General features: G+C 38.5%; 1 long non-coding RNA gene and 1 pseudogene across 1 annotated transcript; one reads left to right on the forward strand and one right to left on the reverse strand.

Annotated features, from left to right (window-relative positions):
- The first annotated feature begins 21,804 nt into the window (after window positions 1-21,804).
- On the forward strand, window positions 21,805-37,416 carry LOC113602878 (uncharacterized). Its single transcript, XR_003424408.2, has 4 exons — window positions 21,805-22,372; window positions 26,800-26,872; window positions 35,096-35,179; window positions 36,648-37,416. It is a non-coding gene; the product is annotated as an uncharacterized LOC113602878 (long non-coding RNA).
- Window positions 37,417-66,021: 28,605 nt separating this feature from the next.
- Window positions 66,022-66,354, reverse strand: LOC106973728 (BBSome-interacting protein 1-like; annotated as a pseudogene).
- Between the last annotated feature and the right edge of the window lie 5,735 nt (window positions 66,355-72,089).

The following is a 72,089-nucleotide window of genomic DNA, read 5'->3' on the forward strand; positions in this document are numbered from 1 at the left end:
ACTTAGGTCATGATCTCGTGGTCCATGGGTTTGAGCCCCGCATCACATTCTGTGCTGATAGCTCAGAGCCTGGAGCCTGCTTTGGCTCTCTCTGCCCCTCCCCCACTCGCGCTCTGTCTCTCTCTCTCTCTCTCTCTCTCTCTGTCTCAAAAATGAATAAATGTTAAAAAAAATTTAAATAAATAAATAAATAAATAGAAAGAAATGAAAGAAAAATAACTTTTCAAAGACACAAAAATGAATTTTAATTGATCAATGCTTATACTTATGTTAATTTACATTTTGGTGAAAATGCACCCAAATTTTGCACACTTTGAATACAATTACCTTTTTAATCCTAAAATCATTTTTGTCACTAGAACACAATTCTATGTAAATCTTGGTTAAAATAATATAATTTGTAATTTTGCTAAAATGAAAGTAACAATTTTATAGACTTTATAGAATTAATTTTATAGACATGTAAATAATTAATGATGAAATATATGACTTATTTTTATTATTAATCCAAAATTGGTACTCCATCACCAGAATAGCCAGACACATGCACTCATAATTAATTCCATCTTTTATATTTTTCCAACTTTCAGTTATATATGAAACATGGCTTTATGCACATTTTTCCATTTCATATTATAGAAATATATTTGTCAAAGTAAAGGGATAGGCCACATATTAGTTAACAGTTTGTGAGCTTGATTTATAATTTGTAAATACTTAGATATGCTGCGGAAGGGCTCCATTTGTACGCTCTTTTTTTAAAATGTTTACTTATTTTTGAGAGAGAGAGCACAAGCGGGGGAGGGGCAGAGACAGAGGGAGACACAGAATCTGAAGCAGGCTCCAGGCTCTGAGCTGTCAGCACAGAGCCCAACACAGGGCACGAACCCATGAACTGTGAGATCATGACCTGAGCCAAAGTCAGCTGCCTAACAGAACAAATCACCCAGATGCCCCATCCATTTATACTCTTGCCCTGGGCTCCACAAATATTATAAAAGGATCTGAGTACAGCATTGTACATAATAGAAAAGACTTTAACGGATCCTAGATGTCCATTAACATGGCACTTCCTGAATATATTATGTGTAAAATCTTTTAAAAGGATACGTGGCGGGGGTGGGGGGTGGATGTATATAATCCTTAGAATGATACACAAGAAACTGGTAGCAACGGTTGCCTCTGAAAAACGAAATCTTGAGAGTAAAGACTGCATGTAGTACACAGTGGCACCCATAGAAGAGCTGCCCTGCACATAATAGATGCTCAATAAATAAATATGTGTGGAATGAATGAATAAACCAATCGAAAGGGGGAAATTAGCTGATGAGCATTTCACTAATTATCCTTTTGTATATATTGCATTTTGAACTATATACATGTTCTCCTAATTTGGGGAGGGAGAAACCAATGAAGATAAATTTTAACATTCCAAGTAGCTCTGATATTATCATCTCAGAACCAAATAACATCCGATTTTTATGTCTGGCTCTTTATAGTGAGTCATAAATTCTATCATACGCATAGTGTGGCTCATTCAAGGTAAGTAGAGAAAATGTCATTATCTCTAATCTATATATTAAAAACTTGTGCTCGCTTCGGCAGCACATATACTATATATTAAAAACTCGCCCAAAGTCAGACAACTGATGCTAAAATCTGTTCATAACCTACACAGCTGTTGTATAAACGCTTTCATGGGCAATCCTTTACGTTGTCCTGGAAAGACAGCTTTGTTCTATGGAACAGACAGCCAACTCACTACTCTAAATGGTTGGCATCCATTAATATTATGAAATCCACTAAAGTTGAGTGTGGCCAGTTCCAAGTTCACAGTTTATGAAGAGAAAGAGGAAATGTATCTTGTCTTCTCTATTGTTCATTTTTATAGTGTCCTGTGTTTAGTAATAAACTTTGTTATATAAGTGTAGTAAAATATTATAGGATTTGCCTGAAAACTCTCTTCTTAGGCAACAAAACTTTCTGAAAAAAATTTTACTTTACTTTCATTTTTTCTCTCTTTAATCCACTTCCCTAGACATTTTTTCCCGGAGAAATCATGTTTATTACCCTCATTTTGACGTTTTTCAATATTACATTAGTTTCTGGTGTACCACATAGTGATTCGACACATCTATACATTTATACTATGCTCACCACAAGTGTAGACACCATCTGCCATACACATGATTACAATACCATTGACTATATTCCCTGCGCTGTACCTTTCATCCCTGTGACTTATTCATTCCCTATCTAGAAGCCTGTACCTCCCATTTCCTATGATTTTTTTATTTAAAACATTTCACTTTTTTAAGATTACATTATCACATTTTCCTTAATTCCATAATCTTTTCAACTTCCTCATCCTTTATGCACTGTGCTTTTGTATCTTTTTATTTTCAAGTCCTTTTCATGGTTTCTCCTTTTTGTTTTATTTCCACAAGAGCTCCTATTATTATCTTAGTCTTTATTTTTAGGTTTCTGTGCTGAAACCTGACCCAACAGTGAGGAAATAAAAAGAGGAAGGGCTGCAGCCATGCTGAGTGGAAGTGAGAGACAGGTGTGAAAGAGGAGAGAAAGAAAAAGACTGGGCAAAGTCCTGATTGTCTTTTTGGTCTCCAAGGTATAATATCTTTGAAGATGAAAAATACAACATCTACACCTATATGGGCACCTATATAAAATTGTGGCTCGCCGAACATTGAAATGCCAAGAAAATGGGTTCCTTTAATTAGAATCTTGGTTCAATGTCCAGTAGATTGAGTCAAATTTACTTGGAAGACATGAGTGGGAGTATCTCCCCGTAGGAGGCCAAACTTGACAAATTAACTCTGTCTTCATCTTGAAACTAACTCACCAGTAAGTGAAATTCAGAATTCTGCTAGAAGTTTGTTAATGTTGACTTAGATGAAGCAAGCCCACACTCCTTAAAGACCTCCAAAGCAAGGTATCTATTTGATAAATCAGTAAGCATGGCCACAGTATGATTCTCAGGCAGCAAGATCAACAAACAATCAATATTAAAAATTTTGACAAATAGCTGTTCCTATCTCTATTTAATAGGCATTTTTGTGTTTCAGATCGAGCTATTTACTCACCCTCTTTCCTTAGAGCTCATTCTGGTTTGATTTATCTTTCACTTATCTATCTGTCTCTAGTCTATCCATAATTCTATCCCAAATATCCCATAACCCCTAGAGCATCTACAGATCAAAAGTGAACAATTAAAATAAGAGATGAATTTCTACTGAATGGGAACATGTATATTTTATAAAGTTTTTATTGGCTTTGCAGCAAACTAAACTAAATCTGAAAATTTCCCATCTCCCAAAACACTAAGAGAAAAAGCGATGAGGTTGTGTATATATGTGTGGGTGTCTGTGCATGTGTGGGTGTGACTGTGTGTGTGTGGGGGGGGGGTGTTTGTGTGTGTTTTTGTGCCATGAAGAAGTAGAAAGGAGGAAAAATCAGTAAAACAGATCATTTTTTTATCTACCTGGCACTAAATGCCTAGTTACTTGCAAATATGTATAATTAAAATTTTTATTTAAAAAAATGAAAATCTGAATGTATTCCCTTGGCTTGAAACTCTTTGTTTTCATTTACTTCTTTTCCTTTACTTGCCTGCCAGCTTTTGCCTTCATTTTGCTTTTCCTATCTGGTATTTCCTAGATGTCTGTTCAGTTTAATTTATCCAAATGTCATACCCAATAAGTTGTTGAATTTCCACTCCATTCCTGCTGAATTATTGTATTACTTTTAAATAACTTGCATCTGCTCTTGATTCTCCCATCTGCTTCTCTTCCTTTTTGCTTTCTCATCAGGAGGCCTGGCTGGAGGTTAGGGATGGTGGCCAGGCACTCCTGATTTTCCAATTTTGAACCACTGACACAAACTTAGTCATCCTTTCTGAATGTCTCTGAAAAAGCTGGCCCCAGGCAAATTTGTAAAGTAGGTCAGATATACGAGTGCCACCACACACACTTTTAGTACTTTTTCATTCATGTGTGTCAGCCTCCTGCAGAGGCACCCCACACTCCAGACCTTCTGGTTTTGTCCTTTTAACTCCCATCCTTCAAAAAGTAGATGCCTAGTGTCCCTTTCCCCATTGCGTCATTTCTAGGAGAAATCCGGCAGGAAAATTCCACCAACATGTTACTTATAGACAATAAAAATGTAATATTTCATCCTCCACAGAATGAGTTTCAAGATTTATGTTTCTGTGTTCTGTTGTTAATACAGGTATGTGGGGCAGGACCAGAAAAGTAACCAGCTGTAACTGATTTGAGGCACTTAAAAGCAGAGTTGTTGCTCTCTTAAGGTCTAGAATTTGATGGCATTTAAAGAAAGAAAGAAAGAAAGAAAGAAAGAAAGAAAGAAAGAAAGAAAGAAAGAAAGAAAGAAAGAAAGAGAGAGAGAGAAAGAGAGAAAGAGAGAAAGAAAGAAAGAAAGAAGAGAAAAGAAAAGAAAAAAGAAAAGAAAAGAAAAGAAAAGAAAAGAAAAGAAAAGAAAAGAAAAGAAAAGAAAAGGAAAGAAAAGAAAAGAAAACTACCATTTCCCAAGTTTTTACTATGTGCCAGATACAAGCTAAATTTCATGCCCATTTTAACCAATGAAAAGCTAGGTGACTTGCCTAAGGTGAAAAAATCATACGGCTATAAGAAGTATAGATGGGATGGATGGCTACAAGAAATACAGATCCTCAGTATAACCTAGCAGCAGAGTGCAACGCTCTGTCCACTACACCATGCCACTGCTCGGGCTTAGAGCCATAGACTATTAACCTCTCCTCTGTTTGGGGGTTCCAACCATGCAACATATATTAAGTGAACACCTTTCATGTGTCAAGGCAAAGCTGGAAGTGAGAAGCAGCTTGGCGTGTATGGTGAAGTGGTATGGAGCAAGAGCACAAAGTCTGGATCGCAGATAGGACCCAAGAATAATCGGCTGGGACACTGTTTTGAAGATTTTTGTGTATGTGCTGTGGAACTCGGAACTGACATCAAAGATACCAGGGAGCCCTTAAGCGTTCTAAGGAAGAGAATAAGATGGGCAGAGTTGAGTTCTAGCTTCATAATTCTGCAACAGGAGACATTCAGGCTTTGTGAGGGACAAACCTGAAGAAGGCTAAGTAGCTGGGAAGCTACATTGCAGCTATCTAAGCAAGAGATGACAGTGGGCTCCAATATGGCATGGAGAGGGGAAAACAATATGAAAAAGGTAAAATTGTAGAACATGGTGACTGTTTGATATCAGGAATAGAGAATGTAATCAAACATGTCCATTTTTCCTTTATATTTGTTCCAAAGTCTCACATTCTTTTTCTAACTCAAAGGAAACTATTGTAATAAACTGGGGTGCCTCAGAGCAAATTCCCAAGTTGAGCTTATAAATTTTTGAGGCTGGAAAAATTTTGCCTAACTCGACCAGTTATGTATTTGCTAAGCATTGTTTATGACCACAAAATATTGCACCCACACAATTAAAGTATAGTTTAGCCTTAAGAAAGGGCTAGGATCCTCTTGTTTGGAAAACTGTCTTTTCCTACTTCAAGAGGTGTTCCTGACAGAGACAGTCTTTATAATTCTCGATTATGTTTACAGCAATTTGATTTTAAAAATCATTCTAAAGGCAGATATTTCCATAGTAAATATTCCCAACTGCTATCTTTGGAAGAGGTAATTTGATCAGTGTTACTGTGTTGAATTGCATTACAATTGGTTTCTTCAAATAATGTATATTACCTACATAAAGAAAAAAAGAAATCATAAACTAATGTCTAGTTGATCCGCTTGGCACGAAAGTAATGGCAGGATGGGGTTAACAAGTTGTTTGTGGAGAAATAACAGGGAGTGATGAGCTCTCAAGTTTTGATGTTTATTAAAGAGTTTATTGGAATCTCATAGAGCAGTAAAAAATGATCTAATAAAACAAATAAGATTAAGCAGTTCCAGTAAACAAAATTATAATAAAATTCCAGAAGCGTAGATGCAAACCATTTTTATTTTTTTTAATTCTTGCAAAAAAAATCATATTAATATTTCCAAATCTCATAAAGAGTTTTAGAATTAGGACCCCATTTGAGAATGGGCATAACTGCTCTAATCATGACCAAGTCATTTATGAATTCATTTAATGGACTATTTAGCCACGTTAGCAAACTTTCTAAATGAAAATAACTTTTCCTGGCCTGAGATAAGGGGAAAACTACTGAAAATCGATCAACAAATAAATGGTGTGTGCTGGCACAGTTTTGTTGGAAAATGAAAACCAAGTAAACAAGCTTGAGTTGAAGAGAAGAGGTGGGGGTTGAGTTAGGGAAAAAAAACAACTTTCTGAAGGAAGAAAGGCTTGCTGAACAAACTTATTAGACCTTAGGAGATGTTACCAGCAGCCTCCTTCCTTGCAAATCTTTAGAAAGGGAGCAAATGGCTGTAGAACAATTACAGGCAGATAGGGCCATGAATAGCCTCCAGGGATTCTCATATCTAGCATGGCCCAGAAGCAGTAAAATGATTATTTTGGCCAAAACAAGGCCCTGGGTAACAGAGCAACCAGACTGAAGGAGCTAACTGGACAGGAACAAAGTACATCTCAGTAGCAAAGGTGTGTAGCCATGTCCCCATAGAACAACACACATCTTCTATGCACAGATAAAATCAGACACCAACTACTCCCTCAACACTCTGGTGTTATGTGAACCCTCCCACCCCAGAACTTAGAAGGTGATAATATATTGACTAATATTGAGTTTCTAAAATGCTGGCAGAGTGGAGACTTTTAGTGGCATTATAACAAGCTGAGATACAGGAAAATAAAAGTTCTATTTCTTCCCCACCCCTGAACAGTTCCCCGGGGTTCATACCTGCTACGTGTGGGAATCTTTGTGCAAACGTATCTGCACCAAGGGTTTAAGGTCAAATTATTCTGAGATGTTCAGCCAGATGTGCAGCATGAGGTGCACTAGAAGCAACTATTGATTGTAAAACTATTGAGGGACTTGATGAGAGTGGATTTGAAAGACTGCTGCAGCATGCTTGAACTCTCCTGGGCAGGTGCCAACAGACTGGTAGAAGGAAAGGAGAGAAGGTGAATGCAGCCCGGTCAGAGATGGAGGGAATTTGTTGAGACCGAGAAAAGCACCTGGAGAGGCAGCAACACTGACAATGATTTTTAAAATCTCACCTGTATTCCTAAATTTCTGGATGGGGAAGAGTGTTATGAATTAGATGTTTGGTGTCCCCCCCCCACCAAATTAATATATTGAAAGCCTAACTCCCAATGGGACAGCATTAAAAGATGGAAACTTAGAGTGGTAATTAGCTTTAAATGAAATCCTGAGGATAAAGTCCCTGTAATGGGATCAGTGCCCTTATAACAGGAGAAAGAGACTAGCGTGTGCTCTTTCTCTCTCTGTCGTGTGAGATACAAGAAAGCAAGCCATCTATCAACCATGAGGAGGATCTTCACCAAGAGCCCAACCTTGCTGGAACCTTGATCTCAGACGTCTAGCCTCCAAAGCCGTGAGAAATAAATGTCTGTTGTCTATGATATTCTGTCATAGCAGCCCAAACTAAGACAAAGGGCAATTCCAGGGATGACATGTGAATCTTGCAGTTGGTGCAGATCGTTAGACTGAGGTTCCTAACTGCTATCCTGAGATTGAGCGTAGAATTTTTATCGCTGAGCTTCCTGGCACCCAAAAGAAATGAGAAATATGAGTGGGTGATTCACATGTTTTTTAAAAAAGCAGTATATGACAATTTTTGTAGATACCAAAAAAAATTAAAGAAACATATTATTTATGTCCTTATTTCATGGATATTGCACAACATAAGACACAGTACTCCCTATGACAGTTTTGCAGAAAACAAAGGTGGGATTTCCATGATTTTTTCTGGTTTCAACCCTTAATAAAACCTTAGATCTTAATATTGCCATTCATCTTCACTATGTTTATGTATGTATTTTTTCTGAGAGATTAAGTTTTATGCGAGGATAGGGTCTGTGACTTATTACAGAAACCAAGTTCCTAGCACAGTGGCACACGTGAGGGCTTCACAATGTGCATTTTAACCAAAAGCAAGTAATGCAGCAGAATTCCTTTTGATGGAGAGACGGTACCAACCTAAACTAATAAGCTCCAGACATGTAAACTTTAGGGATCTGTCTCAATCAGCTCAGGCTGCTGTAACAAAATACCAAAAAGACTGTGTGGCTTAAACAACAGATACTTCTTTCTCACAGCTCTGGAGGCTGAAAAGTCCAAGACGAAGGTGCCAGCACTCGATTCTTGGAGACGGCACTCTTTCTGCCTTGTAGAAAACCACCCTCTCACTGTAAATCCACATGATGGAGAGAGGACACCCCAGCAGCTCTTCCTCTTCTTATGCGGGCACTGATGCCATCACGGGGGTTGCATCCTCATGATCTCATCTAAACCTAATCATCTTCTAATACTATCAAACTGGGGCCAGGCCCTCAACATATGAATGTTGGGCCAGATACAAACATTCAATCCATAACAGGATCTAACTTGAACTATGGACAAAACCTAAAGCACCTAGAGTTTTCTAAGCACATAGCCTCTTAACACACACTAAACAGAAGCTTAGTATATCTACAATTTCTTTTCTAGATATGTAGGAATGTTTCCTTATTTTGCACTAGGGCTATGAGAGTCTCCCTACATTTCTAGATATTTTTTTTTTAATTATGGCTCTGGGTCATTTAGAAAATAAGATTTGCTGAGTCACGGCAAAAGCATCTAAGTATCTTAGAAATAAAGTTCAACTCAATGTTTGAATGTGTAAAGGAATCTATCTTAAAACTTCAGTCAGTTACACAGCATGGACACTGATGAGGCAGAATGGATGTCAGCTGTAAACAAGTGTTATAATCATCCGGTGTGTGGCAGGAAAATATCTGTGGGTTACAAAAGGGCTTAAAACCCAAAGTGCTCAACAGATGATGAATACATTAATTAATAGTTAATTAATTATAATTTTATTCATGCAGAGCTTTCTAAAATTGACAGCTGTAAGAACATTTTATGATAATCTAAGGTCTTTGCTCAGGTGAAAATTGATTTTTTTTTTACAATTGAAACCGCCTAGCCAATAAATTTATACGTGTAATTTGAACCTCAAAAAGGCATTCAGATTTCCCCAATACAATTAAATGTTGGGATTAATGAGGCGGTGACAATATTTCCTTTATACAAACAATTTTTCAATTATACAGGACAGTGGCATCTAATGACTGCCACCAACACAAAATCACTGGGCAGCCAGCTTCTATTTTATGCAGCAAGGTTAGCAATTACTCTGTAACACTTAATTTCCTGTTACTAATGCTTTCCCAGAAGCACTTAAGCATGATGGCCTTATGAATATAGTTATTAGTGGAACTGTGTTTGGTGTTTGGATTCTTTTGGAAATCTGATAAAGATAATATTCCTCCAAAGGTTACTGTCCAGATTACAAGTCATTTTATCAGCAGGCCTGAGTTCCAGCCAGCTGTCATTAAGAGTGTCTCGTTAGCCAGTGAAGGACTTTGTAGCTGGGTCAGGGCTGTTGAAGTCTGGGGCAAGGTTGCTAAGGTAACGAATCTGTCCAAAGACTTCCCTCAGCATCAACCTTTCATCTTGTTAAATTTATATAAGCAAAGCACTGTGAGGAGAATGCTAATAGACCAAATGACAGAAACAGTTACACAAAGATATTTGTAAGCTTGATAGGTATGTATTTAAGTTCCTTTAGAAAGATACAACAATATGTGTGGGTTTAGAGATGTTCATGGAAATGAGCTAAATTACCCTGGGTCCATATATTGTTTACATTAGCATGTGAAATATGAGGCTCTACAAAGCAGAATTTATTTCAACAATGCACATGGATGAAGAGTCTGCTTGGTACCTGAATTTATTTTTCAGTGTAATGCTGGAGTCTGAGAAGAATTAAATTCTATGGGAAGTGAAGCTTAACATGTCTTCCAGAAAGTCCAGACACAGCGAGGTAGAGGTACTTCAATTCTTGCATTAGGAAGTGATGGCTATGTGGAGGTAGAATGTTATATTAAAAATATACAGGATACCAAAGACTAACGGGGTCATATCAAAGGGATACAAGAGCCGATTTAAAGGGCTCCCTCTGGCCTAAGATGGGACAGTTTGAACATCAAAAAGAATAATAACAGCAATGGATCAAAATACCTCAAATATATAAAATTCTATGAGTTCCTAATGATACTGGGGGAAAAAAACATTTCATTGACCAAGATTAGGGATTGCTAAAGCCACCAACTCATTACTGAAAATTAACAAATAATAGGAAAGAATGAAATATATATCTTACCTTTCCTGCATGAATTGTATTTCTGTATAACCAAATAGCTGATGAGAATATTTTTAAAAAATAATTCCAGAAGAAATAATAGGATTAAACATCACCATTTTGCAACTCTTAATGAAATGATGGAGTTTGACAACATCTATGAATGAATGCCAAAACTATTAGGTGGAATGTTGGTGGGGAACTTAACAAAGGAAGGATTATGTTGACAACTTCTGAACTCACTAATCAATCACATCATTAAAGATGGGACAGTCAGACATGAGGTACCTCATAATGTCATGTAATGGGAAGTACACATATCGCCTATGAAATTGTCTTGCCTAAGAATATTGAACGAATCTAACCAACCCTCTAGCTCTAACTACAAGGATAGAGAAATAGCTTTAAACACACACGCACACATGCACACACACACACACACACACACATACACAATCCAAAAATTGGAACATTTTAAAGAAAAATGACCCAGTTTCTCCAACCAATCAATAACGTGAAAAGAAAGTGAGGAGTAAAGCTGCTTTAGAATAAAACAGCCTTAAGAGACACAACAGTCAAATACACTAGGTAGGTCTGTTTTAAATTGTGAGTTGAACAAATCAAGTATAAAACCACATCTTTGAGAAAAGTAGAAGAAATTTGATGTAACTGAAAATTAGATATAAAACTATTGCTATTTCTGTTAGGTATGACAATATTTGCTGGCTGTGTTTGGAAAGGTTCTGAGCAGGTAAAGATGCATACAAATGAAACAAAATGGTGTCCAAAATTTGCCTTGAAATGCCAGAGGGAAAAGTGGGTAAGTTGGATAAAACGGGTGGGCAAAATTTTTATAATTGCCAAAATTCTGAAAACAAAACACCTGTGGAAAACTGAGTGACTGAATTAGTGTTGGAACTGATTGGCTATTATTTGTTAAAACTTTATTATTGGGAGGATCAGTGGCACTGTTGCTTATGCAAAATATTCTTACTCCTGGCAAGCCTCTATGTTGAATGGAGTCAGCCAAACCACCAAATTTAAAAGTTTATGTTTATCCTAGCTTTTATTCTCAAAGACAACATGTCAGTTCCAAAGGGATAGTCTGAACTCTGAAACGTGTATGAACAAAGGAAGAATTTTATATATTGAAAACACTCTCCTCAAATAAAGTTAAATGATTTGGTAACTCAGGAGAGCATCTCATATAACTACCCGCAGTTATCTCTGAAAATCCTAAGCTACTTTGAGCTGATAGTTTGGGCTGCTACCAAGCAACTAGCGACAGCTTCCTCACCATGCCAGACATTCAGGTGTCTGTTAACAACAGGAAAATTCGAAGGATGAAAGACTAGAACTACATGGCCACTCTTCCTATTAAGATAAATTGAAATTACAAAATAAATATTCATAATATTTTTTTAAAAACTAAAGAGCTTTTAAAGAATCAAAGAGTTATTTATAATGGGACAGTGATAATATATAAAGAGTTCCTACAAATGAATAAAAAGATGAACAGTCCAAAAGAAATATAAGCCAAGGACACAAAATCAATTGGGTGAAATATAAATGGCCAATAAGTATTTCAAAAATCATTTTAAACATTTGAAAATCAACCTCAATAAAAATCAAGGAATGAAAATTAAGACAAGAAAATACCATTTTTGTCTATCAAATTGGCAAATGTTTTCAATGGTGAACAGTATTGACATTTCTTTAGAAAGCAATACTAAAAAATGGCTCAACACTTCTGAAGGTCAACTTGGCAATATGTATCAACATAACTGTCTTTGAATCAACAATTCTACTTCCTAGAATTAATCCGAAAGAAATAATGGACAAAGATTTTGGAAGCAGGAAGTCCATTCTATTGATGTTTATAGTGGTAAAATCTGAAAATAACCTAGATATCCAATAATAAGAAAATTGGCTAAATAAATTATGATACATACATGAAATAGAAAACTATGTTGTCATTACAGCTACCCAGACAGAAATGAAATAATTCAGAAAAATGATTTTCTGAGTCAGCATAAAAACAGTTACTAAAGTAGTATATATTACATGTGTATATGTAAATGAATGAAAAATATCTACCAATAAAATGCATTCAAAAATGGAAACTGATACCCTCTTTGATTAATGGGATTGAAATTATTTGTATTCCTTCTTTTTTATGAGTCAATATTCTCTAAAGTTTTTACAGTGAACATGTAAGGATAAGAGCTATTTTTTAAGAGTGAAAAGAAAGAACTTTCTAAACATTAACTTCTACTACTCCAACTGTGCTCAATTGTTCTTTCATTCAATCTGGGTTTATTGTACCCTATTTCCTCACTGATGGAACATAACAGGGAAACCACAGCCCTGCCATTTCTACCTGCTGGCCCCACCAAGAGCCCTAGGGAGGAGACTTACTGGTAGCTGGCCACTAAGTGTGGAAAGTCTTTATCACTCAAGTTGCTATACTTAGCATTTCATTTTATCTCACAACTATTCCAGCAGTACCAACACCTCTATTTTTACTCCCTTGCTAAAACTAAAACTCAAGCAACATGGCACCCCTGTGCCCTTCTCTTCTCTGTCAATAGTCCCCTATCAGAAATATCCTGCCACCAAAAGACCCATTCATCTAGCCTGACTTCCATTCCAATAAATGCTTAATCTACTGGGTTACAATTTTTCCATAACCTTAAGCTCCTATTTCCAGGACAAATCTATATTACTTCTTAGCTGTATCCATTTGGGCCTCTTAAAGGCATAATATCTTTTTCTCCCATTTGGTAAATTTCTTTTAAATATTGGAGTTTAATAAACAGCTTTTAAACATAGAAAATAATTCTTTTCTCATTGGAGGCTATCCTATTTCCAAACAAAGACATACTTTTAAAGCTCGATCCTTATAATAAAAAAGTTGCTATTAAGGTCATAGAAATCAGCTAAATTGGACACTGTACAAAGCATATTAAGGAAGTTTAATCACTGCCTTCTGGGATCTTATAAATTTGGGCAAATCATCCACATTTGTATCGTGTGAATGTACAATTCCATACACTCATTCAACAAGCGTTTGTTGGATGGCAACTAGTGGTCAGGAACACACTTCCCATCCAAGCCCTTGGGGTACAAAAATGAACAGGCATGGATACAGCTTGAGGAGTTTAGGGATTAGTCAGGGTCATAGAATGTAAGTAAGCAATATAATCCAGTTGATGAGTACAATAATGGAAATGTGTATCTAGTATCCTGTGTCCCCATGGGTTCACTTAATATTCACAAAAGGAGATTTTTTTCAAATGAGGTGTTACTCCAAATGTTAGGTAATAGACAATAAAATGTTTCCTGAATCTTGAAGTAGACTAGGTTAAACAGAGTTAAATATGCTTCTTTACTATATAACTTATCAAAGATTTAAATGTCTAATGTTCAATGTGTCTTTCCAAGAATAAATTTCCAATTAGAAAAAAATTGGTATACAGCATATCCCAAACTTATTTGACCATAGAACCCTTTCTTCACAGATCACCTTCATCAAGAACTTTAAAGTTTACAAAGGGCTCTTCCATAATATATGGTTTCATGTGTCCAAGACTGTAAGCTTCTTATAAGGAGAAATTGGAGACATATGTGAGATCAGGAATACAAGCATATCTCATTCATCTTTGTATCTCCAAAGTCCAGCATAGCATTCAGCATATAATTAATGGTTGATGAATTTGTGAGTCAGTTCACCCTTCAGATTGAGACAGCACAACCTGGGGATATGTTCTAACCATGTATTATCCTCATTTTACAGAAAAGAAAATATGACCCAGGGACATTAAATGACTCAACCAAGATCATAGAGAAAGACAGTGATACAACCAGGATTGGAAGCCTGATCTACTCCCAAGTCCAGTGCCCCTTTTCTTATAACTGCATGACTATACCATTTAGGTTTTCTATATAGTGTTAAATTCAGGCATTCTGTTCTACTTTTAAACCAGGTCAGGTAACATCCTGGGTTGTTGTTTGGAAAACATCCTCCATAAATACAACTTTTTATGTCTTATAGACATAAAAAGAATAAACAGCTACCTAACAATTAAGGAAACATAAAACACAGTCATGATATAGTAAAATTCACATGATATTAGGTATGTGTGATTAAATAAGAATGACCTTGAACTACACTTTGGGTATTTTGGGGAAAGAATGCCTATAATAATGGGAAGGTCAATTTTCAGTTCATATTCTAGACAGGAATAACCACAGCCTAGCAAAGATGCTGGGAGTTCCCTCCCACATAAACAACACCCAGAAAGAGAAGACACCCTCAAGAATTGGATGTAGACTCTCAAAGATACCATAGACACAAAGCACTGGCCAGTCATTCCACAGCTAAGAAGGCTGGTGGCATCCCAAAACTACATGTCAGGAAAGCATACAAAGACAAGACCAAAGTGGAGTAACAAATTCACTGAAGCAAGAAATCTCCTAAGCAGCACAGACTTTGTGGTATAATAGAAAATACTCCCTGGGGCACCTGGGTGGCTCAGCTGGTTAAGCATCTGACTCTTGACTTCAGCTCAGGTCATGATCTCACAGTTCATGAGTTCAAGCCCCACCTCAGGCTCTGCACTGACAGTGTGGAGCCTGCTTGAGATTCGCTCTCTCTCTCTGTCCCTCCCCTGCCCATTCTCTCTCTCTCTCTCTCTCTCTCTCTCTCTCTCTCTCTCTCTCAAAAGATAAATAAATAAACTTGCAAAATGTTAAAAAAAAAAATAGAAGACTCCATATCAAACCAGCACTAGGACTACTGGCTCAGCCACACAAATTCAGTGCTACTGCTGGAGGAGAACAAATGCGTCTGTCAGAAGGACCTCTGTTCTGGAGTCAGAGACCCTCTGAGTTAGAAACCTGCCTCTGCTCTGATACTTTGCCAAGTAAAGTTATCTCTACAAATCTTCATCTGTAAAATGAGAATAGTAATTTTAGCTTCCACACAGGAAGCTGTAGATGTAGATGTAACCCATCTACTATGGGTCACATGAGATAAAAGGATCAAACGCTTACCAGAGAACCTAGAACATAGTGAGGCCTTAACACAATTTTTATTCTAAACAGGAATTATCTTTACTAATTAAGAATTCTAGTATCATCACACATGTCACACATTAGGTTGTGCAATCGTTCCCGTTACCGAATGTAGATTAGTCATCCTCAAGTGAGCCCTTTTGTCTTCTCTTTAAAGTTCTCAGTTCAAGAACCTTTCCAGGAATCAATAGAGAAATTAAAGAAAGTGGACCCTATCTAAATGGCACGGTCATCACTCTGAGACCCAGAATAGGTAAAACCATAGAAGTAGCTTCATCATAGAATGCTGCTTCCACAAGGCTTAGTTCTATGTGGAAATTCCAAATTATAAATAGGTATTGGTCCAAATGACCAAGATTTCAGTCTGACCTGGGACAGCATAGTTATAATAATGCAAACAGCCTCTATCTGCTATTCCTTTCAGTCAAGATCATCTTTCTCGTTGAGCACAATTACACTAACCCATAAGAAAGTGGTTCTTTTCTAAGGCTAGGATCACAACACAGGTTTCTTGGGCCACAAGGTTTTGTCTTACCTTAACACATATTTCTTGGGGTGCCTGGGTAGCTCAGTTGGTTAAGTGTCTGACTCTTGATTTTGGCTCAGGCCACGATCTCACAGTTTGTGGGTTCAAGCCCTACCTTAGACTCTGCACTGACAGCTCAGAGCCTGCTTGGGATTCATTCTCTCTTTCCCTCTCTCTCTGCCTCTCTCTCTCTCTCTCTCAGAGATCTCAAATAAATAAAGAAATAAAATAAATAAACAAAATAAAAATTTAAGCCCACTATTTCTTTATTATAGTTACCTTATCTGAACAGAAACCCGTGACAAAATTTTTTAAAAAAGAAAAATAAAGGTAACAGGTTGATGAGCATTGCCTTGATCAGTCAGCATCTAATTCCTGCTGGGTCTCTTCAATCTAAGCCGTGTATTGACTAATAAGCACCCCTCCTGTCACATGCAATGGCTTGTGTGCATCACAGAGTTATTTGCAAGTTAATATATATTAAAATCACATATGCCCACACACATTACTTCTGTGTGTCAGGGGACCTCAAGAGATAATACATCCATCTTCATTTGTGACAGTGTATGCACCCATAGTTCATAAATGGTGATAAATGAATTGTCATACCGTCCCAGTGGCATAATACACTTATCCCCTATTCTCACCATATTAATACATGTTCATTTCAGCACCAACCAAATCTTTAAAATGAGTGATCCAACATCTGCCTCCTATTGGTACCACGTAAGAATGCTAATTTCACCTCCCAGTATAATTTGTTTTGTATGTAAATCAACAGCAGAGGAGAGGAACCAAAAAAGTAGTTAATAATAATTTCAACTCAGTAGGCCTCTCGATATGCTGAAACAAATTGAGAAGGAACATGCTTACTTGGATTATATTTCAGTAAATCCAGGAAGTGATTGCCCTCGGCATCTGACCCACCCTAGAACATTGACCAACATGGGGAGGAGGGAGGGTAAAGTAGGGAGAGGAGTTCAGGTTGATGAATATGCCTGTGAACTGTTTTTAAACCAGCCTAATTGATGTGTTTATCACTTTAGCATCTGCCTTGTATCAAGTGATTATTCATTAATAATTGCTATCCTTGCCTTGCTTTATACAACCACCTCTCCAATTTTTCAGAGGCTAATGGTAGTTTGTAACTTAACCCTGCCCACTGTGTTTTAAAGTCTATACAATACCTTTCAGCCACGTCACAGCCCGTAGCACCTGCACCCAGAGGTGGCTGGCAAATGGAGACAGAACCTATGGCCACTAAGCCTCAGGGCTGAAAGGGAACTTCAAGGTCATGGACTACATGCCACCCTCTGTCTCCTCTTCCACCTCTCCCTGCCTCCTCTTCCTACCCTCTCAGCCTCCCTCCCTCACTCTTTCCCTCTATGCCTCAAAGCTTTTCAGTTTGTTTGGCTGGTCAAATAATATTTAGGACTAAAGAAATAAAACAAACGGCTATGTGAGGCATTGCATTAAAAGTGAATCTTGTTAACTGGTACTCACTAAGAAAGATGACTCTGCACTAATTAGTTGTTTCCAAATTTTTCTCATCATGCACTCTATGGGTAAAAAAATTCAGGGGTGCCTGGCTGTCCCAGTTGGTAGAACATATGATTCTTGAGCTCGGGGTTCTGAGTTTGAGACCAAGTTGGGTGCAGAGATTCCTTAAAATTCAAATCTTAAAAAAAAAAAATTAAAGCACAGACCATATGTATAAATAACTTCTATACATAAAGGACCGTTGATACACTGTATGTTTAAACTGATACCAAAGGGACATAAAAATAGGAATTGATATGCTATTTTTTTCTTTTCACATGCACTCAGCTTGAAGACCTCAGACTCGAACCACTCCCTTTCCTGAGCATGTCCCAGATCCTGAATGGTTCACTTTGCTACTGCGAGTGTTGCTTTATGAACAGACCCTTGGATGCACTCCTTTCGGTCAGAATTCTGCAGACACAGCATAGATTTTGCTTAAGCCCTTGTTTGCCTGAGGTTTGCATTCCAAAGCAATGTTCTGTTTTCAGTAAGTTTGGGAGGAAACTTACTTGGAAAACAGGAGTCAAACCTTCCAAAACTATATACACACTAAAAATGAATGTTTTCTCAATCACCTCTCTATTTGAGACTAAGAGGTGGCCCTGGGACAAGGCCAGGGCCAACTTGAGGCTTTAGTCAAAAGCCAACAAAAAGCAGGTGAAGCTTCTCAAAGGGGTGGTCTCTGGGGCTGCTGTCTGCACAACTCTCAGAGAAAAAAAAATGCCGAAGGAAACACTGAACTGACAAAGTCAGTGATTTATAATCTCTCATTCCCATAAAATGACTCTCGTTATTCTTGGGGGTTTAGACACTGAAGCGAGCTGTAATGGGCCACTGGGCTAAAAATGAAGTGCAGATTTATTTCTATAATCAACACCAGCCAAACCCTTCCCTGGGAAATAACTAGCTTGGCTTTTAAAGTGCTAGGATACCTTTAGAATGCTTGAGATTTATCTTTGGGATTGAGTGCTTGTGTTGCTCTGGGAAATTCTAACTATCTGAGCTATAGATGCCCCCATCAGTGTGCTGGGGAGTATTGGAAAGACAGCAGAGAAGCGAGATCTGTTTCCCTTTCACGCTCAGTTCTGTGAAAATTCTTGTGTCTTGGAGATGGGGGTAAGTAAACAGCAATTACAAGCACATCAAATACTGAACCAAGAGACTCCCAGATACAGCTGCTATCCAGGAGACCAAATAAGTTTAGCCTCAATGTAAATTTAAATTTTGAAATTGAATTTGACTCATGGTAGCCGCAACACTCATGGATCTTGGCTGGAGGTGGGGTGCTTTCCTTGCTAGTCAACGAATCGTTGAATTTAGAAAATATTCAGATAAAATTATATAGCCATGAATCTCAAGAGTTAAGGTAAAGGATACATACAAAATAGTAAAACAAATAACTAAATAAATAAAAACCACAGGATTCTTAGCATAATTCTAGTTGCTAGTGTATTATATAATACTGCCCTTAATCTGGCACACAGGTGATCAAGCAGCCACCGCTGTTCTCATTAATGCTTCTTGGCAGATGTCTTAACTCATAACAAATTCATTTATTGCCTACATGCATGCAAATGTCCTTTTCCTGACTTCCTTCTCCTTCATCTTTAATGCATCTTCCCAACTCTTGACTTTGTACAATGCAAAGGGTACTTCAGGCAGTCTCTGGAACTGAAAACTATAAATCTCCGTTCGTGGTATTACCATTATGCTCAGAGCATAACCCAAAAACTGGAGAATTTGAGAACTGGAAAGATTCTGGGGGAACATTTACACACCCCTTTTATGAACAAAAATGTTGAAATCCAATGGAAATAAGTGAGTTACCCAAGGTCACCCAAGCAGTCAGGAGCAATGTTGAGAGTAAAATCCAGTTCTTCTAGTTCTGCCATGATGCCTCCTTAAAATACTTCAAAGGATTAAAGACCCTGAGGAATGACAGAAGAAGAAAGATACTTCTTTGCTTTGAACGGGTCAAAGGTCTGAGCAGGTCAGAAGCTATTTCCAGCACCTAGAGTTTCACCCCTTAACAAAATAGACTGCCAGTATTTGCTGGGAAATGGCCTTTCTCTCACTAGCCAATTCATTTTTTTAATGATTTATGATGATTCTCAAACAGAATGCTTTTCCTGCAAGAGGAATTAATATGCTGAACTTAAAATATTTGCACTAATTAAAACAAAGTGGGATTGTTCAGAGACATTAATCAGAGGTCCTAAGGGAATGGAAATATATTGGACAAATAATGGGAAAATCTAATCAAAATATTGGGGAAGGTGCACTTTGTTGCTTATGCGATTGCAAACTGGAGGAATGACATTCCCCCTTAAATCTAGAGTAGGGGTCAATGACGACTGGCAAATAATAACCATAATATCAAAACCCCTCACTGGCTCTGAAGGCCCTTCAGAGAAACTCCAAAGTCAGTTATTAATATGGTGGATAAGACTTTTCCCTATCTGATCCTACCTTTCTCATTTCTTCCCACCATTGTTCTCTTCTATCCATCCACTCTGGCCTTCTTTCAGTCCCTCAAACCTGCCATGCCTCTAGAACTACACACTGGCTGTTTCTCCTGCCCAGAACAACTCCTTTCTTTGTGCCTTTCTTTGGCCAATAGATTGAGGCAGAGGTAACGTGTGCCAGTTCTGCTCATAGGCCTTAAGAGGTCTTGTGTATTTCCACTTGCTTTCATCACTGTTGCCATATGCTGATCCCAGGGTGAGGATAAGAGATACACAGAGCAGAGCTACCCAGAGAATCTTCATCAACCAAGCCCAGACTAGATCATCTGTTCCCCAGGTGACCCATGGACATGTTAGCAAGTCCAGAAAAGACCTGAAGAGCTGCTCAGCCTAGGTCAGCCAATCTGCAGATACTGAGAAATGACAAATGATTACCGTTCTAAGCCACTGATTTTGGGGGCGGTTTGTTATACAGCATAAACATAGCAGTTATCAAGTCTTATTACAATCCTAGAATTAATTTTCTCCGTCTTGAGGATTGTATATTCCAATACAATTGAAATTATACTTATCTTCTTATATTATTTCAAGCTTTAATACAGGCTATTAGCTCACAGTAGATACCCATTAAATAAATGGTTGTTGAATGAATTCTTTATCACTGCAAAACATTTTCCACTGCCATTCTCCAGTCTCTCTCTAGCCCTGACAGCAAACTGCCCATCTACACTTTTCAAAGCCCTCCCACAGCAAGTACAGCACTTTAACCTGACAACCATTCTGCAAAGCAAATTATGCTTATTTGATCACATGCTAGACAGAATGATTGTGAACACAAGGCCCTATTTTGCTCATCTATTATTGTTTATCTCATTGTGGTTTTACAGTCAGTACTAAACAGATGGATGAACATTTACAAATAAAGCATATTCTTACATTTGGCATCTCATTCTCTGTTCCTCCAAATCTCTCCAACCTGTATAAATTAGATTCAGAGTCAGACTGAATACATGAAAACCTGTTAGGAATTAAGATCCTGTTCTTCTGTAAATGGTTATTGGAAACCTGAATACAGTAGTGAAAACTGCACTTAAATAGTCATCAAAGAGACCATCTCATGCACCTGTTTCCACATGGTGCTTTGGAAAAGAGGGAGATGCAGAGTATTTAACAGTCCTTTGTTAATCCCTTGTGCCTTTATATCACATCCCAACTCTTCACTTGCATTGAATGTTCATAATTGTAACAGTTTGAATTGTCAAGGGCTCAGCTACCATGAACTAAAAAAAACTGGAGATTTGATTCATTTAGCCCATTTTTTTTTACTTTTTCTATTATTGTGGTAACAATACGAATGTACTTAAATAACACTGAACTGTATACTCATTTAGCCCATCCTTGCTGTTGTATGATCCCAAAGTCCATAACCTCTACATCCTTTAAAATAAGAGAAACTGATTATGTTTGAGAGAAGAGACTATGGTCTCCACCACTGGAGAGCTGTACTTTCCTCTTATCAATAGTCTCTCCTTCATGATCTTCCTCCCATTGAGAGGGGAGAGACAGACAAGTACCCTCTGTGCTTGAACATTCCAATCAACCATGAAGACTAAAACCCTCTTGATATAACCACCAGCTCCTGATGTGACCTAAAGAGAAAAATCATCTGATTTTTCAACATCACTGAATGAGCCAGTTCTCTTATGAAAAGAGCAATGTATCCTTAGCATCTGTTGAAACATATCTTCAGTTTCTGGAAATTATTGTTGCAATGCCAGGAATCATATCCAAAAAATTTCTAAAAATACATAATATCTTCTTTGGAATATATATGTAAGACTAAAGGGGATAGGGAAACTCCATCTCCTAGGGAAATACCAGCCCCTCTAGAACTCTCTGAGCTGGTTCTTTTAGTAAATGGCCAATGAGATCACAAAGAAGTTAACTAGGAAACAGATTTTCCTACATGCTCAGTGCTCACCACCTAGGGGCGTAGTTCAGTGTTTGGTGTGCTCCCAAATCACCGGCAGAGCACGGAAGAGTGATTCTGATTCTGTTGTTCTCTGTCCAGCATCTGCATTTTAAACAAGCCCCTAGTCCATCAAGTTTTGTTGGTCTGTGCACAATGCCTAAGAAATGTCTCCATCCCTTTCCTGGAACCAGAGCAGAATCAATGCAAAAGGAATCTTTTCCTTCCCCGGGACCCCGTGAGTCCTGTGTGGAATCTGGAAATAGTAATGGCATCTATGTCAAAGTGTGGCTGTGAGGATTGGACTAGATAATGCATGTAAAGACTCAAAACTTTGCCTGGCCTCTCGAAGGCTCTTAACAAGTGTTATCTATTATTATTATGCAGACTTTTATACTTATTGATTCCTGAGGTACCAACAAGCCACTAACATCTTCCAACCCTACAATGCAAGAAGGTAAGAAAACTCTGACTTAAATTAAGATCTGTTTCTCCGTCCCTCATTTGCCTCATCAACTCCTGCTTTTTAAAGATTCTTTTCAAATAATGCCTCTTGTGAGGGGTCACCTCACCTTGCCCAGAGGTAGGCCCTCCCTTCTCTGAGGTTACCTGAGCACTCACACTTTCCTCCATCACAGCGTTTGTTATATGGCACTGGAACGCTTTGCTGACTTGTCTGTCTCCCCACTGGATTGTGATTGGCTCCAGAAAAGGGTCCATCATTCCTCTAAATAAATATTTCTGGGTATTGATCTGCAGCTCCCAACTGCACAGTACAGTGCCTGGAACACATAGATGTGCAGTACCTGTTCGAGGAAAAGTGAAGAAACAGACACAGATACTTAGACTAGAAATTGTAGATGTGATGATGGGTCTAACATATCAAAGGAAGGAAACAAGTTGAAAAGTCCACGTAGGGGAACCAAAGTCTCTATTCAGAACTTAAAGAAGGGAATAGACCCATGTAGGGTCTGGGCACATAGGTAGGGGAGCATAGTGGGTAAGGGTACTGGTTCTGGCGCCAGCCTATCTGAGCTTTGATCCAGGCTCCCTGCCTTACCAGCTGTGTGACTTTGGACAAGTTAGTCACAGATGAGCCTCATTTCCTCATTTGTAAGATAGAAATAATAAAAACACTGATACTCTCACAGGATTCATGTGAAGATTAAGCAAATTAAATCACAATAAGAACTATGTGCCTGGCACATAAAGTCCAGAAAGTGTTAAACTGTTATTGTTGTTACTAATGGTCAAAACTACAGGTTCTGGATCAGACAGACTCGGGTTTAAATCCATGTTGTAGGGGCACCTGGCTGGCTCAGTTGGTAGAGCATGTGACTCTTGATCTTGGGGTCATGAGTTTAAGATCTCTGTTAGGTATAGAGCTTACATTAAAAAATAATAATAATGGGGCGCCTGGGTGGCGCAGTCGGTTAAGCGTCCGACTTCAGCCAGGTCATGATCTCGCGGTCCGTGAGTTCGAGCCCCGCGTCAGGCTCTGGGCTGATGGCTCAGAGCCTGGAGCCTGTTTCCGATTCTGTGTCTCCCTCTCTCTCTGCCCCTCCCCCGTTCATGCTCTGTCTCTCTCTGTCCCAAAAATAAATAAACGTTGAAAAAAAAAATTAAAAAAATAATAATAATAAATTAATTAATCCATGTTCCAGCAACTACCAGTTGTGTGATCTTGAGCGATTTGGTTAAATTTTGTCAACTTCCATTTCCTCCTCTATAATATGGCAATAATACCTGTATCAGGAAAATAATATATTTGAAAGTGGCTAGCACCATGATGTCTGGCACTTTTAAGTTCTCCAGAAAGGATCATTATCATTAAGGCAGCAGGTACCACACAAAGTTCAAACTGGGGAAGGGACAGAGAATGCAATCCAAATACAACTAGGAGCAGTGTCATGGGGACAGGCCAAAGAAACGGTGTCATCAGTCTACTGAAAGAGGCTCGGTTGCCTTATATCTGGCTTAATGCATGTGGACAAGGATCTAGGTGACTGCCACACTCCCAAGTGATACAAGACTCTGGGGGTCTGACATCCTCCTCCACACCCCAGGTTGGGCATCCTTTGTACTCCCATAGCTTACTCTGATTCTTCTACTTTGTTCTTAAAGGTATCTATGTGGGTATCAGCATCATGTCTCACCTCCCTTGGCACCCCTACTGCCTGGCATATTTAAGGAATCCAATAATGTCCATTGAGTTAGTACTGGAAGCTAAAGAGCACTGGGAGAAGGCTGGTAGCTCTGAAAGGGTCTTGATTCCAACAGTCAGAGTCTATAAGCCTCGATTTAACTCTTACACTTATACTTGCTTGCATTATTTCTTTTACTTTAAAATTTTTGAAATTATCTTGCCCCAACTACAAAGTAAACCAGTTTAAACACAACCTCAGACTTTACACAAAATTTCTGAGGTCCACAAACCTAAGAGAAAAGTGAAACTGCCTCTGTCCCCTTCCCACTCCACCTCCTGCTCCCCCAACAAAAGTTTCTACAAAATCTCACTGATAGTACATCAAGCATTAAAAACGGCTATTTTTTAACATAGTTTTCTAATCCATTGTTTTACAGAATAGGGGAAGAAAGCAGTGTTTCCTAATCGTATATACATACACCACAAGAAAACTTAGTTCCTCTTAGTGAAGTCGATCTCTGTGTTTGCAAAAACTCAATTTGCAGCCTGGGAAAGTGATATTTATTTGAAGGAGCTTATTGCCGAAAGTGAATCATAAATCTGCTGGCTGTTGAGACTTCAAGGCAGGAAGAACAAAGGCAATTATTAGTCTGAATGTTCCACTGACGATATGAAATCTTTGTCTTTCAAAGCATTTGTTTAAGTAAGAAAAAGTTTGCCCAGCCTGGAGAACGTTCTATTGTGGGATATGAAACTTCTGAAGCCTCCAAAGCTTATTTATATATTTGCCAGGCTTCTCTCTGCCAACTTTCTCCTCTCCCAGAGTGTCCGTTAATGCTAAGAAAAGCTTCCAAAAAGCACACATTATAAGCAAAGAAAAATCTTAATGAATGTAATATATTTGGCAAATCTGTTTTATCTACCAAGGAGATTTCCTTCCTCTCTTCATCACACATTTCTTTTCTTTGTTTTTTTTTTTAAATGTTCTTCTTCTTGATTCATCCTTGGGAGTTTATTCTTCTCTCCTCTCAAAAATAAAAAGTAAAAATAGAAACCCAAGCAGTCTTTTGACTTTCATTCTCTTCCTGTCATTTTCCATTTCTTCCTACCTATTTAATTTCTTTTTCTTTTGGGAAACCAAGGAGAGCAAGGAGAACTTAAGAGCCCTGTGTTAATTTCCCTTCTCTCGCTCAACCAGAGAAGAATCCATTGCAAAACCCAGCTCCCAACTATGCACATGTGGGCAGTGTATGTTACCGACGGTCCTTGGCCAATGTGCCTGCCAAGTTCGCCTCCCCTGCCACCCAGCATACTCCTTCCCTCAGCTGGTGTCTGTTGAGGAATTGCTAGGCCATCTTAATATAGACGTGAACAGCCCCACATCAGCTGTCAGCTATAGAAAGAGAATCTTTCATCAGACGAAGCATTTCAAATACAAAAGATTTAGGAGTTACCTGGACAATTTCCTCCAAATGTTAGTGAGGTTAAGTGTGACTTCACTGTATTTGCATATCTTTGTACAGAATTTGATTCTATTGAAGCTGTGCTACCTGAAGCACACCTGTGACCTGAAATTCTCTTCACACCTTGGGCACGGTGTCTGGGCCAGCAGCATCGGCATCATCCAGGAGTTTTGTAGAAATGTAGCGTGTTGGGTCCTATCCCTCAATCTACTGAATCAGAAATTTCACTTTAACAAGATCGCCAGGTGGTTCACGTGCACATCAGGGTTTAAGAAGCTCAGTTAACACCAAGTGCCTACGAGGCCCCTGGGATTTGGGTTGGCGAAGTGATGGGGGCTGCACCTGCTAAGCCTGCTGCTTCTGTTGCACGCTCCCTCTGCCGGGTGGTCTGTATCCCTGGGGTGTCACCAGGCCCCCCCATCCATTCTGCATCCCTAACTGTCTTTGCCTCTCCATCTGTTGGCTACACTGGACTGCTGGGGCATTGGTCTCTACAAACGCAGGTGACACTGGTGCACGGGCTGGCCATGCTCTTCCCTCCCTGCCAGTCTGCCCTGTACCTGTGTGAGTTGTTGTCACGGAGACTGACGACTTGACATTTACAGTTCCTTTCCCAGAGAGGAGCACAGACATTTCACAAAAGCTGCATGTAATCCTCCTCAATCCCCTGCAGAAGGGGAGGGAGAATGCATTTTAAAATAATCCCATTTGATTCATCCCATCTATCTGGTATTCTCTTCCCTTTTGGAATGGATGGAAAACAAATAACTAAAGATGCACTGCCCCTGAGGGAAGTGTGTGTGTGCATGTGTGTGCGCATGTGTGCGTGTGCATGCCGTATTTTTTAATTTAGACAAGGCATCTAGGTTTAAGCAACTTCTGAGACAACTTCAGATTCTTCATAGAATTTCTTCCAAGTCTGTGATGATAGGCATTTGTCTGGCCATTTCATGGCCCACACTGTAAACCCAGGCTACGTCCCCAAAGCCATTAACCCCAAGCACACATATTCCCACAGGTGCATGGGCGGGAGACCACGTGTAGTGAATGGGTCCCTTGAGCCTTGGGCCAGCTTCACACTGAAGATACAAACGCAGACCACATCGCTCGTCTGGCAGCAGGGACTCTCCACGCCGAGGCTGTATAACCACTTCTCCAAACACATACCTGTGCATCTTAGTGCCTCTTTTTATCTGCATTTCTCATACTCCCAAGCAGCTTCCAACACAAGGCCATTAGTTTGGAATCCTGAGTTCCTCCTTTCTTTTCTTTCAGGCCGACAAGAACGTGGTGGGACAGCCCCTGGCTGGCACAGGCAGTGAACTTCTTCCAGACATCAAGGGTTCCGGTCAGTTTGTTGTGGTTTTGTTCCTCTGAATGACCTGACAGGGTCCTGAATAACCTCAGGCTCATCTGCTTGACACTCAACACCTGAGCCCAATGAGGAGCACAGTGTCTGGAAGCTTCCAGAGGGATCACATCTCCTGTCGGGTCATTGTTGGGCATCATGCCTCCTCCCTGCAGCACTTGTGAGAGATGTCAGAGTGTGTGTTTCCTGACAGGTGGCATCGGGCCCAGGATTTTAAAAATACCTGCAAGAACAAAAAAGAAATGCACTATCCTTCTACCTTAACGTGGCCACAGACAGTTTCTCATTAGCCTTCTAGAAGTGCCAAGTAAGAAAGATGGAAACGGGAAGCTAAGGAATAGGACTGGATCTCTCACAGGCCCCTGTCTGAGGTTGTTAAATGAAGCATCGGGCCCTCTGAAAGTCTCTGGGGTAGCCTCTGTAAGAACAGAGCCGCCCCTGCCCCGAATGCAGCACTGAGCTGTATACGACATTTGCAAACTCTAGGAATCTTAGTTTCTCTCAAGAAGCTCCCACCTATCACCAGATTGAAATAAGAGCTTTCTCTCCTAGCCACAGAATGCAAAGTGGACTCTCAAAAATGAAACATTTTATTCCATTTAGTTTAAATCCAGTTAATCCAGCAGAAAGAGAGAGCATAGGCATGTATTCCCAACAAGGAGGAAGGCCACTGTTGTACTGAGTTCCAGCAGGGAGGCGGAACTGAGACTCTGGCCCAGTATGTGACTTTTCTGTGAGTTTCAGAGGGTTGAAAAAAAATCCAATTTGAATATTTTAAGATCCTCAGGAGGATCTGGCTGGTAACAGGGAGTGACTTGCTACCCACAGATTAACTCAAATGGAAAATAAGGTCAGTCTAAATGACCCTCATGCATATTTCTGGAATAGTCCCAAAATGGAATGTCCTTCTCTCACTGCATTTTCTAACACTGTTCTTTAAATCTACTAAAGAACAAGATCTAAGAACATACCGCATTTTAGGCCTTAGTCCTAATTCTGCCCATATTTAGCTACCAGATTGGACAGCATGCAATCTTAGATTAATCACTGCAATTTCAGTTCCGTGCAACAAATATTTGCTGTCCCTACTGAGTGCCTGGGAGCTCTGTGGAGGATACCAGAGTGTAAAACCCAGTTTCCTACATGAAGGTGTATGCCATGTAAAGCCAGGCTGGCCTTCCTTACCCAGCAGTCAGCCTTAGTCTGGAGTCTCATTCAAAGAAATGCAGCCGGGAGCATCTGGTTGGCTCAGTCGGTAGAGCATGTGACTCTTGATCTCAGGGTTGTGAGTTTGAGCCCCATGTTGGGTGTAGAGAGTGCTTAAAAATAAAATCTTTAAAAAAGAAAAGAAAAGAAATACAGCCAGAACTAACCAAGAAGCAATTTTTATCTTTACTGAAATCTATTAAAATTGTCCAGAGATCACACTGGTAACACAACACACACACACCACAAAAGCTGACTGAAACCAGCTTTTCCTTCCAGTTTTATCCACAGAAGAATCATATGCATTCATATGCCTTGCACCTGCCTTCAAAGACCCTCTTTTCCCTCTCCAAGATCCCCAAACCTCTCAAACTCAACTCCCACAAAATGTCTTCTCTGTCTCCCCTCCCACTGTCTGTATCCACTACTTTTCTCTTGTCAGGAGTTCTTTGATATTTCCAGTGTAAACCTGGCTGGCTTCTCCCAACTCGTCTGGTCTCCCCATCATCCACAAGCAATAAGTGCTGGTCCAGGAGCCTGCCTGGCAAAACACAGTTGTCCTCAGGGAAGTAGCACCACAAGCTGAGGGCAGAAGGGATGCTATGAGTATTTAAATGATAGTTTTTCCCTATTAGGAGGGAACTATTTAATAAATATTAATTGGATACTTATTTTAGGGGCTGAACCACTGCCCAATATGAACTTTATTGATAAAAAAGACATGGTCCCTGCCCTCAAGGAGCTTACTCTCTACAGGGGAAGGCAATTCCCAGTAATTGAATAATTACTCGTGTGATGAATCCTGCAGCCACCAGCGTGGTAAGACCCTAATGCAGATGTCCCAAATGATGTAAATTAAAGAGGTCACATCCCATTCCATACCCATTGTTAAGTGCAGAGACCTCTTCAAAATGTCTGCAAAATTCCCAGGGAGAGGAAAATGGAAGAAGGAGATATATGTTCCTGCATCTGCTGATTTCTCTCCCATTTCCTGCCTCGGCTGAATCCCTGTTCTCTGCTCTATGCGTTGAGGTCAACCCTTTATCTCCCTGATTCCCCACTGAAGCAACAAGGGAACAATGCCTGTGGATGTGTAGCAAAACTTTTGCTAAGGTTTTCTAGGTCACCGTCAAAGAGTTATATCCCTGCATGACAGAGCGAATAACTTAAAACTATATACTGGTCATCTCATCCTAAAAGTCCTTTTGGCCACCATGGCACAGGGAGTTTGTGACCTCTCTATTTCAGTTAGCACTTAGACACTGACCATCTTGGTGTTTCTCATGTGTGTGTGTCGATTGTATGCAAATGTACATGCACGCGTGCACACACACACACACACAGTCTAATTCTAAATTCCTCTTACTGTATTATGCACAGAAATTCAGCTCTCTTCTCTCTTTATACCCAGACTCAGTCCCAGCCAAACCCTAGATAACAAAAACCTTCAGGTAGTCAGATAAGCAAAACAGCTAGCTATATGTTCAAAAGCAAAAAGAACCACAAATGTATATAGTCTTTCCTCTAATAGGATCTACCCTCTTTTGTTAAGTAACAAAAAAAAAATTTACACCAACATTGAATGATATAAAAGTTGTCCCTTTCTACATAATAAGATTAGACCAAATATTCTCTAAGACCCACTAGAATATAATCTCCAAAAGAGCAGAGACAGTGTCTCTTATTCTCTGCTATACCCAGGATCTACAATTCTATATCAACAAGTGTTTTTTAAATAATTTGTTAAAATCTCTTTTGGTGCTGACATTGTGTGATCCTTTAATATTTGCAATTCTTCATTTTTATTTTTCACTTCATACCTTTCTCACATATGGAGAAAGAATAGAAGAAAAGTTTTAGTCCAAAGAGTTAAAGCATTATATTTGTTTTATTACTGTATCAGGATTATTTCAGCTATGAGTAACTGAAAAACCAGCTAAAAAAGGCTTAAGTGATAAGGAAATTTATGATTTCACTGAATGCAGAGTTTAAAGATGATATTGCCCCAGGATTAATCAAGGCAGCATGGCAACATTATCAATATTCAGGTTCTTTTCATCTTTCTACTCTGCCATCCTCAGTGAGGTCCTTAAGAACATCTCATAGCTGCAAAATGGCTGCAGCTGCACCAAACATCATATTCACACACAAAGCCCTTCTCTGGGTCCTTTGTGAGGAACAAAGATAAACTTCCCAAAAGCCAGTCTGTAGACTTGCCTCATATTTCACTGGCCAAAATCACATTCCATGCTCAGTCCTAAGCCAATCAATGGCAAGGGAGATAAAAGAACAATAGATGCCTAAGACCAATCAGGATTCAGTTCTGGAGTTGGGACACCAGAGTCCTGGAAGATCCCAAAGTCCCTGAAGAGCATGGCCACTTTCTACCCGAACAAAATTAGGGTGGTAGCAAGAATAAAGGAAGGCATGTTGCTGGAGAGTCAACCAACAGTATATGTCATAATTACTATAATAAAAAAGCCATTGGGAATGTGGTGAGAATTATTTTGGGGGGGAGGGGTTCATCACTGATGAACCCAAAATTGTCAATATTGATACATTAATCTTTTTTTCCACAAACCTTTAATCAGATTTTATGTCCAAAGTAATGGGGAGTATGAGAGAAAAAATTGTTAATGTCTCCCTTACTTTCATTATATTATCCTGTTTTAACTGAAAACTTTCTGAGGAATGTATCCCCATCCCCTATGCCATAGCACTGAAACAAACAAAAATCATATGCAATGGATTGCACCAAACTCTAGGAGGCTGTTATTTATTTCAAACACCATATAACCCCCCTCTCAAAAATATTATCTTGTGAAGTTTCTCTCCTGGATTCCAAAATAGAACACATAAGAGCTGGTCATTAATTCTAGTGACCACAGCAAACAGTGACAGACAGTGAGGCTGTAAGTACAAAGTGTCAGGCCATGTAGTGGAGATGCAGAGAGAAAGACAACAAACCCTTCTCCATCTCCACTGTCCTTGATAAGTCAAAGACTCTCCTGGATGCAAGTGACAAAAATCTGACCTGAATCATCTTAAATACAAGACTTGCATCAATTTATCAAGACATTCTCTGTGATTCTCCATAAAAAGGAAACTTCTTCCTAATTCAAATGTTTGTATCATCTTCTTTTAGGATTTTTTCTGAAAGAGCAAAAAGTTTAAAAGCTTCCTACTTGCCAAATAGCACAGCATGATAAATATTATAGCACCCAAATTACCATCAGCAGAGTCCCAGTCGCTTGCATCTGCTTGTGTGTGGGGTTCTCTTTACAATCAATCAGGTGTATTGAAAAGGTCTTTGTGATGCAGACGGGAACAAAAGTCACCTGTGTTTTTCAGTTTACTCTAATTTGTACACAAGATATAATTTGCTACACCGCAGGTCTCTTGCTCAAAGAGATTCAAAACAACAAAAGCAAAAATAATCACTCCTATTCTGAGAGTGAGATAAGTGATAAAGAACCTAGCTGTGATCAGCTGGGAATTACATTAAATCTAAACCATACAAAGGAGCAAAGATTTTTAGTGGAGGAAAATGCCTAAAGGTTTATCCACTGTAACCCCTCATTTCATAGATGGTGAGGCCAGTGGCCTTGTAGTTAACATGGCCAATTGAATACATAAGTTGATTTTCATTCCCTTTTCATACCCAATTAGACTATTAGTAAAGGAACACAAAAGGTGTAAGCCCACTAGGAAAAGAGAACAGGAGAAGAGACATAGTTAGTACACAAGAAACCACAGTGGAATAGACGAGTGGTGGTAGGTTAGCAGACAGAGAAATCTGGAAATTAAGTGCCTCTAGAGGGAAATCCAATGGTGAGAAAACCTGCTTGTGCCTCTAAACTCCCAGAAAGGCATGGGAATTGGTGATACCAGTTATCTCAGAAGGCATGGGAATGAAGATCCAGAAAATTGATTAAAAGTCAGGATAAGGAGCTGGTGTATTTCCAAGGTCTCCTTCCCAACTCTTCTCATCCTCTGCTTTGTCACAATGTGGGAAGCTACCACTCTAGAAACACTGAACCAGAGGAGCTAGCTACATACTAGGGCAACGGAGGGAGGGATGAGGCACAACAGGGAATTACACTGGATTAATAACAATGACAACAATGACAATAAAAATGGGTAACTTACTGAATACTCATTGTTTCAAATACCTCAGGCACTTTATAGATATTAATCACTTAACCCTAACAACTATCCCATAAAGTAGATACTGTTAGTGCCCTCATTTGTAAAATGAGGGCACAGGTAAAAACAACTCAAAGTGACCGAGCAGAACTTTATATCTTTTTAAATTTATTGATTTTTTAAAAATTTACATCCAAGTTAGTTAGCATATAGTGCAATAACGATTTCAGGAGTAGAATCCAGTGACTCATCCCCTACATATAACACCCAGTGCTCATCCCAACAAGTGTCCTCCTTAAGGAGGACACTACCCATGCCTCTACCCATTTAGCCCATCTCCCCACCCAAAACCCCACCAGCACCCCTCTGTTTGTTCTTTGTATTTAAGAGTATCTTATGTTTTGTCCCCCTGTTTTTATATTATTTTTTCTTCCCTTCCCTCATGTTCATCTGTTTCGTATCTTAAAATCCTCATATGAGTGAAGTCATATGATGTTTGTCTTTCTCTGACTAATTTCGCTTAGCATAATACACTTTAGTTCCATCCACGTTGTTGCAAATGGCAAGATTTCATTCTTTTTGATTGCCAAGTAATACTCTTTCTCTCTCTCTCTCCCTCTCTCTCTCTCTCTCTCTATATATATATATATATATACCACATCTTCTTTATCCATTCATCTGTCGATGAACATTTGGTCTCTTTCCATACTTTGGCTATTGTCGTTAGTGCTAAGATAAACATTGGGGTGCATGTGCCCCTTCAAATCAGCATACCTCTGTCCTTTGGATAAATACCTAGTAGTGCCATTGCTGGATTGTAGGGTAGTTCTATTTTTAATTTTTTGAGGAATCTCCACACTGTTTTCCAGAGTTTGCATTCCCACCAGCAGTGACAGCAGAACTTTAAAATCAGTAAGTCTGACTTTAGCATCTGATTATTAACCACCATAAAGAGGATGGTCATACCCCAGTCATGGTTTCCAGAAAGCCATGATTCAGATGTACAGGTCCAATCATAAATTCAAGTGTTCATCATTATAGAGGTTGAAGAACCACAGAGAAAAGACCTACAAGTCCTGCCTGATCAAAGTGACCAGTCAGCCCAACCCACCAAGAGCCTAGAATTATGACTCAACTTTTTTAAACCTTACAACTTAATATGAACCGACAACCAAGGACACCATACATTTGAGGAAAGTCTGTAATGTGAAAAAGAGGAACCAAAACAAATTGAAGAGAGGCAGTTCAGAGAAAACAGAAACAATGTGCAGAAGAAAATTTTTAAAAAACTAGAATATTCTCAAAGAAATAAGAAAAACAATAACATCCCAGAAAGAAATGAAGAATGATATTTAAAAAAAAAAGAAATAGAGGTGCCTGGATGGCTCAGTTGGTTAAGCATCCAAATCTTGATTTGGGCTCATGGTTTGTGAGTTTGAGCCCCATATCAAGCTCCATACTGACAGCATGAAGCCTGCTTGGGATTCCCTCTCTCCCTCTCTTTCTGCCCCATCTCTCTCTTTATCTCTCAAAATAAATAAGTAAACTTAAAAAATAATAATAATAAAGGAAATATACATGTAAACAAGAAAAAATCTTTTAATTTAAAAAATGACACCAGAAATTTTTAAATTTAAATAGAAAAATTGGAAGTCAAAGTTGAAGAAATTAGAGAATAAATAGATACATAAACAAATAAAGGGAAAATAAGACAAGAAATCTGCATAATCAATCTAGTATTCTAATATTTTATCAGTAAGAGTTCCATAAAGAATCCTTCCCCTACCCACCCCCCCCCCACACAGAGAAAAGGGAGGAGAGAATTATCAAAGAAATAATACAAGAAAATATCCCAGAACTGAAAAAAATTTTGAAAAGGGCCTATTGACTATCCAGCATAATAAACAATAAGAAACAACTCCAAGGTACATCATTTTAAATTTCAGAATATCTGGGATGAAGAAAAGATCAAAAGAACCTTCACAGAGCAAAAAAATAACATGTATAAAGAATTAAGAATCAGAACAACATTAGGTTTCTTAAGAGGAATTCTAGAAGTTAACAGACAGGAAAGAAATATCATCATAACTCATAATTATGAGGGAAAAGGATTTCCAAACTAGCTTTTGCTATTTCTCCAACCTCTCTTGCTCTGCCTTGGCCAACCCAATCAAACTTGCAACCAGCTTCAAATCTGGAAGAAATTAAGTAAATCTCCAGGAGCACCTGGATTGGCCTGTACTGGACTTGGCAGGTGTGGCAACACAGGCCAATCCTGGAACCCACCTCTGCTGCTGTTGCCATTCCAAAGAATCAACTCTGGGCACCTTTTCTGTGGGGATGTACATCATCTCTTGCAGACCCAGACCATTCCACCTTTATGATAGATTTCCAAAATCTGACCTTTTGGAGCTAGTAAATTAATTTTTCTATTTTTAATTGCTACCCTAACCAACTACCACAAATATTGTGATTTTTAACAACACAAATGTATTATCTCACAGTTCTGTAGGTCAGAAGTCCAAGTAGATTAGACTGCTTTCTCAGCTGTGGGTCTCAAAAGGCTGAAGTCGAGTGTAGGCCAACCCGAACACTTTATCTGGAGACTCTGGAAGAGAATCTGCTTCTGGATGCATTCACTTGGTTGGTATAATTCAGTCCCTTGTGGATGTGGGGCTGAGGTCCCCACTTCCTTGCAGACTGTCAACCAGAAACCTTTCCCAGCCCCTATAGATCTCCCTTTGTTCTTTGCACAAAGCCCCTTCATCTCAGGGTCAGCAACAGTACAAGTCCTTCTCGCCCTTGGACTCTCACTGATTTCTCCTTCTGCTGCTTCTCTTCTACCTCCAGCCAAAGAAACTTCTCTGCTTTCAAGGATCCATAGGATTAGATTGGGGTCATGCAGATAATCCAGGATGATCCCCCTACCTTAAGGTATGTAACCTTAACACACCTGCAAAATCCCTTCCACCACGTTACATAATGTGCTCACAGGTTTCATGATTAGGATGTGGACATTCTCAGGGGAACCATTCTGCCTATCACAGTTTCTAAAGAAAATGAACTAAGTTTACTATGGCAATAGATAAATCTATTTGGTCCCTGGCTCGTCACATTGGAATAGGAGCATTTGTACTTTCACATGTATATGGTAAGACCAGCAATTACTAATACAACAAAATCTGAGTGCCTACTATGTGAAAACACTGGTAAGCATTGGGAACTCACATGATGAAAACACAGAGTTCACTCTCAAGATTCTCACAATCCAAGAGAAGAGACAGAAAAGTAATCATAAACATATGTGGAAAATACAGTGTAAGATAAACTACAGGGTTTTTGAAAGCACAGTAGTGGGGCACCACCCCAGCCTTGGGATGGGGAAAGGTTTCTTTTTCTTTTTTTTTTTTTTTAATGTTTATCTATTTTTGAGAGAGAGAACAAGAGAGAGAGAGAGAGAGAGTGCCAGCACATGAGTCAGGGAAAGGCAGGGAGAGGAGGGGACAGAGGATCCAAAGTGGGCTCTGTGCTGACAGCAGGGGCTCAAATGCAGGGCTTAAACTCACGAACCCGTGAGATCATGACCTGCACCAAAGTCGGACAATTAACTGACTGAGCCACCCAGGTGCCCCCAGGGGAAGGTTTCTTGAAGGAAGTAACACTGAAATGAATTTTCAATTTTCAATGATAAGCAGGAGTAAGCCAGGAGGGCTATGGGGATTAGAAAGTTAGAAAGAGGGAAAAAGCAGAAAAATATAAACGTTCACATACATATACATGCAAGTATTTTAGAACTCAAAATGAACATCTGGAAAGCAAGGACTCTTCTCTTACAAACACTGTAGGATGTTCTGGACAGAGTTCCTAGAGAATAGTATGAATATTAAAGAAAACTACGTCTCCTCTAACAATTTAATAACACATTATATTAATACAGCATCCCAATATTTTCTGAATACTTGCATACATGTCATTTTATATTTCATCAGCCCTGTGAGGTGAGACAAGCACGTATTGTTATTCCCATTTCATGGATATGAAATATGGAGTTCAGAGGAATTAGGGACTTGATCAGAGGTGACCTGTCTCCTGACAGGACTCCAATCAGAAACCAGACCATCCAGACCCAGTTAGAAAATCCAGTATTTATTTTTCACTGCGCTGGGCCACATTCTATTTGACAAGTTCTGTTCAATTTGTTAGCTCTTTGCTTCATTTTTTAAATGCATGTGATATAATTATGGATTTATGAGATACCTGAAAAAACACCAATTGATTCTTACTTTTTGCCTTTGAGCTTATCACACAAAAAGGAAGCAAAATTATACCCTTACTTAGACATTATTGCTTTGTTGATTTTTATGTGTCCCCAAAATGAATAATTTTTGTTGTTCTACTACAGTTATTAAAAGAAATAGAAGATCTGATCCACAGAAACACTGTGATTGTCGCAGGGAAGCATATCCTAGAGGGCATGCAGGCTATTGATATTCTCTCCTCAAGCCGGAAACTCTCTGGAGATCCATGAGAAACACAGAATCACAACAAAGACTGGAAAACAAATGGATGGAATCAGAGACGGTTGCAGACACGTAAATAGCTTTTCACGCTGTTGCCATTTCAGTTTGAATTCTACTTTAGTTTTGCAAATTGATGGGGGGAAAATCTAGTTTTTATTTCAGTGTGTTTAACTTTTCAGTTAAAGACCACAGAGTAGGTTTCTACACTCGAAATGGTTCCTTTTGGTTGCTTTATTAAAAATCACAAAGCTCCTTTCCCCCCAAAAAAGAGGCCCATTCGTTATATTGCAATGTTAAGAGCAAAATCAAAGGAGAATGTGTGACTTTCTTTGCACAGAAGTTTTAATATTTTCATAAGGATCCTCTCTTCGGCTCCTCAAGCATTTGCCTTTCATTTTGTTTTATTGAATTAGGCTGCAAAGCACTCGAGCATGAAACTCTTTGTCATCTCTAACCAGGCTTCCATTGATTCCACGTATCCATATGCCTCGTCTTGGTATATTAATCTATACATCTATTGCACTGAAAGAGAGAATTCTCTAATTTATTATGTAAAAGGATAAGCCAACTCCAGAGCCATTTGCATGCAGGTATGCTTAAAAGTAGATTTGTTTCCTCAGACTTAGAGCTGGTTTCTTTAGTGGCATTAAACCAAGGGAAAAATGAAAATTACATTGTGATTTTTACGGTGGATTATACTACAACTATGACAAAAGCGGGCCAATATCTCGGCTTTTATTTCTTTAAATATAAGCAAATTTGAATACAAAGAATTCTAGATCAGTATAAGCAAAACTCTGCACATACACCCCCTCAGAAATGCAAATCACACAATTAATTCACCACCTGCTTCTCATTTGGGTCGGATTGCCCACAGCCCAAGCAAAGGATTTGCTAGGGTGGTGAAGATCTTTATGTGAGTGGCCAAAAAATTTTTCCTCCTAAATATTACTCTTCCAAATATTACTGAAAGAAATATATAAAATAGGCAATAACGTAATCAAGAATTTCAGAGTCAGAAGACCTTAGCTATTGTTTACAACATATCGTCAGCTTAACCTTTCTTCAGTGTTCTTGCATCCCAAGCAACATAATTAATATGTCCTGAAGGCCCTCTTCTTGGTTACAGAAAGTTTTTAGGTATGCTTTTAAGCTTCTCTTTTACTTTATTCTGATTCAGAGTTATCTTCTCTACTAACAGTAAGTACCTGGTTTGTCCATCACACAAATATTTATTGAGTGCCACCTCTGCACTAGGCACTGTTCTATGTGCTGGGGGTATAGCGATGAGCAAGTCAGATGAGAACCCTGCTGTCATGGAAGATGGACTGCAAACACATGAATACATTAGAAAAGGGATCTGAAGAAAATTCAGTATGACAATGTGAAGACACTGTCTTCACTCTGCCTACCATAGTTTCTAAAGAAACCACCCCCCATTAGATGGGGGGTAGTCAGCAAAGACCTGAGCTGAGACCTGAATGACAAGAGCCAATCAAATGCAGTTGGGGATAGAGGATGTACTCTAGACAAGGCAACAGCCAAGTGCAAAGGCCTGAGGTATAAATGAGACCTGAGGCTGGTCCACTGAAGCTGGACAAGAAAGCAATACATCCACCACTGAACCTCTGAATACAGAAGTGAAAACTTCCACTTCTATCCTCAAAGAGCTCAGTCTAGTGGCAAAGATAGGCAAACAATTTGAATATAATTCAATAAGTGCTCTGACAGTAGTGTGTACATGGTGTTATGGGACAGGAAAGGAGAGATCAGGTAGAGTCGTGGAAGCTGTCATAAGTTAGGTGCCAGCCAATGCGGGTTTTCATCCTGGATCAACCATTAATTAGCATGAACTTTGGCAGGTGAAATTTATTCATGTATTCATGCACTCAGTCAACAAATGTTGAGTAAGCATAATATTCTAGGACTATGCTTATGTGGGAGATCTACATTAATTATGCTTTTGGTTAAGAGGAATAGAAAGTCAACTGAAAAAGCTCAAAATGGCTTAAACAAAAGAGATTTCTTGATTTGTATAACTGAAAAGTCCAGGAGTTTGGCTTCAAGTATGGGCTAGTCTAAGTGCTCAAACAATAAATCTATCTCTCTTTCTTTCCACTTCTTTCTTTCCCTCTTTTTCTCTCTCCCCAGATCCCAACTCTACTTTTTGTATATTGTCTTCAGTCTGTGGAAGGAAGTTTGATGTGACTTATATCCTCCCAAATTCAAATCCAAAAGAAAAGAAAAAAAGCTTCTTCCTCCTCAGCAGTTCCAACAAATGTCCTAAAATTGACGGACAGGTTTAGTCATGCTTTTGTTCCTAGAACAATCACTCTGAGCAGGGGAACTATTGTTCTGACTGACCAGGTCTGGGTCACATCCTATCCTAGGAAGTCAAGGATTTAGTAAATCTACGTGAACCAAATGTATTGAGATGGAGGGAGGGATGATTCTCCAGGATATAGATTACAATACCAGAAAACAGGGCAAATGAAAGCTGGGCAAGCAAAACCCACAAATGTCTATTATAGGACTCAAGGCTAAATGGGCATTGTCCCTAGATCAAAGAACTCAGTCATGTGACAGAAATAAACTACTCCCCCCAAAATCATAATATAATGTGATACATACCTTACTAGCTGTGCACATTTAAGCTTCAATGGTGTCTTTAATTCTTGCCAGTGTTGGGTACATGAACTGTCTTTCTTTTGTGTCTCCCTCCCTGCAGGACCCATTCCTCAGATTCTTCTCAACCTGTGCATTGGGATTCTCAATACCTTCCCACCAATTCTGCTCCCCTTTCCTTATCTTTCCCTCAGTTTTTCTATAGGTCCTTTTAATCTAACATTGAGAATTATTAGTTAAAATCAATAATTTTACTTTCTTGAATTTTTCAAAAAGACAAGTTTAAAAAACAACCATGTCATCCTGTCCCATAGCCAAAAACTGAATAATCCCTTTACCCACAAGCATGTGAAGATAAAGGATCTCTTCACCCACCATATCTAGCTACCATTTCTCAACCTAAGATGTACAAAACTGTGGGCCTCCAATTACAGATAACCTTGCTTACATTTTGCACATAATTAAAATTTTCCTGCCCTTTGCAATTGTATTCCATCTCTCAGCTTGATTTCTTTAATTTGTCCCGTATCTTAAAGGGGCTCTGTTCAACATTTGGTATTTGATAGATCCCATAGGTCTTTGTTGCTGACAACAATGCTGCCATCTCTATGCCTGCTTTATAGTCAGATACATATGTGTCCCTAATTGCTTTCATTTTTAATGGAAATCTGATGAGGAAAGTTCTCAGATTTTCTAAAACATTCATCATAAAGTAACTCCCTGTCCTAGAATTGTACTCAAAACCGTAAGTCATTTTAAGATAGGCTGGCTGAAGTATGAGTTTTGTCCATTCCCATATTTGTTGAATATAAAAATCAATAATGCCACCACTCTGCACATTTATCTAATGTAATAATCAATACTAATACCTTTCCTGATATTTACTTAATATAATAATCAATAACAATACTGTTTGTTTATTTGATGCCATTGATCAAGGAAAAAGACCAAATCTATGTGTTTTATTCACCCTATGTACATTCAGACTGGGCCATCCACTGCTAATACCTCCCTTCTTTTTCTTACTTCCCACTCTCTAGACCTGAGCAGAGAGAGCATCCTTCCTTGTGAAAGGTGACAGTCAGTAAATTATCATTTTTTTGTGACGCAGCCAGAAATTGAGCCTCTCTCCACATTATTCTAGGTACTGTGAAGGAAACAAAGAAATATAGTGTAATTTACTCCACATCTGTTAGAGTAAATAGCAGCTGCTACAACACATAAGCTCCCAAAGCCAAGTGGCTGGAGTAACTTGATAAGTTGGTTGCTTACCATAAAACAGTATAATGTTTTATGGTTGATGGAACACTTCCATATAATACTTCAGAGACCTAGGCTTCTTCCATATTACAGATCCACCCTCCCCTAGAATCTCCCAATCCTCTGCATTCAGCCAGCACATAGGGAAAGAGCATGGAAAACCATGTGTAGGATGTTTTAATAAGTCAGACTAGGTGTAGTATTGATTCCTTCTGCCTACATTCCTTTGGCTAGAACTCAGTCCACATCTAAATGCAAGGCAAGGCAAGATAAGAATATGGTCTAGCTATATGCCCAAGAGGAAGGGAAAGGATTTGGTCAACAATTAGCCAGTCTCTGCCACCATATCATCCTTGAGTTGCTTATAGTTCAAAGAGGAAACAAATGAAGTATTATACACATGATTAAAAGGGAGAATCATTAGAGACTGGATTAGTCAGGGAAGGCGTTCTAAGGAAAGACTTTAAAAATAGGTAGAATTTGGAGATAAATAGGCAGCACCATCCCAAGAAATAAAACAGTACAGTATATGCAAAAAAAGAGGTAGAGAGATAGGTATGCATTAGGCAGAGGAATACGAGGGGGCCCATGCAGACAATTCTGCAAAGTCTATGTCGGGAAGGAAAAAACAACACACCTGGCTAAAAAGACTGGATAAAACTACCTCAATTAGGACCATGATTCTGCCACCTTGAACACATGTTTGCATTGCATTAGGATTCCTCTGGTCCAGCCAAAGGGCCCAGTGTACTTTACCACCTTTTTCTAAGTAATCTCTAAATCTCAGCTGACATTTCAAGTTTGAGTGGAAAATGTTGACATTACCTAGAGGGTGTCCCTCACTAATTTTGAGCTTCTCAAAGAACAAAGAAAAAACAAATAGCAAATTCTAAGAGACTATGATTAACCTAAGTAATCATCTCACTTGTGAATTAAACTAGTCCTTGTAATACTATGAAACTAAGAAGTCATTGAGAATGAGGCGTTTCAGTTGAGAACACATAGGAGTAGATAGTTAAATATCTTGACCATGGGCATGACATTACCACAAAATCAAAGTAGAAATTAAAAGCCAGTAGTTCTCTCTTTGGTTTATCCACTAAATAACCACAGAATTAGGGAGACCACCACTCTAATCAAATCCTCCCTATAAATTAGGAAGTTCCTAAAGATTAATTCACACACGGTCCCAGTAGAAGTCCTTATGGCTGGCTGTGTGTGTTCCTAAACCTTTTGAGGAGTACTTTCTTGTTGCCGTGGGAACATACTTCTGTCCCCATCTGCTCTGACACTTGCTCTAATACTCCAATGTGTTCCAGAGCTCATCTTATTGAACTGAAAACCACATCTTCAACTCCATCATGTTTTGTACTCCATGATATAGTACACAAATCAGGACTGTCTTGCCCCCTTGTAGAAATTTTAGGACAGTGGTTATTTACCTTTAGAGGATTTTGAATAATTTTAAAAACCCAAAGGAAGCTATGCCTCCTGCCCCTTCCCAAGAAAAATTCACATATGCATAGAAGGGATTTCAGTTATATGTGAGAGAGGCACTCTTAAGAACCTCTTATAATTTAAAATCCCTATTTTCAGCAACAGTTTCCCATAGGAACACCTTAGACTCCTATGGGACAGCATAGCACACTAATAAAGACTATCTCTTCCTATAGCAACTCAAACTTCCCCATCTTACAGATGAGGAAAATAATGCATAGAAACGTTAGGCAACTTGTTATCATCACTCACCTCTGAGAAGTGACAAATCAGGCCTGGAAGCCCATCTATCTCCCTCCAACGACCTTGCACATATACATAACCACAATGAGACACTGTCTCCATTCCCCATCCCTATTCTAATAATATATCACTTTTATTTAAAAATTTTAAAAAAGAAAGAAATTTTTATCCATACTCCTGAGACTAGCTCTTGACAGTATGGAGTATGACACATCACTAGCACTCAATCTCCCCGCCCCCGCCCCCACACACTTTGATCAAGTTAGCAGTGGGGTTTACTTTCACACAGCCTTAGGAAGAATTCCTTACTTTCCAAAACTTAGGCAGATGCAGAATCAAATGCTGTGCCTTCCCTTTCCTAAACTCAAGCCAGGCTACTTGGTTTCTTCTAATCCTAATAATTAAACCATCAATAAGAGGTCCCATATTTCTTTATTTTAGTCGTACTCACTTTAAGGCCATACATCAAGACAAGGTCCTCCTGGACCTACTATTGTTTTACACTCTCCAGACATTGTCACAAGAACAGCAGCATTCTCCTCTTCATTTGTTACAGCTCTGGACTCCCTAAGGTTTATAGTTAGACATACCACTAGTCAGGGAAAGACTATAATCAAAGCTCTTTCAGTTCAAGTTAATAAAAACCTTCTTTAGTTTTTAATTTAAATGTCTTCCTCTTGGTTGTATATGAGGCTAAAAGTTCAGAGTCATATCAAACTAAATTAGGAGACAAATATTTTGATCGACTTGCTTATTTTCTATAATCTTAAGCAAACTCACACCTCATACTTTATTAGGTCAACTGTGTTGTAACTCACAATAAACCTAAACATCATTTAACACTTTTAAAATTTAATCCAGATGCATAGGTTTTAAAAGATATGCTTACTAGGGCGCCTGGTGGCTCAGTCAGCTAAGCAACCGACTCTTGTTCTCAGCTCAGGTCTTGATCTCATAGTTGTGAGTTCAAGCCCCACAATGGGCTTGGCACGGGGCCTGAAGCCTACTTAAAAAGTAATAATTACAAAAATTTTAAAAATAAGTAAAATTTATGTTTATTAAGAGTTCCCTCCTGTCACCTCTCCAAGGGCTGATAGGTTTCTTTATTTTATTCCAGACTGGATATCTAGCTGCAACCACAAGGAGAGGCTTAAAATAATTTTCACCCCACCATTATCTGTGTTGGTACTTCTCAATATACTCCAAATAAACACATATTATAAGTAAAACCACCATTCTTACTATTTAGTACAATGTAAATCAAATTTCCATCAGCCTACCCCCAAGCTATTCCAAATCAACATGTAAATCTAGCAAAAGCATTGTGTTTGCTATGTAAATTGCAAATACAACTTTAATATAGTTTCTTTTTTTATTTTTTTAAGGTTTATTTATTGTTGAGAGAGAGACAGAGTGCAAGCTGGGGAGGGGCAGAGAGAGAGGGAGACACATAATCCAGAGCTTGCTCCAGGCTCTGAGCTGTCAGCACAGGGCCTGACGCAGGGCTGAAACCCACAAACTGTGAGATCATGACCTGAACTGAAGTCGGTGCTTAACTGACTGAGCCACCCAGGCGCCCCAATATAGTTTCCTTAACAGGCTCTACCACCCTCCAAATAGAATTTTTATTTTATTTTTATTTTATTTTATTTATTTGTTTTGAGAGAAAGAGAGAGAGCAAGTAGGGGAGGGGCATAAAGAGAGGGAGAGAGAAATTGTGAGCGGAGGAAGTGCAGAGAGAGAGACGGAAAGCAAGAATCCCAAGCAGGCTCCACACTGTCAGTGCTGAGCCTGACACAGGACTCAAACCAAAAACTGTGAGATCATGACCTGAGCTGAAACCAAGAGTCAGATGCTTAAATGACTGAGCCGCCCACGTGCCCCCAAGAAGAAATTTTAAAGTTCATATTGGCATCACTTTTTTTTATTGCTGACCTCAACTTTTTTTTTAAGTTTTTATTTAAATTCCAGTTAGCTGACATACAGTGTTATATTAGTTTCAGATATACAATATAGTGATTTAACACTTCCATACAACACTTGGTGTTCATCACAACAAGTGCACTCCTTAATTTCCATCACCTATTTAACCCATCACACAACCCACCTCTATTCTGGTAACCATCACTTTGTTCTCTGCAGTTAAGAGTCTGTTTCTTGGTTTCCTCTCTCTCTCTCCTTTTTCCCCTTTGCTCGTTTGTTTTGTTTTAAATTCCACATGAATGAAGTCATACTTATCTTTCTCTGACTTATATTGCTTGCATAATACTTGCTAGCTCCATCCATGTCATTGCAAATGGCAAGATTTCATTCTTTATATGGCTGACTAATATTCCAATGAATATATATATACCATAACTTCTTTACCATTCATCAGTTGATGGACACTTGGGCTATTTCCATAATTTGGCTACTGTAGATAATGCTGCTATAAACATCACAGTGCATGTATCCCTTTGAGCTAGTATTTTTGTATTCTTTGGGTAAATACAAAGTAGTGTAATTGCCGTATCATCAGTAGTTCTATTTTTAAATTTTTTCCACACTGTTTTCCAAAGTGGCTGCACAAGTTTGCATTCCCACCAACAGTATAAGAGGGTTCCCTTTGTTCACATCCTCACCAGCATCTGTTATTTCTCGGGCACCAAACACCCTTAATAGCAACTCTATGGCTTAATTCCACATTTTTCTGACCTAAAAGTACTGGGTGTCAGACCTGAACTTAGACATTATATAAGTGATGTATAAATTCATAGCCAGAAAACACATATAAAATAGTCCAGAACTATTGAAAAAAACAGACCCTTAACAAAGACTTGGGTGAAAGTGCCCCAGAAAGGTGTCTCCTCAACTCAAAGTACAAACAAATCTCCTTTAAAATATATGGAAACCCATAGCCCTGAGACAGAAAGCAAACACAACAAATGGGGAGATCTACAACTGGCAGGAATTGAGGTAATAGAACAATCTAATGTGAGATATTTAAAATAAGTATACTAGTGGGGCACCTGAGTGGCTCGGTCAGTTGAGAATCTGACTCTTGATTTCAGCTCAGGTCGTGATTCCAGTGTTGTGGGATGGAGCCTCATGTCAGGTTCTCACTGAGCATGGAATCTGCTTAAGATTCTCTCTCTCTCTCTCTCTCTCTCTCTCTCTCTCTGTCTCTCTCTCTCTGTCTCTCCCCCTCTGCCCCTCTCTCTCCTCACACACTCTCTCTCTCCATAAAAATAAAATAAATAAGGGGCGCCTGGGTGGCGCAGTCGGTTAAGCGTCCGACTTCAGCCAGGTCACGATCTCACGGTCCGTGAGTTCGACCCCCCGCGTCGGGCTCTGGGCTGATGGCTCAGAGCCTGGAGCCTGTTTCCGATTCTGTGTCTCCCTCTCTCTCTGCCCCTCCCCCGTTCATGCTCTGTCTCTCTCTGTCCCAAAAATAAATAAAACGTTGAAAAAAAAAATTTTTTTAATAAATAAATAAAATAAAATAAATAAAATCGCAACACTTTTCTTTAAAAAATAAAAAAATAATAAGTATAGGAAAAGTATTAACAAGATCAAGATGCTATGAAAAAAGAACAGATAGACTTAAGAAAGAAAAAAATATTCTAGAAATCAAAACCGTGGTCATTGAAATAATCAAGTGATGCCTTAAACAATAGACTAGTCATAACTGACAAATAAGTGAGTTGGAAGGTAAAGAAAACCAAAGCAATCACTGAGTATATGAAAAAAAGTAGTTATAACATACAAAAAATAAAATAAGAAGCTTTATTCAGTACACATATAATAGGGGTTTCAGGAAGAGGAAAAGGTTAATTGTAAAGAAGTAATATTCAAACATAATGGGAAAGATGTTTCCATAAATGAATAAAAACATGAGTTATCAGATTTTAAGGGACATGGTGAGTTCTTAGCAGGATGTTTTTTTAATTATGCATCATAGTAAAGCTTCAAAAAATCAGAAATAGAGACAAATTTTTAAGCTACCTGGGGAAAATGACTATTTACCTGCAAATCAACCATCAGACTGGCAATAGCTATTTCACTACTGAAACAGCAGAAACAGATTCCAGGAAACAAAGGAAAAACATATTCAATGTTCAGAGTAAAATAACTGTCAACCTGGAATTCTCTACCCAATGAAGCTAACATACAAAACAATGAGAGTAAAATGAAGATATTTTTAGACATACAAAAAATAAAGGATTTTGCTACTCATAGACCCTCCCTCTCTACTAAAAGAGCTACTAAAAACTAAACCTGAGGGGTGCCTGGGTGGCTAAGTCGGTTAAGCATCCAACTCTTGATTTCAGCCCAGGTCATGATCTCATGGCTCATAAGATCAAGCCCCACTTTGGACTCATGTTGATGGCATGGAGTTGACTTGAGATTCTATCTCCTGTCTCTCTGCTCCTCCCCATGCACTCTCTCTCTCTTTTTCTCTCTCTCTTTCAAAATAAATAAACAAAACTTTATAAATAAATAAATAAATAAATAAATAAATAAATAAATAACTTGAGCAAAACAGTAATAGGCAAAAAATAGAGTGGAATGCAAGAAACAATGGTAAAAAAAAGAATTCGGTTTTCATTTGCAAATCTAAATATAAAAAACTTTGTAAAACAATAATCATCATAGGGTTGTCTAAAAACACAATAGAGCTAAAATATGAGAACAATAACATGAATGATGGGGTGGGTTTAAATTAAAATTAAAACATTCTAAGACTCTTGCTTTCTTTTTTTTTTTTTGGAAAATGATAGAGGGAAAATAAACCAAATAGCATAAGGGAGAAAAGGCTATGCCTTAGTTATGTGTGAGTTATGTGCAGAGGAAAGGTACTTAAAAATTTTTACTAAAGCTTCTGACAATAAGATTATATCCTTCTCACATGATTAATACAAACTGCTTTAAAGATATCTTTTCTTCCCATTAGAACATATTAGTACTTTTCTATAAATTGAAAGAGAATGGCTTTAGTCCACAACTGAAGAAAGATAGTCTGTTTCCTCTTTACCTATTTGTGAGCCAGTTCACACAGAATTAATTGTACTATTTAGTCTCCAAGATTAATGTCTGTTTCTGTGACCTAACTCTGAAATCCTCCATCAATCCTCCAATAATTCATATACTTTGCAAATGAAAAATAAAAATATACCTTTGCCTTAAAATTTAAAGTTGTAAACGTCCTCAAAAATAGCATCTCTTATAGTCACCTAAAAATTTTTCTCAAATACTCCTTTTACATTTCCTGGAAGGGTGAGGGTGAGGCCTTAATTAATTAATGTTAATTATAGTTTATGAATTAATAATTACCATGATCAGTGCTGCCCTCCCTCCAAGGAATTAACTTGGAAAGTCAATTGCAGACTCCACTCTCACCTCAGGGGGAAAAAATGTGCATCTGGTATTCTGGGAATTTATTTCACTAACCAGTGTTGCCTCAAAGAATCATTCTTACTCAAACACAAGTTGCTAAAAACAATTTTGCTTTTTTTTATTTGGTTCTTTTGAGAGACTAAATTGCAACTCACAAAGACAGCTATTAAGGTCTGAATAGAAAATGTTTAGATTAAGTATCATACTCACATTCAAGAATCATTGCAATTGGTCCATTAAACAGCAGCATTGCAGTGTGGTCTATATTTTTATTTGCTTCATTACTTAAAACTAAATAGCAGTTATTAGCTATATCACAGTGGTTAAAAGTTCTACAGTTTACATTGTTGATGCTGAAATTTAGTTTTGTATCAACTCACTGACAATGTCTTCTATTTGTTTAATACTGATTAAGTGATAGATGACGGTTTAGTCGAATTCTCTGCTCTTCTATCAAGTTTTTTAAAAAAGAAATTTGGAAAGAATCCAATGAGAAGGGTGTTTGTATTAGTCAAAATATATGGGTTATGAGCAATAACAATTCCAAAATCTCAAGAAAAATGAAGGTTTATTTTTCCCGTGTGTTACATATCCATTGTTGGTTGACCATGGATCTGCCCCCCGCCCCCATGTCAGCTTCCCTCTAGGACTGAGAATGACAGAAAAACCTTTATCTGGGACAGCACAGATCTCCATAGCAGGGAGAAAATAAAGACACAACAAACCATGAGATGGCTCCATAAGCTTCTGTTGGAAGTGCCACACATGACCTCTTCTCTTACTTTATTGGCCAGAGCATACCATGTGACCAAACCAGCCTCAGCAAGAAAGAAAATGTATCATCCTCCTGCAGGAAGAGACACCACAAAGAGGGGCACCAAAATATATGGTATACAGTCATATGATACACCACAGTGACCATACTAATATTTTTCATAAAAATCAGGGAAGAATCACTTCAGTATACTATTTGTTTTCCAAGGCAATATCGGTCATGTCTATTCATTGAAGAGAAAATGTGACTCTCATTTAAGAAAAAAAATTCCAGATAAGCTAAATTTATTGACTTGAACTACTAAATAATATGACAAAGAATGATAAAGTTATTTTCACCTGAAAAACAAATTTGGCTCAAGATTACAAAAACTAATTTTTGTATTTTCAACAAGGAATGAGAGGAATCAAATGTCCACTGTGACAGAGAACTTTATTTATTTATTGTAACAGAGAACTTTAAAGGATGTTATAATCATTTATGAAAAGAAATTTTCCAGAGAAGTCTCCTAAGAGCATTTCAGCGAAAGAAGCTTACATTTCAATTTCATTTTGCATTAGGGATGGAGAATATGCTTAAGAGGCAGAGTCTAAAAAAGTGAAGTTTAACTAATTTTGACAATTTAACACTGCCAAAATCAATTGCCTCCTCAGGTGCCCTTATGATTTGTACTTCAAAAATCTTGAGAGGTTTTAGAAAGCTAAGAGTATTCAGTTAAAGTCTTAAAAATGTTTTAGTGTTGTGGACAATATTTTTTAAAAACCTAAATTGTTGAACAAATTGTCAGTGTTTAAGGCTATTTTTATTTTTATTCAGGAAAGTAAATTTTACCACAGTAGTTTCATATGATTATTGGAGCAGGATCACAAATTAGAAGCTAGATGAAGCCATGTCCCTGGTTTAAATGTCAATAATGTTTTGCTATAAGTAGCTTTGTAAATTTGGTGACCACTGATACCCTGTCTCTTTTATGACTTTATGCCAAACCCAGAATTAAATTAACATGTGCCTAGGAGGACTTCTTAAGGTTCAGATTCAGAAGGATATAGAGAAGCTTTTAGCACTAAAATCACAATGAAGATCAGGAATTAAAAATAAGTTCAAATGTGTAACTCACCCTGAAGCCCATTCATTCAATAAACATTGAATCCTGTTAGTAAGCAATTCTGTTCATCCTTGTAAGAACTTTAACATCAGCCACATCAGCTCTTCCCAGAGTACATCCTATAAATTGGTAGCTCTCTAGGATTCAGTTGATGGTTATGTGACAAACAGATTCCCTAATCAAATATGTTTGGGAAACACGAAGTTAAACAAAACAAAATAGGTTTATTTATTGAAAAATTCTCAAAACTATTAAAAGACCAATGTACATCAAAAATCTCCAAAAGAGGACTATAGCACGTAGCACCTCCCGAACTTATTTTCAATGAATACTTTTTTTTTCCCAAGGACAAGTGGGACTGGTGTTCTATGGAATGCACTTCAAAAAGTTCTCAGTTAGACTCTTGCAGATGTTTACATTAGATTATTATTGTAAACAGTGTCTGCACTTAGTGCTTTAGTCACAGTATCTGTTCAAAATTATGAAATTACTCCCTTTGGACCAAAAATGACTAATTAATCCGTAATGACCATTACACAGCTGATTCAACCATGACACTGCAAATTTCCTCTTTCTCTATCATATTTTTTTTTTGAGAGAGAGAGAGAGAGAGAGAGAGCACAAGTAGGGGAAGGAGAGAGAGAGAGAAAAAAAAAAATCCTAAGCAGGCTCCATACCCAGTGGAAGCAGACACAGGGCTTGATCCCACAACCGTGAGACCATGGACTGAGCCAAAATCAAGAGTTGCATGTTTAACTGACTGAGCCACCCAGGCACCCCTCTCTATCATCTTAAGGCCAAATTTAAAGAACTATTTGACAGTGTGACAATTGTTTCACTTTCAAGAATTTATAAACAGAGGGAAAAGAGAAAAGGACAGATTGGTCAGTAGATGTTTTCATTATCTGCATCATATTTTGCCATCCTATAGTACAGACCCAGCCAATGTGGACCCAATCTCAGAAGTCCTTTCAATAACACTGAAAAAATACAGATAAATGACAAGAAGCAGAGGTTTTCCCAGAAAACCAATCTGGCTGGAATGAGATTGCTCACATTTTGTAAGAAGGATTCCCCCCCCAAAGGTCAAAGGAGTCAATAGGATTGAGATGCTGATAGTAAAGAACATAAGAGCTGAGCATCAGCAGCTCTCTTAGCCCATTTGGAGAGAAGAAACTGATGTCAGCTGACTTATCTTCTTTGCCAGTGAGAGGTATGGCATACAAGACAAAGTGATGACACAACGTCTCTATAGTTAATGACATTCTGGAACTGTGAAGGGCTGTTGGCCACCAAACCAAAGTATCTTCTCAGTGAGGCTACCCTGACCACCCTATGAATACTGCAATCTGCCCACCACCCTGCCCCTGGAATTCCTACTCACCTTATCCTACATTTTTCTATAACATAACTCTGGTCACAACCTAACACATTATATAACTTGCATTTTGTCTGATTACCCCACTAATTTAAGCCATTAAATTTAGCACCTGTGTAATCTTCAGTCAGTTGCAGGAGTTCTCTGAACCCTAATTCCCTCATCTGTGAAATGAGGTTAGCAATGCCTAGTTCACAGAGTGTGATGCCTCATATATCCAATAAATGAAGGCCATTACTATGCATTGTGGAGGCTTCTGGGAGCAGAATATTTGTGCAAATACTTGTCAAATTAATGAAATTAATTAATAAAAATTTAAAGAAAAATAAATGGTCAGAACTTTGGTCCCAGGAAAGTTTCCCTTATAGGACTTCTGAAGTTGACCATCCCAGTGGTGCCTGTCTCTGCCTACATATTCTCCATGAGGGGAAAAAAGAATGGGGAAGACAGCTGAGATTCCATCCCCAATCCACTTGCCAGTGCTGAGGCCATTGTCTGCTACTACCTTCACTGTCCTGTTACTCACTCTTTTTAATCAAAAAGGATTAGAATGAGGAAAAGGGCAGAAGTCTCTCTTCTGACAGTATTCTCTAATCACCTATAAAGCAGGAGAACATAGTGCAGAAGACTCCTAACTGGAATTCTTGCATCTGTACTTCTGTCCAGTCTCTTCTCAACACAGCAGCCAGAGTGATCCTTTGAAACAGAAGTCAGTCACATCACTTGTCAACACAAATGGTCCCCTATTTCCCTCAAACTAAAATCCAGAGTCTTCACAATGGTCTGTAAGACTTTATATGATCTGGCCTTCCATTCCTTCTCAGACCTCATTTCTAATTACTATCCGCCCCCCCTTCCCTTCACCCCACTCCAACCTCCTCACTTTCTCAAACATGCCAATCATTGGGGCTCCTGGGTGGCTCAGCCAGTTAAGCGTCCAACTTCAGCTCAGGTCATGATCTCGCGGTTTGAGTTTGAGCCCCGCATCGGGCTCTGTGCTGACAGCTCAGAGCCTGGAGCCTGCTTTGGATTCTGTGCCTTCTTCTCTCTCTGCCCCTCCCCTGCTCCTGCTCTCTCTCTCTCTCTCTCTCTCTCTCTCTCTCTCCAAAATAAACATTTAAAAAAAAATGCCAATCATGCTCCACCCCAGAGCCTTTTCACCATGAATGCTCTCCTCTCAGCAGCTATCCACATGGCTCACATCACCACCTCCTTCAAGTTTTTGTTCAAGTGCCACCTTGTCAGGGAAGTCTTTCCTGACTACCATACTGAATACTGAAATCTTGTCCCCCACTTGCCCCTACCATGTGCCTCTCTCTCTTACCTGCTACATCACCTTCTTACTTATCATACATAGCCCACTTAAATAATTTACTTACTTATCATGTTTATTATTTTAATTCCCCCACTAGGATTTTAAAAAGAGAGAGAGAGAGAACTCTTCAGAATGGCAGAAAATTTTTTGCGATTTTTCTTCACTTTTTTTGTCCCCAAAGCCTGGAACAATAGTAGTACATAGTGAGGGGCACCTGGGTGGCTCAGTCGGTTGAGCGTCTGACTTTGGCTCAGGTCATGATCTCATAGCTTGTGAGTTTGAGCCCCGCGTCAGGCTCTGTGCTGACAGCTCAGAGCCTGGAACCTGCTTCGGATTCTGTATCTCCCTCTCTCTCTGCCCCTAACCCACTCGCATTCTGTCTCTGTCTCTCTCAAAAATAAACAAACATTAAAAAAAATTTTTTTAAATAGTAGCACATAGTGAGTATGCCACAAATTATCTGTTGAATGAATAAAAAGTGGTTAAAATAATGCATATTGGTTACACAGACTGGATTTCAATCCTAGCTCTATCATTTATTAGCACCTGTGTAATCTTCAGTCAGTTGCAGAAGTTCTCTGAACCCTAATTCCCTCATCTGTGAAATGAGGTTAGCAATGCCTAGTTCACAGAGTGTGATGCCTCGTATATCCAATAAATGAAGGCCATTACTATGCATTGTGGAGGCTTCTGGGAGCAGAATATGAGAGCAAATGACCAGGGGTACACTTTGAGGAAGGAGGCTGATATTATGCTGGAGGTAGGAAATGGAGAAACAATGTGCTTAGCTCTCACACATCTCTGAGTACGTACATGTAAAACCAACATATATTAAGGACTAAAATGGACATAATTTGACCAAAGAAATCTACTGTAAAGTGAATTTGATGAATAATGCAGATAACAATAACAAGGGTAGCTGACCAATATGATGGTTTTAAAAAGGTGAGGTGGTTGCTCTAAAGACTCCATAAAATATTGTTGGTATGCACTATAAGGCATTTTTCTTTTTAATACGTCAGAATCAATACCTCTATAGTATCTCAAGGTTATTCAGGTTGTCTCCATTTCAGGCATTCTGGATGTCATTATTGACTTTACACTTGCCATTCTTTCCTGTTTCTGTTAGTTAGACTGGCCTTGGCAACAAGGGAAGACCATATGGTGTCCATCCATATGGATGGGCTGGCTGGGTTTTAGAATCTTATTCCCCATTGATGTTCCTGTTGTGTGAACAGAATAACTTCTATTTAAGAGTAGAAGATGTGGGATTCCAGCCTTGCATATTGTATCAGTTAGAAAATGTGTCCAACTGTGGGTAGCAGAGATCTGAAAAACAAGGCTTAAACAAATTAGGTGTGGTATGGTGGCTCCATGACCCCATCATGGACCTTCTCTATTCTGCCATCTTTGGCCTGTGGCTTCCTTCCTCAAGCCTGCCTCACCTTCACAAAGTGGCTCCTGGAACTCCAGCCAGCATTTTCTCATTCCAGATAGGAAGAAAGAAAGACACAAGAAACAAAGAGAGGATACCAGATGAGCCATTGCCCTTTTTTTTTTCTTATTATTAATGTAACTTTACCAGAACACCCACCTAATAACCTCTCCTTATATACACTGGCTAGAATTCAATCATATATCCTTCCCACCTTCTGGGCAAGCTGGAAAATCTAGCATATTTTAGCTAAGCATGATGCATCTCTAATAAAATCAGGATTCCATATTTTTAAAAAGGAGATAGGGGATACTGTCTTGCCCAATTTATCTAATACTAATATCAGATACTTAATTTCTACAATAAACAGAGGAGTCATCTTGAAAAAGATGACTGTCATAGCTTGCTAATTACCTTTGCGCCCACCTAGAAATTAAAATCTTTCTCTTAGTTCTCCAGAGTGGTTTATAGAGATTATCTTCTTAAAGAGGCAACCCTTCCATTGGTATCTATTCCACCCTGCCAGGACTCCAACTTGGCTTTTGCAGACCAGGTCTTCATTTAGCTGACTACACAGATGATTCCAATTATTCCTCACTGGCCTCTGTAGGAGGAAACACTTCTCAGAACCCCATCGTTAGGATCACCATTGCTGCTGGATGGCCCCAGGATCAGAACCCTGCCTGCCTATTGCCTCTACATAATACATACTGTAGAATTGATATTTGGGGAACCTTTTTTGTTTTTCACTTAGAAAATTTTCTAAGAATCCTTTAAGCATTCATTAGCTCTTTCAGGCTCCCAGGGAGCAATTTTGGTACATTTCACCCTAGCCAACAACTTCTGTGAGTACCATTCCAAGGACTAATTTACTAAATGGTCCCTCAGTTGCCTGAAAGACTTACACAGCTTCAGAAAGTGCCTGACTTACTCCCATGGAGTGGCCCATCCACTGAGAAGATCTAACTGCAAAAAAAAAAAAAAAAAAAAAAAATCATAGAATTCCTGTTGTTGCTAATTATTTTCTAATACTACTTGAGGAATGGGTAAGTATGAAAGTCAGCAATTTGTCCTAAAAACCAAATGTGTAGCCACCTGGGACAGAGCCACAAAAAAACAGATACATACACATACTCCACATCTTTCCCTCTCGTCCAAGTCAAATGCTTTCCTTTTGTTTTCTAAATAAAATAGAACTTGCATCCACTATGAGAAAGATAAGCCTTCAATTTTGGTTTGAATTTTTTTTCCTCCTTCATGGAAATGGCTCCATGAAGCTTTCAACTTGTCAGATATAATCTGTTTTGGCCACACAGTCTTGAGGGGGTGACAGCCACAGAATCTGTGGTGTCAGATGAAAACTGCACAGAATGCAAAGGCAAAGGCATCACAGAGGTGATGAACATGAAGTTCCCCCTCTCTGAGAAGGGATGAACAAGACACTGGACCTGGAAGGAGCAGTTGCAACAAATGACATGGGCCTCTGTGGACAGAGTGTAGCCCAGAGCCTCAGCTGGCCATGTGGACAAATCCCTAAGGCTGCATGTCCTCACGTCTCTCTTGTCACTCCCACTGAGACATTTTGGAAAGAAGGCCAAATCATCCTTCATCGGGGTATGCTGATTCAGACAGACAGCTAAGCTGAGATGGCTTTGGTGAACACACTCTATGGGATGAAATGAGTTCCCCTGTGGTCTGCTGCCCTGTTGCTGTTAAACTGAAACCAGAGAAGCTCAGAGTTGCTAAGAGATTGTCATCTTGCTGGGGGAAGAATTTACACGATTGGCGCCCTCAGGCAAGTAGTGCTGAATCTGTCAGTATTCAAGATTGTGTAATTTTTTCAACTATTTCTTTATTTTAGCCTATGTAGAGTACAGCCTTCTCTTCACACTCACGGAGTGGGCATTTACAGCACTGTCAGTTCTGAAGAAGAGCTCAGATTGCCTACCAGAGGTGTGGGTTCAAGGGGTGACCTAGGGGCAAAACTGGGGAAAGAAGGCAAACTGGCAGCTCCGAGAACGGACAGGAAAAGCATCAGAAAAGAGATGAGCTAAGGCAATAGTAGAAATGAAGAAGTCTTCCTAGAAACTGGGAGTCATGACAGCTAGGGTCTGAAATTTGCAGAGCAGTCCAACAGCGAGTTTTGCGCTAGGAATAAAGGTCAGATTAAATCGCAGGGCAGAAACAAGATGTATGTAGGTTGTATGTTGCTCAATGTGCCCTTCTTCTTTTCTGCTAATCAGAAAATTAATGTCCACATCCCCAAATGATGGAGCAGGGGCTAATGTAGGCCTCACACACCTTTGCCGTAACTTGTGGGATCAGAGGAACATCTGATTCAAACACAGCAAAATCACCAGCAGCCATCTGATTCGCTCTCTCTCTCTCTCTCTCTCTCGAATTAAAATAAAAGATACTTACTGATTGCAGCTAGTCAAATAGTGTTGGGCACTAGATCTCTAAAGTCATAGAGAATTGGGACCAGAGTCAATGCCACAACAATCCAAAGTCACATGCAAGCCAGAGTCATGGGAGAGCAGAAATGATGAGCCTTTGAAGGAAATGGGTATGGAAAGGCAAACTAAGATATGCAGGGAGTAACAAAAGTGAGAGCCCGTGTGATCCCAGAAAAAAAAAAAAAAGGAGAAGTGGGGAAGGTAGCTGTCTGACGGTTTTCCAGTTCCCAAGAGGTATGAATCTTATTCCCTCAGTTGAGTTCCCTGAGACCCCTACATCCTTATAATATAACCAAAAGCCTTGATCCTGTGTAGCCCCTGACACTCAACATACATCTCATTGTTGTAACAAGCCAGTCATCGCAGACAGATTCTTTGGATTGCAAAGAACAAAGACTCACTCAGGCATCCCTAAGAGAGAGTGAATTATCATAAAGATATACAGAGAAGCTTCTGAGAACCAAGACAGGTTAAGGATGAGCTTGTCTCTGTTTCTCTGCTTCTTGTAGAGCCTTCACAGTCTGTCTCTGATGGTGCCTCTGTCCCTCACAGGGCCTTGCTCCATTCTCCTGTCTATACCAACTGGTTTATTCTTTCCCTCCACTCTGCAAAGCTTTCCTCTACCTCAAAGATTCTGCATCCTCATAGCTTTTGCTTCTTCATAACCTCAGTCTGTTAGAACTCTTCATGACCCTACCTTGCCTCACAGCTTCTCTTTATAGATTCCTTCTTCTTCAGATCTCACTGCTAACAGTATTTTCTAGTTCAACTTCAAAAGAGAGAATATGATTAGCCATGCTTATCCTTTTGCACCAGGTCATGGGTTGGCCAGCCTCTGGTTTGACTATGCTTGGATCAAAGCCCAACCCTTTTATACAACCAGCTCCAGAGTCCCACAATACAAAACATGACAGTCTAGGCCTGCATATTTAGAATGGGCTCTAAGCAAGCAGATAACCATGACAGACATTTTTCATATGCCAACCCCTCCTTGTCACAAATATCTTTGATACAGCCCACTGTCTTCCAAGAAGTAGTTAATTATGTGATAAAGCAAACTACCTTGTGATATTAACAATCACAATATTAACAACTAACAATCATGTTGTAGTTTTTTTCTTTCCATTTTTCAAATTTTCTAAGTAATATGTCTTACTTTTATAATCAGGACTATCACATTATGTATTAAGAAACAGATATAGGGGCGCCTGGGTGGCTCAGTCAGTTGAGCGTCCGACTTCGGCTCAGGTCACGATCTCACGGACCGTGAGTTCGAGCCCCGCGTCGGGCTCTGGGCTGATGGCTCAGAGCCTGGAGCCTGCTTCCAGTTCTGTGTCTCCCTCTCTCTCTGGCCCTCCCCCGTTCATGCTCTGTCTCTCTCTGTCTCAAAAATAAATAAACGTTAAAAAAAAAAAAAAAAAAGAAACAGATATAGCATCATTCATATAAAAAGTATACATTGAGCATCAACCATGTACCAGGCTCTATGCTAAACACTGCAAATATAGCAGTGAATGTGGGGGGGGCGGGGGGGGGGAGGTGGGGGAAGCTTTCATCATGAAACATGGATGATCACATAATTTATCAGCAAATTAGGACACTTTTGAGAGTGAAAAGGGGGTGCTATTAATAATCAGACCAGGACAAACATGAGACTGTGCTGAATAAACCAGGACATATGGCAAATGTTGCCACTTATGTATGGCAGCTAACAGTTTAACATTCCTGTGTATTTGAGCAGAAGACTACCACATACAAGGCCTTAGCTCTCTCCTCAAAAATTAATTTCTAGGGGTGCCTGGGTGGCTGAGTCAGTTGAGCGTCTGACTTTGGCTCAGGTCATGATCTCACAGTTCGTGGGTTCGAGCCCCACACCGGGCTCTGTGCTGACAGCTCAGAGCCTGGAGTCTGCTTCAGATTCTGTGTCTCCCTCTCTCTCTGTTTCTCCCCTGCTCGTGCTCTGTCTCTCTCTCTGTCTCAAAAATAAAGATTAAAAAACATTTTTAATACAAATTAATTTCTAAAATCAAGAAATTCAGAGAATATGACAGGCAGGTATTCGAGGACCGGGAAGACTTTAACCATCCACATCTCAGCACCCTCATCCTACACTTTAGAAAATATCCAGGGTTCCAGCTCAACCAGGAAGAGCAAGGAAAGGAATGGGTAGAGAAGGGATCTAGCATTGATTGATCACTTACTAGATGCCAGCTACAGGGTTGGATACTTTCCATATGTAATCAAAATTAATCTCATGACAACTCTGTGATGTGGGTATTATTATACCCATTTTGGTGACGAAGAAACAAAGGCTCAGGGAGTTCAATTACATGGCCCAAACGAACACATCTAGTGTTGGGACTAAAACGTAAATCTAGACAACTCTACTACCTCTAGCCACCTCTCAAAATTAAATTTGAGATCTTAAAGTACAGAAACATTATAACCCCTAGTGTCTCCTAAAGTAAATGTGAATAGTGATGCGGCTGTCATAAAAAGTCAAGTTTTAGTGGTCATTTCTTCCATATTACCAGTTTCTCAGCTTATGCCAAGCAGAAACGGAGAAAATGAGCTTAACTGGATGCTGTTTCTTGGAGCATTTCTCATGGTCTCATGTAGGTGGTATCTGAATTTGCCATGTAATTTGAAAATGAAATTTTTGAAGGCAATTAAAAGAAAACTACTGAAGAGTGGGGTTAGCCCAGGAAAAAACACCCAACATGCTGAAAAGCATTTGGAACTAATTTCCTATCAGTTGAGTCAAGAGAATAATTCCAGTGATACCAGATTGGTTAATTAGAGAGAGATGTCAAATTCTGTTTTGACAAATATCATCACAGGTCAAATCTCTGTTCACTTTAATGGGATTTGACCTGTATCAACTTTCTCCAAATCATGAAAGAGTTTAAAAAGTAGATGCTAGGAGGATTTTGCTGTTTGTTTGGGCCTTTCCAATTGTTACAGTCTATACATATTGCCAAATTAAAGGCACTCTGAATCAAAAAGTCACAGAGGGGAGAAAGATTCTCAAAAAAAAAAAAAAATCACTTCTAAGATGTTTTTCACTGCCCCGTGCTAGCAAAAATCATTTACGGACTAACATTAAAAGAATGTCAAAAAAAAAAAAAAAAAAACAAAACATAAAAACAGCACAGAAAATGAAATTGCATCTGTGATTTGTTTCATCTCTGCTTCAGATCACAATCGTGCATTTTGGACTAAATGTCCTTAGAGGAGTCGCACTGTAGATACTGCAATTGGAAGACCCCCTTGTGACAGAGAAAGCTTCTTTTTATCCTAACATCTCTCCTGAAACAAAAGGACCTTCACAATGATATGTTTTGAAAATGTTGCAATTAAAGTTCAGGCTTATTTCCTTATTGTACTTAAAATTTGGGAGATGAGGAGATGGAAGAAGTTTGATAAGGAAAGGAACTTTAAGATTTGAATGTTTAGGTTCAGAACAAATAAAATGGGTAATTTCATCTAAGGCAAAAGGAAAACAAGATCCTTTTGTTCCAAATAGGTAACTGATGTATCCATTCCATGACTTGCACTGTTCTTTACCTTTTGATCTCGGGGCTGCAGTTCAAGCCAATGTTTTAAAATACTTAAGGTCTTTATACTCACTCAGTTTCTTACATTAGCTGGAAAATACAATCTTCTTTCGTGTTGTGTAGCTGATAACAAAAACTGGCTACTGCAAGAATGCCCCCACCGAATTCACAGTTGGCTTTGCAGAGCTGAATTGTATAGAAATAAATGTAACTACTTACTGTCTTGCTGAATTATGGATTTTAGAAAACTGTTTAATAATGAGGAAAACACTTCAGACAGCTTCTATTGAATTTTGCATGCACAGAAAACTAATGTGAAACAGGAACTGATAACAGATTTTGTTGGGAAAGTTAAATTGTAATTTTATGATCATTTAGAAGTGGGAGATAGCTTCACAAGGACAAACACCACAATTATCTATATGTTAGGTGTCTTGGACGTGTGTAATTATATTTTTAAGCAGTCAAATTCTTCTTTACCTGCAACGTTATAACTTTTGATACTTCAGGGTCTTTTATTTAGTTTCTCAATCTACAAAAAATAACAACCCTCCAAATGTTTGCTACTTCAATTGCTCAAATGTTCAGGAGACTGGATTATCACCAGAGTCACTGATTATAAATTCCTCAGATGTATTCATCTCTGTATCTTCCAGGAAACTTAGCAAAGTTACAGCCACAAAGCAGACCCTCATAAATGTTTTCTCACTTATATTTGAAGTCATATGGCAAACCTACAGACTCACAAGAATTCTGTTTATTTGTTACTTTTAAATTATTTATCCACTTAGATTTGCTGATAGTTCACTAAATGTCACTTTGCAAAGTGACTAGGATAAACCAAGTACAGTCTTCGTGCTGTGGCAGCTCCCAGTCTAACGTGAGGGAAACAAATAAGGAAACCAAGAAATCATAAGACTGTGTGTGGTAAATCCCAAGCATGATGGAAACATGAGAGAAGCTCCTAACTTATTCAGAGAGAAGGACCCAGAGCTTTGGTGGAAGTGATGTCTAACCTGAAACTGTATGCACAAGCAGTGAAAAGAGAGGGGAAAGAGTGTCTTGGCAGAAGGAAAAACATATTGCAAAGGTCAAGACTTAACAGAAAAACCATGTTTTGGGGAGCTGCAGACAGCTCCGAGTGGCTGGAGAATAGAGTGTGCAGTGAGTAGGGGCAAAGGCTGGTACTGAGGTGGAAAAAAGGGAGGAATTTTGGAGAGTGTTGGGAACCAGGCTAACTCATCCTTTACATACAACCCAGAATACAAATTTTGGATATCTCTGTGTTCTTTTCCATTGCAATGAGTTTGGACTTACCCTAGCCCCCAATCACTAGTAGACATTACTAGGGCCAAGAGAAACAAGAATATGCTTTAAAACTGAGTAATATAATTCAGAAACTATTCTTTGATTCCAAATGGTTTCAGCATATGGACACAAACACATAATATACTTCTTTTCCTTCTTCCACTCTCCCTTCCTTCACCTCTCTTAATCCTCACTAAATTCTGATCCTAAGTATGTAAGTAACTGTATGAAAGGGGGAAATTGTGTAAGGCAAGATAGGTATAAGAGGATATTAATTTTGAAAAGGTAATTGTGGGTACACTCTACCCAGAAGTCTACCTCTATGAGCCCCCAAACTATATTTTAATAATCAAATCTCTCTGTTCTATATGCTGAATCCACAAGGAATTTTCAATAAGCTTTTGCCAAATCATAAAACATAAACACTAATATTGCTTTTTCATCAAACTAGATATACCCACAATAAGTCTTTGCTGTTAAGCAAATAAAATGACGTGACCTCTCCAGTGAACAGATTAATAAAACATACCCAAACCTTTACATTTTTTCATACCATTTTATCCTAATTTTTACTTCCAGGAAGTTAAGTTCAAGAAATAAATAAAGACATGCACAAGATATGGCTAAACATCATCACATTTTGAAGACCATCATGGTGAACATTACAATGACAAAACATCATCAAAAAATATTCCCATCATGGCCAATTTCTAGCTACCAACATGAAGTCACTGAATACAGAATTAGGAAGAGACACACATATTGGCTCCAACAACACCACTACAAAGAAAACACATGGACACATCTTACACACACACACACACACACACACACATTAGAATTAGTCTTGTGGTCTTCCAAACCGCCACAGAATCCAGAAGGAAAAAAGTGGATATTGTGAGCACATTGATGTTCTAGGGTGTTCTCTTTCAAACCTGGCAAATCCAACAGAGTTTTCTTTTTTTTATTTATTTTTGAGACAGAGAGACACAGAGCATGAGTGGAGGAGGGACAGAAAAAGAGGGAGACACAGAATCCGAAGCAGGCTCCAGGCTCTGAGCTGTCAGCACAGAGCCTGACGCGGGGCTCCAACTCATGGAACGCAAGATCAAGACCTGAGCCAAAGTCGGACGCTCAACCGACTGAGCCACCTAGGCGGCCCCCAACACAGAATTCTCTTAAACAAAGAGAATTATCTCCCTAAAAGAAACTCTACCAATAGCTTTAAAAAATTTATTTGTGCTCACTTATTCCATACATGATACACAGATATAAAGAAAAATAAAATTATTTCTGAGTCATTGGTTTGGGAATTTTTTACTTTCTTTTGGTTAATCTATATTTTCTAATTTTTCCATAATAAATACTGATTGCTTTTATAATAATAAAAATTATTTTTATGTTTGTGCGTGTGTGTGTCTTCCTTGAATAATTCTTACAAATTCTTCTTATATTAATCTAAGATGAATGGGAGAGGCAGAATACACAATCATTTGGTCGCCAGGTTTCTGGTCATTCCCAGCACCTGTGACAATCTTCCTTTATCTTTATTAGTTTCTCTTCATTTTGTCTTAGAAACCTTACTTGGCATTGACTGGCAAAGTTCCTTGGAAATATACATGTTCTTATAGGTTTCCCTTTACACCACTGCCTCTTCCAAATCTGTGCCTCAGGCAAATCTGATTAATGTCCTCTCAACTCCTCCCGTGGCCACTGGTTAATGTCAAAAAATGGAAATACAGTAATTCTTCAAGGAAAATATTTTTTCCTGATTTCCTCCATTAAGTTGTCTGAAGAAGAAAAATACTTTAATAAAAAAATTGGTAGTCAGTTCTTTGATTTTCATCTTCCATCTCATTTCCATGATCTGAAATTTAATCCTCAGGGTACATAAGAAGGTTTTCTCCATCTATGGAAATGCAGAGGTTGACAGGATCATTCAACTGAGAAAAATACCTTAAATGAGCAATGTGCATGAGTGTACTTCTAAAATGTAAGGCTAAATAAATATAAGGTATTATTACAACATTGTAGTATATCTAATATTCATTTGTATTTAGTATACATGAGTTTTCTAGGAGAGGTTGTTATTTGTGTACAAACTTCTATTTATTTTAATATCATCCTTCAGCATAATGCATTTGTAATTGATTGCCCTTAGTATTAGAATAATAAAAATTTTCATTTACATTTTTAACTGGAATAAATTAATTGCAATTCTTCCTAATTGTCTGCTTATAACCCAAGTTATTTTTCAAAGTGGATTCTAAAATAACAAACACATAAATCCAAATTATTCTACTGAAGGCAAAAATAAAGCATGAGAACAAAATTATAAGCATTTTAGAGGACGTTTGACACAACTTTATTAACACTGTGATATTCCCCTACATATCAGGTAACCTCATCCCAGGCCTGAGTGCTTTGTCAGATAATGAAGGAATATTCACTGAATTGAAAAGAAATGGAGTACGACATTAGATTACAACTTTCGTATACAGGAGAAGTACATCATAGCAATGCCTTTTCTTCCTTTTATCTGCTTCCCCTTTCCCTTCAGGCAAAAATATAAATGAAAAATGCCTTCTACCTTCAATCAAATACCAAAGATAAAATGCCGATTGCCTGCCTGACTGCTTACAATGGAGGTATAACAAATGTTAATCTATTTCTGTGGCCAACAGAGAGGGGGAGCTGGGAAGAAGAGAAGGGGATTTGAAGAGCTTTTCCTCGGTGGCATTTCTGAGACTTCAAAATGCTCTTAGAAGCTACTTAACAACAAAATCAGTTGATCCCATTGTTGTGGCTCAGAATCCTGTTTCAGTATATCAGCCGAGTGAGGAGGCTAAGGTGTTGGAGTGGTATTAATACATTGCCCATGGATATTTCCAAAACTTTTAATTACAGCACTTTAAAGAAGCGTTATGAACATCCTCCAGCCTGCCACAAGCCAGACAAGGCTCACCACTGCGAAAATCAAAGCTCAGATCTTGACCTCAGAGGATCCCACCAAGTTTATTTCTGAAACTAACTCTGCTCAGCTTTAGTTTCAACCCCTCTTTATGGTGGGAGTATGTATAGGAGACCCTCTCCCTTTCATCCTGGATTCCATACCATAGGGAAGGGGGCTCCCCATTGTGCTGTTTTAGTATCTAGTTGTACTCCTTTGCTGCAGCTGCCGGTGTCCAGTCCTGAACACTAACACCCACCAGGGCAGCCCTGATCTACAACCATCACCTCTGAGGGTTCAGATCCCACTTGGTTCTTGGTTGAAAAGAGAAAGAAAAGGAGGAATGTGACAGAGAGCATCCTTCCTTTTTTCCTGTGATGGTTAATTTTAAATGCCAAACTGACTAGGCCATGGTGCCCAATTTTTTGCTCAAACATCAGTCTAGATGTTGCTATGAAGGTATTATTTAGATTAACATTTAAGTCAGTAGACCTAGAGTAAAGCAAATGGACCTCTATAATGTCAGTTGTCCTTATCCAATCAGCTGAAGGCCTCCAGAGAAAAGACTGAGGTCCCACAAAGAGGAAGGAATTCTGCCCCCACACTACCTTCAGGCTCAAACTGCATCATCAACTCCTACCAGAATTTCCAACCTGTCCGGCTGCCCTAAAGATTTTAGACTTTCTAGCTCCCACAATTGCATGAGCCAATTCCTTAAATTCCTTAATTCCTGTTTGCTGTGCTTGTCCTATTGGTTCTGCTTCTCTGAAAATTTCTGACTCATACACTTCCCCAGAAGATTTCCCCTCTTATGGGACAGCATACAGGGCCTAAAAGGTGAACCTGTTCACTCAGGATCCCAATTGCCTCAACAAATGGATCATCCAAACCTGCAAGGTGCAGGTTGTGAAGCCCAATCATGTGACTCCATTCTGACCAGCCTCTGGATCTTTGACACTGACCCTAAGGCTTGAAAGGAAATCAGTAACAAGAGACCTTGCCATATTGCTGCTTCACACTCAGTGACCAGGGGACTTTGGGTCTTCTCCAAACCCAAGGAGATATTCTCCTTCTCTCTCCCACCTTGGTCACTGCTCCTGAGGACAAATAGCTCCTCCGTTTAGCGAGAACCTATCATCTGACAGACTATGGAACTAGTAAGTACGCCACTTCTGGACACATGTCTGTATCCACCATACACTTCATAATGATTGATCCTCAATATAGACAATAAGACCAAACTGTAGCATGATTCCATTTCTCTGCTTGCCTTGGAATGAACAGGAGTTTGGACAGGAAAACACACCCAGTGTCTACCTTGAGGCTTTTCATTCTCTCTGGCTGTTTCGTCTGAACTCTGGGCTGTTCTCTATAGGCATAAATCAAACTCTGGAATCATCCTTCTAAATTCATTAATAATTCGGAGTCCTGACTCTCCAAACCAGGATGTCTTCCTCATCTATATTCTTTCCATGTGGCCTTAATGTGTTTTACTATTCTTCCTCATTTAAGAGCAAAAACCAGTTTTTCATATGCTTTTTTGAGAGGGAGGGGATAGTTCAAAGTTTTTTAATTGCTTATGTTCAATACAAACCAAAGCATCTAAATTCACAATACAACTTTCATTAGTCTTGAGTATTTTTATATTATTTATATGAGCACTATCAGTTTATTAACACCTACTATCTTTAGCATACACAAGCAAATTATTTTCTAGCTATTGCTAATAGTAAGTGAGGTAGGGTATTCTATAAACACTAAATTATCAGGGCACCTGGGTGGCTTAGTCAGTTAAGCCTCCGACTTTGGCTCAGGTCATGATCTCATGGTTCATGAGTTCAAGCCCTGCATCAGGCTCTGTGCTGACAGCTCAGAGCCTGAAGTCTGCTTCGGATTCTGTGTCTCCCTCTCCCTCTGCCCATCCCCTGCTCATGCTCTATGACTCTCTCTCTCTCTCTCTCTCTCTCTCTCTCAAAAATAAATATTGACAAAATTTAAAAATAAGTAAATAAACAAAATAAAAAAATAAATGCTAAATTATCATTCAATGAGTTATTTGCTGCTGTTCCTTTTCTGCCCTTTCTTGTTGGTGAATTGTATCTTGGGCCACTTGCTGCATTTTCTTCAGTTTTTCCAGGCTCAGAAATTTTAAGGGTTAAAGTTTGGGTTTACACAGCACCATTGCAGTTATATCTTCCACAGACAACTTGATTTGGAAGAATTTTCTGGAACATTGACTTCACTTCGCCATATCTGAATTGCTGGATACAGCTAAGTTTTTTCCTGAAATTTCTCCTGGTCTTTTTCATGGGAACGTTAGGCATCCAACCTGGTGTTACCAAGATGACTGACAGTTCTTGACTCAAGCTTACAAGAGGAAAGATTCATCTCTTCCCAGGTGGCTCCAGTTTTGTTTTGTTTTTTATTTTTTAATGTTTATTTTTGAGACAGAGAGAGACAGAGCATGAACAGGGGAGGGTCAGAGAGAGGGACACACAGAATCTGAAGCAGGCTCCAGGCTCCAAGCTGTCAGCACAGAGCCCCACGCGGGGCTTGAACTCACAGACCATGAGATCATGACCTGAGCCGAAGTCGGATGCTCAACCAACTGAGCCACCCAGGCGCCCCAGCTCCAGTTTTTCATATGCTTTGTTTCCCTATTCTCTCTTTACCATTTTCCCTTTCTTTGTTTAGTCTCCCTCCAATATGGATTTGACCTGAATTATTCCAGTAACTACATTTTCCTTCTATTTCACATTTGCTCTATAGACCAAAATTCAATATATTTCTTTTCCATTCACTGTATCCTGGATTTTTTTTTCTCTTACACCATAAGTTAAGGGACAACCTGGGAAAGTTTGAATTACAAGTAGCCAATTGGCTTATCTACCTCATCTATACTTATTATTTTTATTCACACAAATAGGGCACCAAAATTCTCTGGGAAATCAGCTATGTACTGTCCAGGTACAAGAAAGAAGTTGTGTAAGATTCCCTGAGAGATTTAAAGCTATCATCATGGTAACTTAGAAATAACCAACCACAACTGTTCCATGGAGGCCCAAGACTCAGTTAATTACCACTACTAAATTAATCCAAGAGACTCTAACCAAATGCCCAGCTGAGTTGTAAAAATAATCACTAAATAACCAAAAGGTCTTCCAGAAGACAAGAGAGCATCACTTGGACCTGCCTATAATAGCAGAGGCTGAATTTCTCCTTTCTGGTTTCCTTCTAGTTCACCGGAAAGCTGGTTATCCCTAAGGAGAAATGGAAGGAAAAGGATTTCTGACCACAGGATCATCACCCAAAAGTGAGGCTCTCCTTAGAGAGTGAGCCACACTTCCTGGAGAAAACACAGCAGCCCATGAATCATGAAATAGAAAAATCTGCAGGCTAACTGATGACTTGGCCTCAGAAAGAAAAGGAATCATGGGTAATCACCCTGGCCTGGCAAAATGTATGAAGCTTTCCTGACAAAGCTAAAAGTAGAATTTAATGTCCAGCAATGCAAAACAATTCTTAAAAATGCAAAATATAGACATGATCTGAGTTCAAATTCTGACTTCCCATTTACTAGATGTGTCATCTTGCTGAGCTTATCTAAGCCTCAGTGTGCTTATCTGTAAGTGGGAGTAATCATAGAATTGTAGTAAGGATTAAATAAAAATAAATAAAAATAAATAAAATAAAAATCATCTAAATTAAGTACTTAATTAAATAAGTTGCACATGGTACATGCTCTTAAAATGTCATGACTGACTATTATGTATGAAAGATCCTTTTAACAGTGATCCCATGCACCAACCACTCCCAACTTGTGCTGAGAAATTTGGAAAACAACTGTATCATCAGAAAAAGCCTTGGGTTTTAAGATACTTCTCAAGGACTGGTCAAAAAACTGAAAGAACTGAGGGTAGCATCAGTGTAAGAAATTTGAAAGATGAAAGAGGAATCAAAATCCAGGAAGTGAGGAGCTGGTGTTATTAGATGGTGTCAGAGAATGGGTTTTGGCTTTTTGAGTGACTGTTTAAGATCTCAGAGCAGGGCACCTGGGTGGCTCAATCTGTTAAGCAACTGACTCTTGATTTCGGCTCAGGTCATAATCTCACAGTTGGTGAGTTCAAGCCCCACATAGGGCTCTGTGCTGATAGCATGGATCTTCCTTGCTGACAGCGCAGAAGGATTCTTCCTCTCTCTGCCCTTCCCCCGCTTGCACTCTCTCTGTCTCTCAAAATAAATAAATAAAAACTTTAAAAAAAAAAGATCTCAGAGCAATGGATACCTGGCCAGAGATAAGGCTGGTGTATGGGAAAACCCACTGTGCATCAGTAGGAGAATGAAAAACATATGGTAGTCTATTCATATGATGGAATACTACTCAAAAAAATTTTTTTAAAGTACTAGGGGCGCCTGGGTGGCACAGTCGGTTAAGCGTCCGACTTCAGCCAGGTCACGATCTCATGGTCCGTGAGTTCGAGCCCCGAGTCAGGCTCTGTGATGGCTCAGAGCCTGGAGCCTGTTTCCGATTCTGTGTCTCCCTCTCTCTCTGCCCCTCCCCTGTTCATGCTCTGTCTCTCTCTGTCTCAAAAATAAATAAACGTTGAAAAAAAAAAATTTAAAAAGTACTAAATACACAACACTTGTATGAATTGCAAAAATATCGTGAATAAACGAAGCCAAGTACAAAAGTATATACTGCATGATTCCATTTCTATGAAGCTCTAAAAGAGTTAAAACTAATCTAATGACAACAGAAAACCAAACAGCAGTTGTTTCTAGAATGGAGATGGGGGATGGGATTGACAGGAATAGGGAATTTGGGGAGTAAAGGAAATGTCCTGTGTACTGTTTTGGTGGTAGTTTATCAAAATTCATTGAACTGAGCTATTTGTATTTTACTATATCCTATTATCACTCAGTTAAATACAATATAATGAGAGCAAAATAAAGATGTTTCAGATGAACAAAGACTGAGACTGAAAGAATTTACCATTCACAGGCCCTCCTTGAAAAAGGTACTAAAGGATATTCTTCAGAAAGAAGAAAATTAAATGAAAAATGAAAGTAAATGAAGCAAATGAAATGAAATGAAATGAAATGAAAAAATGAAAGTAAAGAAGCAAAAGGAACTAGGGAAGCATCAAGAATGCATAAAAGAATGCCAAAAATATTCACTCACCTTATGTGAGTATAGTTTTTTTATGTTTGTTTATTTATTTACTTTGAGAGAGAGAGAAAAGGAAGGAGGAGCAGAGAGAGAGAGAGAGAGAAAGAGAGAATCCCAAGAAGGCTCCACACTGATATATTTAAGAGAGAAATATATATTTGACTAAATATATTTGACTAAATATGACTAAATATATATTTAACTAAAAATATTACTATGTAGTGATAAAATGAATAATGTTTTCAGAAATATATAATCATCTTATACCTGTATATACTGAATACCATAGCTTTGAAATATATAGAGGGGCACCTGGCTGCCTCAGTCATAAGAATATATGACTCTTGATCTTGTGGTAATGAGTTTGAGCCCCATGTTGGGTACAGAGGTTACTAGATAGATAGATAAAATATATTTAGAAAAAACTCACAAGTAAAAATGAACAAATCCATAATCATTGGGGAAAGATTTTAACATCTTACTATAAATGCTATATAAAAAGCAGTAAGAAAAGAAGCATAATTAGTACCAGAACAATTAGCAAACTTCACCAAATGAACTACAACTTATATCCTACACCAAAATTTAAAGAATACATTTTGTTTTCAAGAACATATGAATAATTTACCAAATATTGACAGGATACTTGCTCACAAAGCAGGATTTAATAAAGTCAAAACATTCTGTACCATACAGACCACATTTTGTGACCAAAGTACTATAATATTAGAAACGAATAGTTTAGAAATAAACCTCAAAACCATGAATGTTAGGAAATTTTAAAATATCTTGTACATAATTTATAGGACTGAAAATAAATCATAAAGGACAGTATCACTATTCAAAACTGAATAACAATAAAGGTACTATCTACCAAAATTGTTGTATGCAACTCAATACTCAGTACAAAGAGATAATTGTTGCCTTAAATGCATATACTAGATAAGAAGAGAAATCAAAAGGCTATGGCTTCAGCATCTAACTCAAAAAATTAGAAATTGAAAACAGAAACCCAAGTTAAGGAGTAGAAAAAAAGAAATGAAAATGAAAAGAGCAGAAATTCATCATATAGGAGCAAAGAACAAAATAAAGAGGGTCAACAGGACCAATGCCTGAGTCTTTGCAAGGATCAAAATGAAGCCAATCCTCTAACAAGACCAAATAAGAAAAAGAACCAAGGTACATTGATCATATTAGACTTTAAAAAAGATATAAAATTACAGATACATTAGAAATGTAAACTGTCTTAAGAGAATGCTTGAACAACTTGATGCCAATAAATTTGAAACCTAAAAAAAGGCATACATTTTTCAAAAACAACATTTGAATTATCAAACTCTCATAAAAAATATAGAAATCCTAAACAGACTTATGATTACTAAAGCACTTGAATCAATAACTAAAAACCTATGATCTACCCTCCCTCCAAAAAAAGGGCAACAATGATTGCACAAGTAGATGCCACACCTACAAGGAACAAGTATTTCCTAATTTATACAAATATTACCAAACATATAGAAAGAGAACTCCCCAACATGGAAGCCAATGAAAATGAAAACACAACAACCCAAAACCTCTGGGATGCAGCAAAGGCGGTCATAAAAAGGGAGTATATAGCAATCCAGGCCTTCCTAAAGAAGGAAGAAAGGTCTCAAATACAGAACCTAACATTACACCTAAAAGAACTGGAAAAGGAACAGCAAATAAAGCCCAAAAACAGCAGAAGAAGGGAAATAAAGATTAGAGCAAAAATCAATGATATCAAAATCAAAAAAAAAAAAAAAAAAAAACAGAACAGATCAATGAAACCAGGAGCTGGTTCTTTGAAAGAATTAACAAAATTGATAAACTCTTAGCCAAATTGATCAAAAAGAAAAAGGAAAGGACCCAAATAAGTAAAATCATGAATGAAAGAGGAGAAATCACAACCAACACTGCAGAAATACAAACAATAATAAAAGAATATTGTGAGCAATTATATGCCAACAACTTGGCCAATCTGGAAGAAATGGACAAATTCCAAGAAACATATAAGCTACCAAAACTGAAACAAAAAGAAATAGAAAATTTGAACAGACCTATAATCAGTAAAGAAATGGAATCAGTAATCAAAAATGTCCCAACAAACAGGAGTCCAGGGCCAGATGACTTTCCAGAGGAATTCTACCAAACATTTAAAGCAAAGTTAACACCTATTCTTTTGAAGCTATTCCAAAAAATAGAAATGGAAGGAAAACTTTCAAAGTCATTCTATGAGTCCAGCAATAATTTGATTCCAAAACCAAACAAACACGCCACTAAAAAGGAAAAACTACAGACTAATTTCCCTGATGAACATGGATGCAAAAATTCTCAACAAGATACTAGCAAACCAGATCCAACTATACGTTAAAAGAATTATTCACCACGGTCAAGTGGGACTTATTTCTGGGATGCACAGCTGGTTCAATACCCACAAATCAATCAATACGATACATCACATTAATAAAAGAAAGGATAAAAACCACATGATCCTCTCAATAGATGCTGAAAAAGCATTTGACAAAATACAGCATCCTTTCTTGATAAAAACACTCAAGAAAGTAGGGATGGAAGGATCATACCTCATCATCTTAAGGCCATATATGAAAGACCCCCTGCTAATATCATCCTCAATGGGGAAAAACTGAGAGCTTTCACCCTAAGGTCAGGAACACAACAAAGATGTCCATTCTCACCACTGTTATTCAACATAGTGTTGGAGGTCCTAGCCTCAGCAATGAGACAAAACAAAGAAATAAAAGGCATCCAAATTGGCAAGGAGGAAGTCAAACTTTCACTCTTCTCAGATGACATGATACTCTATGTGGAAAACCCAAAAGACTCCACCAAAAA

The sequence above is a fragment of the Acinonyx jubatus genome, chromosome B4, assembly GCF_027475565.1.
Source record: "Acinonyx jubatus isolate Ajub_Pintada_27869175 chromosome B4, VMU_Ajub_asm_v1.0, whole genome shotgun sequence".
NCBI lineage: Eukaryota > Metazoa > Chordata > Mammalia > Carnivora > Felidae > Acinonyx > Acinonyx jubatus.